This window comes from Carcharhinus amblyrhynchos, chromosome 27 (assembly GCF_965287045.1).
Source record: "Carcharhinus amblyrhynchos chromosome 27, sCarAmb.v2.hapA, whole genome shotgun sequence".
Classification (NCBI taxonomy): Eukaryota; Metazoa; Chordata; class Chondrichthyes; order Carcharhiniformes; family Carcharhinidae; genus Carcharhinus; species Carcharhinus amblyrhynchos.
Window position 1 is genome coordinate 18,567,740 of NC_137350.1, and position 72,089 is coordinate 18,639,828.

The following is a 72,089-nucleotide window of genomic DNA, read 5'->3' on the forward strand; positions in this document are numbered from 1 at the left end:
ATTCCAAGAACTCCTCCTCGAGCCCATCACGTCCAACATGGGTCGACCAATCAATATGTAGATTGAAATCCCCCATAACTACGGCCGTTCCATTCCTGCACGCCGCACTTATTTGCGCGTTAACAGCCCGCCCCACCTCCAGATCATTATTCGGGGGCCTATAGATGACACCCACCAGCGTCTTCCTCCCTTTGCTGTTCCTAATCTCTACCCACAACGATTCTACTTTCTGCTCCTTGGCTCCAATATCATCCCTTGCTACCACCCTGATGCTATCCTTAATCAGCAGAGCTACGCCCCCCCCGTTTTTCCTCCTGCCTATCCTTCCTAAACACTTGATACCCCTGGACATTCAGCTCCCAGTCCCTGTCACCTTGCAGCCACGTCTCTGTAATGGCCACCAGATCATATCCATTTGTGCTGATCTGCGCCACCAGCTCATCCACTTTATTCCGAATGCTTCGTGCATTCAGATAAAGTGCCTTCATCCCAGCCTTCACCTGGACCCTATTTGCCGTAACGCCACCAACCATACTCACGCCCCCTACTCCCTCTATTATTGGGACATCCTCGGCCTCTACCCTTACCTGTACCCTCTCCTTAACTTTAGACCCCGTAATGCCACTTACCCTCGCACCCTCCCCCCCCTAAATATGTGGTACAACTAAAAATATTTCTCATGATGAATAATATCCTCAATGATCCTGATAATCAAGCTGTTAATTAGGCAGTAATAGAAACGAAAAGGGTAGTATTTTTGACTTATTTTTTGGGCTGGCTAAGATGAGAAAATTTTTGACTGTTTCACATATCGCTGGCCCTGGTTAAGTCATTGTCAGACATTTTGTCTAAGCTTGAGCATCACTACAATCCCAAGTCTTTAAGATATTGCAGAACGCTATCAGTTTGGAACAAGGAATCAGTTGCCCAGGAGCGCATTGGAGATCTTATTGTGGCTTTGAAAAAAACTGTCCATCCATTGTAACTTTGGAAAATTTCAAGGGAGAGCATTGTGGGATAGACTTGTGTTGAGTTTAAAAAAACCCCACATTTGCAGTATGTTGCTGACATCCATTGAATTCCTATAGTGTAGAAGGAGGCCATTCAGCCCATCGAGTCTACATTGACTCTCTGACAGAGTATCTTACCCAGGCCCTCTTCCGCTACGCTATACACGTAACTACATCCTGGCTAATCCATCTAACCTATACATCTTTGGACACTAAAGGGCCATTGAGCATGGCCAATCCACCTAACCTGCATGTCTTTGGACTGTGGGAGGAAACCGGAGCACCTGGAGAAAACACACGGAGGCACAGGGAGAATGTACAAACTCACACAGACAGTGACCCAAGGCTGGAGTTGAAACCGGATCCCATAATTGACCATTAATGTCCCAAGATGTGTAGGTTAGAGGGATTAGTAGCGTTAGAGCAGGGAGGTGGGTCTCTACTGGAGAGTTGGTGCAAATATAATGCGCTGAATTCCCTCCTTCTGCACTGTAGGGATTCTATGACAGATTGAAAAGGGCCCTGCAATGTTTGGGAGAACATGGAGTTTGGGCAAAGGCACACAAATGTGAAATGTTTCAAGAATGTCATGATATCAAATTTGTTGATATAGCAAAAACCTTGAGACTGTCAAAAGAGGAAAGAATGCAATAAATCCCCAGAGCAGTTTTGAGAGGATAGCATTGAAGTAAATGTGAAATACAAAAATTGTCATAAATTTAAGGCCTACATTTTTTTGAAATGAGCTACCAGGCCTCATTTACATACCACAAATGCTGTCCATCTGAAGCAGGTGGAGAAGGCTTAAGAGGAGATACAGAAGTCACTCCCTGGCATGAGATTTGTTGTGTTACGATCCCAGCTGATGTTAATGCTGGACAAATCAGACCCTAGAGAGAGATTTGGTGAAATAGATCCTAACTTTGCTTTTTTAAGAAGCCATGGAAGTCAGTGACTGAACATATACACAAGAGTCTGCCAATTTTCTTTTAACAGAAGAAAATATTTATTAAACAAGGAAAAGTAATCTAAAAAGTTGGAAAGATTTCGATATAAACACCAGAAAATGATTCCGACAGGTACTGCTTTTTATTCCAGCATATCCTTAACAGGCACAAAACCCCAGTGAAGATTTACCATTATCCCAACACCAAGGTTCCTACTTGGACTGGCTCAAGTAAAAACAGTTTTTTCTGGCAGATTTCTGATCTTTCACTAGATGCTTTTCCCCCAGCTGATATCTGTCCGGAACAAGCTGCTGAAATAGTAGTAGAGGCGGGTACAATTTTGTCTTTTAAAAAGTATTTAGACAGTTACATGGTACGATGGGTATAAGGGACATGGGGCAATTGAGATTAACTCAGGGGTTTAAAAAAAAGAGCAGCATGGACATGATTCTCCCAAAGACTCCCAAAAATCTAAATCCACAATCTATTTTTTCAACTTCAGAGCAAACACGAGTTCCCTAAACTCAATTTTCTGATCGTTTTCCAGGATTTCTTACGAGTGAGCTTAGAATGTCTGCCTTTATCTTCTGGAAGACAAACATTGACCGACTGCTCTTCTGTCTTTCCCTTTGTCTCTGTGTGCCCCTGGACCCCTGACACTCAGCAAAAGATGTGGATTTGCCAGCATTGGACTGGGGTAAACACAGTAAGAATCCTCACCACACCAGGTTAAAGTCCAACAGGTTTATTTGGTGGCATAAGCCACTAGCTTTCGGAGGGTTGGTCCTTTGCCAGGTAAGTGGAATTTATGTTTACAAACAGGGCATATAAAGACACAAACTTAATTTACAACATAATGGTTGGAAAGTGAGTCTTTACAGGTAATCAAGTCTTAGAGATACAGACAATGTGAGTGGAGCGAGCGTTAAGCACATGTTAAAGAGATGTGTATTGTCTCCAGACAGAACAGTTAGTGAGATTTGCAAGCCCAGGCAAGTTGTGGAGGTTGCAGATAGTGTGACATGAACCCAAGATCCCGGTTGAGGTCTTCCTCATGTGTGCAGAACTTGGCTATCAGTCTCTGCTCAGTGACTCTGCGTTGTCGTGTATCATGCAAAAGCACAATTTGTTTTCCTATGTTTCTTTCTTAAACTCATTAAATTACTAACCTTTTGTAACCCCATCTCTTTACAACAAGGGTTGTAAAACCTCATGAAATAAGACACACATGCGAACAAGGCCTCCAGAATTCCCAGCACCCAGCTCACAATAAATCTCTAAATGAATCTAGAACCATGTTCCTCCTTTCTTAACTCACACATACAAACCTAAATTAAACTTAGCTATATATTTTTCCTAATAATTAGGGGAAATCTGGAGAAGGGCTACAAATCTGATTCCTGAGCATAGAACATGTTATTCATTTGACATGAGAACAGGTAAGACTTGATTGAGTTTTTGGGGACTTGGGGAAAATTGGAACCAGGAAGGCTTTTCTATTGCATGCGTGATTCAAGGACAGAGACCGCTTTAAAATTGGGTGCCAAAAGAAAATAGAAATATTTTCTCTTAAAGCTCACTTGCCTTATAGATTGTTTGCCCATCATTTTACCTGCTTCTCCACCCATGGGGGTGGCACAGTGGTATAGTGGTTGGCACTGCTGCCTCATAGCATGAGGGACTGGGTTTGATTCTGACCTTGAATGACTGTATAGACTTTGTCCCTTCTCCCTGGGTCTGTGTGGGTTTCTTCTGGGTGCCCCAGTGTCCTCCCACAGTCCAAAGATATGCAGTTAGGTGGATTGTTCAATGTGCAGGGTTACAGGATAGCGCTAAGGGGACGGGGTAGGGATGACATAGTTAGAGTGCTCTTTCAGGGGGTTAGTGCAGACATAATGGGGTGAATGGCCGCCTCCTGCAAAAAGACGTGCTCACTTAGTGTACCTGAATAGGCGTCGGAGTGTGGCGATAAGCAGATTTTCACAACTTAATCGCAGTGATAATGTAAGCCTACTTGTGACACTAATAATTAAACTTTACACTTTATCTTTGTTCAAGTTTATGGTCACCTGTCCTAATGTCTCCCTCATTTGCTCCACGATATTGTTTCATTGATGTGTATAGGGATGTTTTACAATAGGCTGTATGCAAATTGTCACTGTTCGTGAACTTTGAAGATGCAAGTTGTTTTTCTTGAATTATAGTTGATTGACAGTTCTACCTTATAGTAAGCGTACTTTTTTAAACCATTCTCTTGTCAAAGTACAACTTCAAAGAGAAAAGTATAACCCAGACCGGTAGTTTAAATTATTAATTGTTTTCCTATCTTACTGTGTCACTATGTTGAGCTCTCCATAATGATCACTCTCATTGCAAAGACTTGCCTCACACATATGATCAAAGTTAAAGGAATACAGTGGTTTCGGCACTTTGCTTTGAAGGAGTTTAAGTATGAAACCATACAGTCTTTTACAATATCGATTGCTTTGTTTTCATCCTGTTTTTTGTTAACCTGACTTCAATAATAAACCTGATTCTTTCCTTTCAAATTGTAACTCCCTGGTAATAAAATTGGGTTTGGAAACTTCTAACTCAAGTCCTCTGATCTGTTGCTGTGCAAGATTATCATCCTATTTTTAGTGCATGGCTTAAAGGTTAAAATCTTTATTTGCTATGTTGCCATTTTCTCTTACAATACTTTACAGATAAGGCCAGGTTTCACTTCGTAATTACTGAGAGATTCCCTCTGGAAGTGCACTTCTAAATTAGATAGAAGTAAACAGTTTGTAGTAAGCTTAAATAGTAATGCAATCCTGCCTTTGAAGAGTTACTCTCCACATGCTGTAAAGCCCCCATCCACACCTACTGACTTCAATGGGGTGGCGGGGTGGCACGGTGGCACAGTGGTTAGCACTGCTGTCTCACAGTGCCAGGGACTCAAGTTCAATTCCCGGCTCAGGTCACTGTCTGTGCAGAGTCTGCATGTTCTCCTTGTGTCTGCGTGGGTTTCCTCCAGGTGTTCCGGTTTCCTCCCACAGTCCAAAAGACGTGCTGGTTAGGTGCATTGGCCATGCTAAATACTCCCTCAGTGTAACCAAGCAGGCGCCGGAGTGTGATGACTAGGGGATTTTCACTGTTCCTTCATTACAGTGTTAACGTAAGCATACTGTGACACTAATAGATAAATTTTACTTTACATGTGTTAAATATTCCAGAATTAGGGAAATAACTACCAATTTCTTGCCGCAGCTCAGCTGTATGACTTCCTTCTGTGCCAATAATGACTCTGTGACTCTATAAAATGAACAGACATACAGGCTTGATCAGTAACCAAAGTGACAATTGCCCATTTGGCATTGTGACTTTTCTTAAATTCCAAGCATCTATCCACCAGGGGTCAGTTGGATGAGGAGTGCTATGCTGTATGGATGCTTCTATTTCAGGAATGAAGATGGGATTACCAAAGCAGATAACATTTTCACCTGCAGCATGGCCTCAATTAAAGGATTCATTGCCTGCCAGAGAGTTGCAGTTTGGGGAGGAGTGATTTACAAATTACACATCAGAGTGTAACAAGATCCATGAAAAGTGGAACTTTCATCCCTCAAAGTAAGTTGCGTGATATTACTTAGCATCCCTACAGTGCAGAAGGAGGCCATTCGCCCCATCGAGTCTGCAACGGCCGCAATCCCACCCAGGCCATATCCCCATAAACTCACTTTATTGACCCTACAAATCCCCCGACACTAATGGGCGATTTAACGTGGCCGATCAACCTATGTAAAGAGGAATTGATAGCTCACTAATTTAATACACACAATGAATTAAATATACCATTATTTCTCAAAGCAACTGAGGGCCGAGGGAAAATAACATTGCACTGAGCAGAGTGTTGTTTGCAGGTGTCCCCTGTATTCAAGGGGGGAGTGTTTCCGGCCACGCTAGCTGGTGGGAATTCTTGCTGAATTGCGTGTTGCCAGCCTCACCAATATGCAGTCGGCAGATTCCTGACGTTTGTCAGGGTGGCACAGGCTGGATGGCACACTGGCCCCTGGTGGGGAGAATATACCAACTCCACACAGATGGCCACCCAAGCATGGAATTGAACCCAAGTTCCTGGAGCCTGCCAGGGCAGGTGAGAGAACATATTTCCACTGTTATTTTGTGCTGGCAGGAAAATGTTTTCTCAGTTTCCCCTGCATTGTCCCCCCACACCCCCTGCCCACTATTAAACCCACCTCAGCAGGGAGACAATTTCACCTCCTATTTAATTCCTACTGACTCTACCACATTGTTTGCTTTGTGCTGCAAACTGACATTTGGGTGGCAGGGCCGGGGGGGGAGGTGGGGGGAGGTCGCTGGTGAGAGTGGGTTGTTAAATATTAAAAGTTCTAAAATAACACCTTGTCGCTGATTCTACCGACTGTGTCCCACTCTCAAGAATATAGAAATCAGGTTGTCACATGGGAGCCTGAGAGCTTGATATAAATTTAACACTGACTGATCAAATTTCTTCGTGCTTTAGAAACCCATTGGCTAAATGAAGACAGAAGTAGATTGTTCAAGTTGGTGCATTCTTTCCGCCAGCCAGAAGCCCATGAATGCAGCCTCCCCCTCAGGCCTCTCAGGGATACATTCTGCTGATCACTGTCTATCCACGTGCTGTACTGTCCCTCTCCTATTGACTCCATCATGTCCCAGTATTTGCTTCCCTTTCCCTGCCTCTTGCTGCGAGTTTCCTATGCCCACCACCACGATACTCCTATCTTTTCCAATTGCTATTGACCATCCCAAAGACAAAGTTCTACAACCAGTTTCCTCATCTGACTACCAGTCAAGTCTACCATTACATGTGAACAGGATCACCCCGATCCCAGGATTTTCAGGGTTCTGCCAGTTCCCCCACTCCCTCCTCACCGTTCCAGAGATTTCAGAGCTTAATGAGTCCCAGCACAACGGTCAGTGGAATTTAAGGTGCAGCGCTATGCCACAGTGGCTAGCGCTGCTGCCCCAGGGACCCAGGCTTGGATGACTGCCTGTGTGGAGTTGGCATATTCGTATTATGCCTGCATGGGTTTCCTCCAGGTGCTCTAGTTTCTTCCCACAGTCCAAAGATGTGCGGGTTAGGTGATTGATGATGCTAAATTGTCCCTTAGTGTCAGGTAGATTAGCAGGGTAAAAATGTGGTGTTACAGGGATGAAGCCTGGGTATGATTGTTGTTGGCATGGACTCGATGGGCCGAATGGCCTCCTTTTGTACTGAAGGGATTCTATGAGTTGGGCAGAATTTTACCATGCTTCTCTCCATGGGAATTGTAGCAGGTGGAACATGGACCATGCAAAGGCCTATTGACCTCAGGGCGGATTTTCCAGCCTTGGGGTGAGTGTGGCTGGAAAATCCCAACTTTTGTGTCTGAGAAGTTGTGCAGCCATTGCTACTCCTGTGATATGTGAATTGCTTGCCCCAGAAAATACTTTGAAGGTTGAATCAAACTAATTTTTCAACTTGCCTCCTGCCTTAAAAATGCTAAATACATTAAGAAGCCTTACAACACCAGGTTAAAGTCCAACAGGTTTATTTGGTAGCAAACACACGAGCTTGAAAAGATAGTGGATTTGCTACCAAATTGGACTTTGACCTGGTATTATAAGACTTCTTACCTGTTTACCCCAGTCTAACGCTGGCATCTCCATATCATGATTACCATTGACACCTTAAAAATGTTAAGTCAGAAGATTCACCATAAAACTGCAGAAAATTACTTTTTCAGCTTTTTGCATTTTGCCAGAATTCTAGAATTCATTTCACTCACTGGGTTTGTCTGCGTGATATCTAATGGAAAGTTAAAATAATTCAGGACAATTGGACATTTCAAGGTGGATTCCAACAAACTAAGGAACGTATTTATTCATGGAATTCTGCTGCTGACAGTAAAAATAAAATGACTTAATGGTGATGAAATCGATAGTATGATGGATATATCTGTTTAAAATACAAATAAAAAGTTTTCATGCTGAGAAGATTGCATTGCTGAGTGATAGTTTTGCTTAAATAAGAAATACACATTAAATCAAAGATTGAATTGTGTTTTATAATTTAACAAATGTCAATGGAATTATTGTTGGGTACTTCCTTCATATAAATCTATTTACTCTTCGGTAATCAGACAGATCATCTGGAAGTAAAATGATACTTATCTAACAAAATAGGTTACTTGCCTAACCTGGCGAAATGATCACTCCTTTTGATGTGAGGGGTATAATCCCTGCCATGTCAATAAGCTCACACAGTTGGACATAGGCCATAAGACCATAAATATAAGAGCAGAATTAGGCCATTCGGCTCATTGGGTTTGCTCCTCCATTCGATCATGGCTGATAAGTTTCACAACTCCATCCTCCTGCCTTTTTCCTGCAACCTTTGAGCCCTTTACCAGTTAAGAACCTATCTATCTCTGTCATAAATACACTCAATGACCTGGCCTCCATAGCCTTTTGTGGCAATGAATTCCACGGATTCACTGCCCTTTTGCTGAAGAAATTCCTCCTCATCTCAATTCCAAAGGGTCGTCCCTTTATCCTGAGGTTGTGCCCTCGGATCCTAGGCTCTCCTACTAATGGAAGCACCTTCCCCATGTCCATTCTATCCAGGCCTTATATTAGTCTATAAGTTTCAATGAGATCCCACCTCATTCTTCTAAACTCCATCAAGTATAGACCCAGAGTCCTCAAACGCTCCTCATACATCAAGTTTTCATTCCTGGGATCATTCTCATGAACCTCCTCTGGACCCTCTCCAAGGCCAGCACATCTTTCCTTAGATGTGATGCCCAAATTTGCTCAGAAGTTTCTATATGTTGTCAACGAACAGTACTTCTCAAAGAAAAGTCGGGGCATTTTCCCAGCAGCCTGGCCTTCAGAACAGCAGATTATGTGATCCTTAATCTGACTGATGCCTGTGGCACCTTGCTGCATGTAAATTGCTTGTTCCATTTCCTTGCAAAGAATAATGAAGTTCTTTGTGATGACATAAGGTTGTGAGAAATGTTATATAAATGAAAGTTCCTTCAATCTTTTTTCTGCCTCATGGCAAGGGTTCTAATTAATTAAATGAGGCTGCTTGTGCACATTTATAATTTCAGCCAGTTAAACAATGGTTTAAACGAGGAATAAAATGATTTTCTCTAAACATCAGCTCATTTTGAGTCTGCCTGTGAATCAACAACTGTCAGGGTTGGCTGGAAGACAATCCGTGACAGCTGCAGTCAAATCTGATGTATTTTGTCCCTTTCCTTCTCTCACTAATTTTACCATTCCCTCTGTTTCAAGAAACGCCTCTGCTCAAGAAAAGACAGTGAATAAAAATAATGTAAGGTTCATAATACAGTAGAGAGTCAAGCTCAGTAGAGAAAGTACAAAGGAACGTTAAAGAAAGTGAATGAATGGAGAAACTGGTGTATGAGAATAGATTAACGATGGTTCATAAAAGGGAAGCACACAAAGTATTTTATATATCAAATGAACAATAAAAGGGTAGTGGAAGGAAAGGTGGGACCATTTAAAGATCAAAAAGGAGATATACTTATGATGGCAGAAGACATGGCTGAGATACAAAATGAATACTGTACATTTGTCTTCACTAGGGAAGATAATGCTGTAATCTACAAGTAAAGGAGACAGTAACATTATTAGATGGGGTGGCAACAGACAAAAAGGAGGTACTGCACTCAAAAGGTTGGCAGTCCTTATGTTGGCAATGTCATCCAGTCCCGATGAGATGGATTCTAGGTTACTAAGGGAATTAAGGATGCAAATTGCAGAAGCTTTGGCCACAATCTCCACCTAGATATGAGGATGGTGCCAAAAGGTGCAGATTGCAAATGTTACACCCCCTGCTTAAAAAATTGGAGTGGAATTAACCCAGCAATTGCAGGCCAGTAAGCCTGACCTTGGTGCGGGTGTGGGGTGGGAGGGGTGGGGAGGTTGAGAAATCTTCAGAGCAATAATTTGCTGCATTAATTGGCGCTTAGAAACATATGGGCTAAGTACTGAAAATCAGCACAGATTCATTGAATTGTGACTGGAATTCTCCGACCATTCACGGCCCCCCTGCTACTGTCAGAGAGGTTGGACAACTTAGCGCTCAACCAAATCAAGGACTGTTTCATTAGCCTTTTTTTGACTTACTTTGGACTCAATTCACACTTCCAATCTGTATGAATGTAAATATATATGAGTGTGTGTGTTATCATTTTCTTGCTTTTAGATATTAACAAGCCCACTATATCTTTTACTCAAGAAAGCCTGTTTAAATTGGCTGCTTTTAAAACATCAGTATGGTTTGGGGAGAAAGTATTGGCAAAGGGAGGAATCCTTTTTTTTGATTAGTCTTGTTGTGACCAGCAGAGAGTGTTGGATAAGAGATCCAGTTCATCCCTCCTCCCCTGGGGCATAACAATTTGGGGGAATTCCAGCTGGATGGTAACAACTTGAGGGAATCTCGCCTGGGTTAACAAATTTGGGGAAGCCTCACGTGGGGACTGATCGTAACAATTTACAGTAGCAGAGAAAGTTGAATTGAAGAGCCTGTAGAGTTATATTAGGAGCTGCAGTTGACTGACTGTGTCATTTAAGAGAGAAAATTGGCCATTATACAGACTCTGCATTGAAAGACATGAGCCAGTAGCGATAGACAACAAAATACCTTTTAGCAATGCCAATGAATAATAATATGATTGTCTAAATAATTGGCAAAATAAATTGAAGATATATGTGCCCTTTGTATATTTTCGCTTGTAGGACCAATTTATGAGTCTTTGTGCTCTGTGATGAGGGCCGTCAGAGGTAGTCAGCTAGTGTGCACAGTACATTTTCAATTTTGTATGTTGAATGCTGATGATAGGTGATTAACTATTACACAAATAAATTGTACTGATATTTTTGTGTGCACCTGCAATCTGTAGTTAATTCTATCCAACTGAAAGAGGCCTTGATAAAGCTTCACTCATGAGGCTGTAATAATCTATTAGACAACACAATCAGGCAGCTGCACCATAATGTGGCTTACAGTATTGACCCAGATTTCTGCCCTGGTTTTCCGTGATACCCATCTTCAATAATCATCTCTTTTCAAGTATTTTCACAGAGATATCCTATTTATGCCCAGATAACAAGTCTATCATTTGAACTGCTTAAATTAGCTATAGTCAGGCACCACAGTTGAATAAAGTCTTGCAAAACTGAGCAATTATTTATCTGCTTCAATTTTCCCCTTTTGATGGGCTCATTACCGCATTTATTCCTTACACTGAGACATTGAGAGTTGAGCTCAGTGCTTGGCAGTGGCCCAGATTCAATGGTCAACATGTATATTGACTGACACAAGGTTTTCTCTGGAAAATTAGGTAAGATTTATAAGAGTTAGGTTCTTTACAGACCTGGTTGCTAAAGACCAATAGCAGTCATCAAAAGAAACTGAATAGGACGTAATTTTCTCCCCAAGCTGCATTGTGTATCTTTGATGCCTCATTTCCAGTTTCTATTAACAGTGAAAGTTTATTTGAACAAAAGGGAAAGTTTATTTAAGTGAATGCTCTATTCAGACTGTGTCTGAATGAAGTATATTTTTCTCACTCATTTTCTCCTCTCCTCTTCTGAAATAATTGACCTCTTCGATCTATAGACATTGGCTGCCTGCCAGTAACTGGCCCCCATGGTGATTACACATATTTTAGCCCTGATTCTCAGCAGGCTATAGATGCAATTGTATCCTCACTCCACTATCGCCACAAATCCCCTGGAGCCCATGGCTAGCTACCTGGTCAATTGCTTCCTCCCTAATGCAGAGGAGCTGAGGTCAATTTTATCATCCCTACCACTACTGTGCTCAGCTAAATCAGCGCAAGATTTGTTTCATGGTAATGTTTGCTGTCAGGTAGGTTCAACTACTCATTAGATATGTTCAGTCAACTATTAGAGAAGCATGCCTGCTGCTGCGCCTTTCAGAAAATAGCAGTGGGAGGAAGATAAGAGAAAATTACAGTAGAAGGAAAGTAACAGAGGGTGGCACAGTGGTTAGCACTGCTGCCTCACAGCATCAGGGACCTAGGTTCGATTCCCGGCTTGGTTTACTCTTTGTGCAGAGCTTGCACATTCTCCCCCATGCCTGCATGGGTTTCCTCTGGTTTCCTCCCACAGCCCAAAAGATGTGCTGGTTAGGTGCTTTGGTCATGTATATTGTATACCCAAACAGGTGCCGGAGTGTGGCAACTAGGGGATTTTCACAGTTATTTTCATTGCAGTGTTAATGCAAGCCTACTTGTGACACTAATAAATAAACATTTAACTTTAAACTAGATATGTTCACTCGTCTATTAAAGAAACACAGTCGCTGCTGCAGCTTGATAGAATAACAGTGGGAGGAACATCAAGCCCTGTTTCTGAATAAAAATGTGGATTTTCAATTGTAACGTGCTACAGGTGTATTGTTTATTGCCTGCACAAAATCCCACATTGCAATGTTGAAAAGAGAGCAGTGCAGTCCAGGTTTACACTTTAAGATGCATAACTGTTTATTGATCCATTAGAACAGACACATAACTAATCATCAATTTAAATCAGACACAGAAAATAAATATTTCGTCAATAATGTGGATAGTTGCTGCCCTTGCAGTTAAAAAAGTTTGTTGGTCACACACCATAAAACTGTTGACATGGAAAATGAACTGATGCATTATTTTGTCTTTTGTTTAATGTAACAGCCAATTGAATGAAATAGCAAACTTTAGGTGCTTGGATCGCGGACACTGTGACATGATTGATGCACCATATGCTTCTATTTGATGTGTGGGTTTTTTTAAAGTTATATTATTTTAAAACTGAATTTACATTTGTGCAATGAATTTTTATCTTATCTGACTGCAGTAGTACCTGCAGCTAACTATAGATAGCTGTACAAATATAGTCAAAGCACATGTAGAATTTGAATGAGTTCCTATTTTGACATCTAAGTTTTCAAATTAAATCTTATATGAACCAAATGAATAAAATCAACAGCACACTTATACCACAGATCCCCAACTGGTGGCCAGCAATTATGACGTCCCAAATTTTTTTTGAATGCAAACAAATTTCAAATATGCATTCAGCATCCAATGCTATTCTTAAATGGACATTGCGCCTATGCATCATCTGAGGCATTGTAGATTGTTGGCATTCATAATCACTTGGACTCCCATGTCACTTTGAACATTAACCAAAAAGTTCCCGCATGAAGAGGTTAAAATGTTGAAAAGCTTTGACCAATTACGTAAGATTTGTTTAAAGTAGAGGTTTTGCATCAGTTTTTATGGTTGATAAATTCCAAGGAATTTAAGCACAAATTTTGAGTTACTGGTTATTTAGCCAAAAAGATCTCCTTCCTGATGGAACGGTGTTGGGGTACATTCAGATGGTTTAACATTTGTACTATTTTATTTGCGCCTTCGACCATAGTACTGGACTCTTTCCCATTCAGGTGGTGCCTCTGGAAGGAAAGGATGAAAAAAAGTGAGTATATATCCAGACTTCACTGCGTCTCATTCTTAATCAGGTAAAGTCGGAAGACTTTCTTCACAAATAAAACAAATAAGATTTTTCCAAATAAATATTATCCTATTCCTCTCTTCCTCTACCGTCTCATTGTAGCACCTTACGCCCATGCCATTTTCCTTCAGCTAACAGACTGGGTCAAGGACCTTTACAGATTCCGAAGCTAACTTTGAACATACGCATTGGCCAGATGAGGTGCTGATGAGGTGGACACTTCATTGTTTTACTCTCCGTACAATCACTGCTGGATACACCATAGAAAGCATCCTTTCTGGATGTATCATAGCTTGGTATGGCTCCTGTTTTGACCAAGACCTCAAGAAACTACACAGGGTTGTGAACGTAGCCCAGTCCATTAGGCAAACCAGCCTTCCATCCATTGACTCTGTCTACACTTCCCACTGCCTCGGAAAAGCAACCAGTATAATTAAGGACCCCACCCACCTGGACATATTCTCTTCCCTTCTTCTGTCGAGAAAAAGATACAAAAGTCTGAGGTCAAGTACTAATAGACTCAAGAACAACTTGCTCCCTGCTGCCATCAGACCATTGAACGGATCTACCTTATATTAAGTTAATCTTTCTATGATTGTAACTATACTCTGCGCCTCTTCTTTCCTCCTCCCCTCTGTACGCTATGAACAGTGTGGTTTGTCTGTATAGCACAAGGAATAATACTTTTCACTGTATATCAATAGATGTGACAATGATAAAGCAAAACAAATCCAATGTTTAATGTGGCGTTGATGCTTAAGCAAGAGCTTCTCAGTTTGTATTAGGTCAAAACTTTACTTACCTCATGCCCACTGAAGGCGTCTCCCATTCATAACTTCAAACATGGATGGCATTCAATATATAACTTTCTGGATCAGTCTTTTATTTAAAGTGGTGACTAGCCAGGTGGCTAAGATGGCTGCTAAATGTCAGGTGACTTCTGAAATTTATGCCTGAAGCCTCTGGAAAGTGGAGTCTTTCATGAGTGGTGGCCTCTCCCATGAATGGGCATACCTAAATGGAACCTAGTTGTGGAATTTACATCTGCCATTGTTTATGGTTTACTCAAAATCAGTGGACTTGCAGTCTTCACATCTCCATATTTTGAGTCTAACAAAGAAACACTCATCCCCCTCTCCCCCCTCCATCTCCAATCCAATCTTCATTGCATATCATTGGCTTCTGGCTTTAAACTATTCTGGGTGGACAATAGCAGATAATCATGTGACCCAAACTGTCTTCAGCTCACAAGTTATATTATCCCAAGAATCAGAGCAACACTGGTCAGTCTAAACAGAACATCAGCTACAGAAACAGCAGCAGCAGAAAAGACAATAAAATCTTTGCCTTTCAAACCTTGAGACTGCTATGTTATAAAAGTGTCCAAATCGGTCCTTTCCAAATGTCCACCAGAACCTAGAGGGGATGGCATTGTGGCACAGTGGTTAGCATTGCTGTCTCACAGCGTCAGGGGCCCATGTTGGATTCCCAGCTTGTGTCACTGTCTGTATGGAGTTCGTACATTTTCCCTGTGTCTGCATGGATTTTCTCCAGGTGCTCCAGTTTCCTCCCACAGTCCATAAGAATTGCGTGTTAGGTTGATTGGCCATGCTAAATTGATCCCTAGTTTCAGGGGGCTGAACAGGGTAGATATGTGGGGTTACGGCGATAGGGTGGGATTGTTGTCTCCTTCTGTACTGTAGGGATTCTATGAACAGGAACTTGACCCCTTGGTAAGAAAACCAAAGTAACAAATTTTATGGTCTGCTGAAGAAGCCATCTCTCCAAGGGGATCCAACAGTAATGCTAATAACTGACTCCAGCTTCTGAGTCCACCTAGACTAACTGATTTTCCCATGTTGAGCCAAACGCATGTATTATGAACAACTCTTTTGTCTGCAGCTTGTAAAAGTGCACAACCTTCTGGAACCCCATCTTTCTCAAGTGTGCGTGTATATCAGTGAATGATGTATTATTTAGACTTGCAGCGTGAGGGAATGAATAACTAATCCTCATTATTTAAATACATAAGCACATGCTGCTGATTATTTAAACAAGGACCCCACACACAGGGGTTGAGAAACATACCAACCTTTATTTTCAAAAGCACACTGATATGGGATTGTAAGGGAGACAAGGACTTCAGTTCTCTGCCATCCCTGTCCATGACAGTTAGAACTGGCTGTGTTATACTTTGTGAAATATTCCCTTTTCAATGTAACCAAGCCTTTAAGAATGACATTATTGAAATCAATTCTTTCCCAATATTCAATAAAAGCATCTTCAATGAAGCATTCACTTCCTTACGCAGTCAGAATAAAGTAGTCACTCGCAACCTGTTGATAATTCTCTTGTGTTTGACAGATCTAAGTACTGTAAGTAAAACTAATTTTGATTGCCTCTATGTAGTTCATAGGTAGTTCATAGTTGGTGTAATCAGCATAACATTGTAGTGTAATTGATAACATCATCCACAATGGCTTCAAGGGTGGCTGGAGAAAAAAATGGAAAGACACAACTGGTTTGGAGAAGGAAGGCTTTTCAGACTAAGCAGATGCGGGAAATGGACTAAAGAAGGTTATACCATCTATCTCACCAATTCTTTACCTGCATCAGGTGGGTTCAATCCTGACAATCGATAGAATGGAGGGAATTTTCCCATTCTGCTCACCACAGGAATTGTAACGGGCAGGGGGTGGACCATCCAAAGGTCCGTTGATCTTGGGTGGGATTTTCTGGTTTTGGGGCCAGCCTGGCTGGAGAATCCCACTCAATTAGTGGAAATGACCCATGAAAATGAGCCAAAAATATTAAAATGCTACGAACAATGATAATGCTGATTTTTTTTCACTCATTCAAGGGATGTGCTTTTCATTGGCAGTACCAGCATTTATTGCCCCTGATTGGACTGCCAATAGACTGCTGTATACCCATACCATAATGTAAAGGGGAGAAAGAAGGAACCAGGTGAGTAACATACCAGCACTTGAAGACCGTCGTCCCATTAGACCAACAAACATCTCTCCCTTTTGCCCTATGTGTAAAAATGAAAAAGAGAATCAAGAATGTTGATTGGGCACATGTCTACATATTTATGTTGTTCTCTTCAAGTACATACTGTTAAAGAGTTAACTTATATATCACTTTCTTTTTGGGTCGATCAAAGTTCGGAATATTAATGCTGGAGAATGTTTCTGTCCCAGCAATGTTTCTTCATCCAATTTCAGAAATGCAGTTTCCTCACCTTCCTGACTCCTTAACCTCCTCCCACCCCACTCTCCCTTTTATGAATTTGCTGCCACACTGAATTTTAATCCTGTGAAATATTTTTCGCAGTGCTCAGTCCTCTTCTAGTGTTACATAACATTACAAGAGAATCTGGTTTATTAATATTCACTCATTTCCTTTTTGTTGCTGCTACAACTCCCTCCGGACAACCACTAACCTCAGACGTTCCAATTTATGTGCCATCGTGAAGCGCCTGGAAAAGATCTACGATGGAATTGACTCTCTTCAAAGGCTGCCAAATATACATTGGCATTGCATTAACACTTGATTCGAAATACTAAATCGATAATTCACAGGAATTTAGTGTTGAGTGAACGCCTTTATAATAGGGGTGCTTTTGTTGTTACCGTGAGCCTGTTACAGCTAATAAATATTTGAGTGCAGGAGCAAAAGCACAATAGATCCTTTGGGGACAGAAGGGGAACTAGCAATCAAATTCTGCATGTCATGCATTAGTTAGTACCATGTGATTGATAACTACTTAATACCTTTTGGAACAGTATTACTTTGGATGAATTTTTAATTATGTAGATGTCGAATGTGCCTGTATAAGAATAAACCCTTGAGCACTTTGTAACACAAATAAACACTGTGCGTAGATTAAAAAGATGGGACAATTAATATTGCATTTATATTACGAGGCTAAAGATGTTCCGTAATGTGGATAGTTCCAATTGCTTTACAAATCATTTGGGTTACCATACAAGACGCCTGCATTAATAGAGAACCAACTCCAGATGTGATTCACGTTAGGATGCAGCTTTAGAAATGTCCTGATACCTGAGAAACAGCTTTGTAGGATGGTTAGCATAGGCACCCAGTATTTACAATATTTCCCTGCCTCCATTATTCCAGAGGTACATGAGAAATAAGAATTAATTAGGTGTATTTCAACACCTGAAATCCTGGTGCCACTATGTAAGGTACCCCCAAAGTCAGCATTATTGGCAATGCAGTACTGTTCAGTTTAGTTATTACTGTCACAAGTAGGCTTACATTAACATTGCAATGAAGTTATTGTGAAAATTTCCTAGTCGCCACACTCTGGTGCCTGTTCAGGTACACAGAGAGAGTTTAGCATGGCCAATGCACCTAACCAGCACATCTTTCGGACTGTGGGAGGAAATTGGAGCACCCAGAGGAAATCCGTGCAGACACGGGGAGAAAGAGCAGACTCCGCACAGACAGTGACACAAGCCAGGAATCGAACACAGGTCTCTGGCACTGTGAGGCGGCAGTGTGAACCACTGTGCCACCGTGCTGCCTAATGTAAGAAATTGTAAGAAAAATGCACCGTAAAAGGGGGCTCACATGTTTATTCACAGCTGTGTATTACATTTTATATGTGTGCTGTTTAGAACTCCACATGTCTGCCTCAAAACCTCTCACAATTCCAGTGCAACTTATTCATCAGTCAGTTTTAATGGAAACTTTTTAAGAAGTAAATGCTAATATTTGATGAGCACACTTTCTATTATAATCCTGAAAATAGTCCTGTGTAAACTTATATTTTTGCTAAAATCGCATTGCCTTTGCATCTTTTGCAGTGGAAGTCTGTTGAATTCACAAATGGTGCACACAACAGGACTGACAAGAACACCACTTATACAATGACAGGTTCATACTGTGTCAACGCCAGCTGGAAGCACACATTCCCATTTCAAGCACACAGTGCCAGTATCAAGTACTTCCAGGTCAAGCGTAAGTAGATCAAAAGAGTAGGTTGCATTGTTCTTCCCCAACAATCTGTCTTTATTTCCAAAAACTTGCTCTGATTGGCAATTAATGCTGAATTTTGGGCCTAAGGGGGTAAGTAAAAGCTACCTGATCACAGATCAGTTGGGTTGCTTACGGTTACAGCAAGAAGCAATCTATATTCGATTTAATTTGGAGCTGAGTTTAGACACTGGTCTCAATCTGACAACATCTTGCTCCCAGTGCAGTTCTTTATTCAAATACCAAAAGATTCGAGACCAAACTGGAATCACTGATACTTCTTCTACTAAAAATGAGGAACTCACCAGGTGGGAAACCATAAAGGAGATGTACGAGGCAAGTTTTTTTTATACAGAGGGTGGTGAGTGGCTGGAACTCGCTGCCAGGGGAGATAGTGGAAACGGATACGATAGTGACTTTTCAGGGGCCTCTTGACAAATACATGAATAAGATAGGAATAGAGGGATATGATCCCCTGAAGGGTAGGGGGTTTTAGTTCAGAGGGGCAGCGTGGTCTGTGCAAGCTTGGAGGGCTGAAGGACTTGTTCCTGAGCTGTAATTTTCTTTGTTCATTATTCATAGCTGTAGACTCTTGTCTTGCTATTCCTACAGGACATCATATTAAAATTTCAATGTGCTGTGGCACTACACCACACTCCAAAACATACTTTGCTTTAAATAAATGTCCACATGCTACTTTAATGATCACAAAATGGGGGATTATTCAGTCTAACATTTCTTCCGCAGGCAGTGTGCAACTCAGTCTTGCACGGACCTTATCTAATGTGCTTTTTCTCTTGCAGTGCATGTCAAATACCTCTACATTAAATGTGCATTTTAAAATTTTAACCATTTTAGATATGCATAATTTGTTTAGTTTCTAATTCCTAGACTGTTAAACTGCTTTTATACAGGTTTTCCCAAGGGCCAACCTTAGTAAGTCTGTCAAGTTGACCCTGAGATGGCCACTAATTGTACGAAACTTGCTATTTGGGAGCTATTGGCACTAATACCCTGCTGAAGCCTTCATCTAAATTAGCTTTAGTAAGCAGCTAGTGAGTGGAATCTTTCAGATTGAGGTGGTTTCAGATTAAAAATTAAAGCTTTATGAATATGATTTGATAATGATTGCAATATGTAAGAATGTTGCTGGTAATTTACACGTTACTAGATTAATTGTGGGAATATTTAATTTATCACTGAGTACAAATGTTAACTATTAATATACTGAATATGAGTGGCATGGTAGCACAGTGATTAGCACTGTTGCCTCACAGTGCCAGGACCTGAGTTCAATTCCAACCTTGGGTGACTGTCCATGTGGAGTTTGCACATTCTCACCGGGTTTCCTCCGGTTGCTCTGATTTCCTCCCACAGTCCAAAGATATTCAGGTTAGGTGGATTGGCCATGCTAAATTGCCCCTTAGTGCCCAAAGGTGTGTCTGATCAGTGGATAAATGTGTGGATTTATAGGGATAGAGTTGGGGGGGGGGGGGATGGGTCTGGATAAGATGCTCTGTTGGAATGTCAGTGAAGACCCAATGGGCCAAATGGCCTCCTTCTGCACTGTAAGGATTCCAGAGTAATCTTTAAAAATAGTATGAGTTTCATCCAAACTCTCATACGCACCTTCTCTGCTCTCATGAAAAGGGACCCAGGTTCTCTATTCTTGTGTAACTAAAGCAACTCATTACTCATATTACCTCAGGAAATCTCTGCATCATCTTCATGACCTTTGCATTCTTTGTAAAACTGAGCAAAATATTCATACTGCACCTAAGCAATGATTTGCATAGGTTTCAACATTTTCTCTGTATTTGTATTCTGCACTCCAGTTGATAAAACATTAGATCCCACTGGCAGAATCTAAAAGGTCACCAACGATAGCTGGGCAGAGGTTTGGGAGAACTATTTTTAATGCAGATTATTGGTACAACATGGAATGTCTTATCAGAAACAGTTGGGAATATAACGCATAATAACTTTTAAATAGAAAGTGGAATATATTTGAAAAATAAACATTTTTTAGGGAAAGGGCAGGGAACAGAACTGCAGAAACTCTGAAGAATACTGTGCAGTCATGATGGGTTGACAGCACGGTGGCACAGTAGTTAGCAATGCTGCCTCATAGCATCAGGGATCCAGGTTCAATTCCCGCCTTGGGTGACTATCAGTGTGAAATTTGCACATTCTCCCTGTGTCTGCGTGGGTTTCCTCTGAATGCCGCAGTTTTCTTCCACAGTTCAAAGATATTTGGGTCATGTGAACTGGCGATGCTAAATCGCCCCTTAATGGGAACTAGCAAGGTAAATACATGGGGTTACGGGGATAGGGCCTGAGTGGGATTGTTGTCGGTGCAGGCTCAATGGACCAAATGGCCTCCCTCTGCATAGTAGAGATTCTATGAATCCTAAGCTCCCCTTAGCTCACATTTACCTCGGTGTTTTTCTTTATTAGACACAACCAGCAGAAGACATTGTTGCTGAATAATTGCTTAATATTTATTAGGCTAACTGAAACAAAACTGTAAATGCCTGCAATGCTCATAGAACCACAGAATCCCTACAGTGCAGAAGGAGGCCATTTGAACCATCGAGTCTACGCTGACTCTGACAGATCATCCCACCTAAGTGCAATCCCCTGGACCCCACCTATTTACCTTACTAATCCCCCTAATCTACAAATGTTGGGATACTAAGGGAAAATTAGTGTGGCCAATATGCTTAACCTGCACACCTTTGAACTGCTGGGGGAAAGCAGAGCACCTGGAGGATACCCCCACAGACACAGGGAGAACACGCACACTCCACACGGTCATGAAATGCTGGCATTGAACTTGGGTCCCCTGGCACTGTGAGGCAGCAGTGCTAACAATTGTGCCACCGTGCCACTTCTATGCATCCGTGCTGAATTATGGATTCTGATACCAGTTGCTCTATCAACTGGGTTTCAGTCCTGTCCCGGTAGAAGAAATTTCTCCCATCTTTTGAATATTTGTTAATAGGGCCAAGAAAAATGAGTCTGTCAACTCAAGTTATAGTACATATTAGTCAACTATGCAAGTGATTTAAGATCCAAGCTTAGTTCTTCGATCTTGCAGATTCATTCGCTCAATGAATCTGCAGTGATACGATTTGTGAAAATGAATAAGTCACACAGGCGCGGTGAGGATATTCTCATTGTTGAACTTGAAGCATTTCATTACAACTCACACTGAGGAAGATTTGCATACAAAGTGGTTGTGTGTTACTCATACTGGGCACAAATGAGAAAATTATTCATTTTTCCAATACTGTGTACTGAATGCCATCTATTCAAATTCAGAAGGTTGGAATCAGATACAATCCTAGTATTGTACAAGCTGTGTCAAATCATACTTAAGTTTCCTTTAAATTAGATCAGTGAATGGTTCCTTCTAAGGTAAAATCTCCTGTCCTTTCAAAATTGCTATAATTAACACCACTCCTATTCAAAATAAATATTAATTTTGCTACCTTCCACTCAACCTCCAACCTTCTTTCCATCTGAAAAGCCACCTATCAATCCACATTTATTTCTCTGCAACTTCCTGTTCCATCAAGTTTCCATTCCAAGCACAGCAGCTAAATGGTTCTAACCACAGAATCCCACATTGCAGAAGGAGGCCATTCAGCCCACTGAGTCTGCACCAACCACAATCCCACCCAATCGTATCCCCATGCATTTACCCAACTAGTCCCCCCGACACTAAGGGACAATTTAGCATGGCCAATCCACCTAACCTGCACATCTTTGGACTGTGGGAGGAAACCAGAGTACGCGAAGGAAACCCATGCAGACACAGGGAGAACATGCAAACTCCATATTGACAGTGACTCAAACTGGGAATCGAATCCAGGTCCCTGGTGCTGAGAGGCCGCAGTGCTAATCACTGTGCCACCATGCTTCCCCAATGTCATGAACAATATTCTTCACTACTATAATTGTGATGCATTATTCCACCTTGTGCTTTTTAACTTCACTGAGACATTTGACACAATAAAGGACGCCCTTCTCTTTTAACACCATTCTGTGTTGTTCATCTCAGTTCAACTGCCTTTGCTTGGTATCTTTAACCTTTGTGATTGTAGCCAGAATATTTCCAACCATGTTTTATCTTCCTGTTACCGCAATTAATACTTCAAGAGTTCCATCAGCCCCATTTAAAAGTTTATTTATTAGTCACAAGTAAGGCTTATATTAACACTGCAATGAAGTTACTGTGAAATGCCCCCTGTCGCCACATTCTGATGCCTATTCAGGTACACTGAGGGAGGAAAAAGCACCTAATCAGCATCTGTTTCAAACTGTGGGAGGAAACCTGTGTAGACATGGGGAGAACATGTAAACTCCTCGCAGACGGTGACTTGGGAATCAAACTTGGATCCCTGGCGCTGTGAGGCAGCAGTGCTAACCTGTGCCATCCTCTTTCTCATCTGCAAGATATCTCTTACCAACATTACCTGAAGATGTGGGGTTTGCTCCTTTAGCTTTGCTGTTGATACCCAACTGTACCCCTTTTGACACTTTCCAGTACTGCTGCTGTTGCAATGCTTGTCTGACAAATCCACAATTTCCTATTTGACCTGGAGCTTGTCTTCTAAACCTGTGTCATCACAAACATTTCCCACCTGCCATTAAAACCCATGTTCACGATTACGTTTGCTCCCAGCTGTACACTTCAAATTGTCTCAAATCCTTAACCTGCTTAAAATTTCACATCATCCAAAATTCTGCTCCTCTTATCCAATTCTGCTACTTGCCCATTACTCTTGACTTCATAACTTCATTACAGTGTTAATGTAAGGCTACTTGTGACACTAATAAATAACTAAACTTAAAACGTTGACTCCAGAACTCCAATGTCTCAAATTTTAATTTCTCCTGATCACACTTACTTCCTGTTATGGCTTTTGCCCTTTGTACCCCTGCAATCTCCTCCAACTCTACAAACCTTTCATGCAAAATGCATTTCTAAAATGCTACAAATAGAGTTAACTGAATGATCTTAGGAAAAGAAGCTGATATTAAGAAATGACAATGTATTTTGTTGAGGAATATGTTGGTACTCATGAATCTCAACTGCGTATAGTCGCACAGGTGGCATATAACACCCATACTACACATGTGGGGCACTTGCTCCTATATCCAATCTGAAATGATTTGTATCAAATTTGCATTGACCTTCTCCAGTATGCAAAACCCAACCCAAGTTAACCACATTAGTTCCTAATTTACGCAATTTCCGTCCTAGAAAGGTTTGATAGTTAATTAATTATCTAAATTGTCTGATTTGAAATTCCAGTGTGGTGTTTCGCTAATTCCTACTAACAGATCTTTAACAAATGAACAAACAATTAGACATATAAACATGACAATTCAGGTAGACTTACTTTTACGGCCAACAATACCTGCTTGTGTTGGACCTGGAAAATAATAATGAATGGTCATTACCAAAGAAAATGCAAATGAATGCCAGCCTTAATTCAAAAACAGAAAACGCTGGAGGAACTTGTTAGGTCTGACAGCATCTGTGGAGGGAGAATACTGCCAACATTTCGGGTCAGGATGACCTTTTGTCAGAGCACATGTTCTATGTTCTTTCATTCCTTGTCTGCCCTGTTTTATGGCTAATACCTTCTACACAACAGTTCAATGAGTACTGGTTACTTTCTGGTAGTTCATCTGATGGTTCCTCAGGCATAAGTTTGAACAGTGAGAGTCAGTGGGACGTCTAGCAATGGAAAGAATCAAAGCTAGTCATCCAATCTGGCCATTCATCCACATTAAGAGTTTACTTTACATTGATGTCTCTGAACAGTTTACAAACACAGATGAGGAACTGAAGCTAAGACTTTCCTGGACTAAGTGTGTCAGGCATACATAAAGCAATCAGCGGAAGCATGTTACCCTGTTTTTTTTCCATTCTCTTTCTTATTAACCTCTTAAGCATTGCAAATAAAAATCAATATACATTTTCTATTAATTAAAATGTTACTTTGTGAGTGGAAAGAACACTGTTAAGCCTTTACTTCGATTCTCTTTTGTTACTAAAGTCATTTTACTCCTACTTAAAATTCCTAACTATGTAATATCAGAGAATCAGCTTCGAATTGTGTTTATGTGGTATTATTGTTAATACATTTAACTGGACAACGCTACAACATGATAGTTTCTTCAAATTAATGTTCAGATTTCTTTGAAAAACATTTATAAAGGCAGCAAGAAGTTCAAAATAGTATTGAGAGGATGCATCTTGTAAAAATAGAAAATATCAATTTGACTATTAAGAAAAAATGAGCACTGGGTGCCAATTAATTTGAATTATTTTTACAATATACTGTGGACAAAATATATAAACAGTGCATTAATACTATATATTAGATTAATGTGTTCATAGAGTCAGAGTTTTACAGCATGGAAAGAGGTCCTTTGGCCGATCGTGTCTGTGCTAGTCATCAAGCACTTATCTATTCTCGTGCCTCCTCCAGCACTTGGTCCATTGTGCTGTACATTATGTTTGTAGACAACATAACATATTGAACAATTGCCACTTGACATATTGTTCATTGGAATCTCCCTGATCATCTGTAGCAAAGTCTACGTTTGGTAACTTTTTACACTTTATCAGACTTGGTACCACGTAGCAGCATTGTATCAAATTTTGTTTAGAGTGCCATAAACTTAAAACGTGCACATTGAAGTAAATCATCTGTAGGTCCAATTGGGCTAGAAGGGAAAAAAGAAATATTGAAAATAATACTTCGGAGAGCACGAAAGATGAGATCTGTAATAACCTCTAATGGAAGCCAATCAGGAAAAACAGTAAATTAATTGCCAGCAGTGCAGGACAATATAAACGAGTAGCATGAAGGAGATTCATGACAATCTGCGAAGATAGGTTTGAAATCAATTTAGTTCTGGTGGTGCATATATTACAGTATAAACAAGAGACATAAAAATGTTCAGACATAATCATTGACTGCTATGATTATGCAGAGACCAAACTAGGATCCGTAATGGATGTATCGGCCAAATGGCGATTACATTCTTAATCTAAATGCTGAAGCCCCGAGAGAAATCAATCAAATTTCACCGAAGAATGACTATATTAATGCTTTTCTCTCAGCCAAACAAGTCATTAGCAAGCTTAACTATGCAGTGGAGTAACTGCATGGAATAATTTGTCAGTCAAAAAGAAGTATTGGAGGAACTGAGGTGTCAAGAAAATCTGTGTACAAGAGCAGTTAAAGGGGCATGAACAAAAATGTTTGCTTTTAGATACTGGTGTCTAAGTTCTCAACACTAACTGTTCACAATCTTGCATTCCAAAAGCTGGGGAAAGACTGAATGGATGTTATGAAGATTCCATTCATTTTCAAAAACAGATTCTATTGTCTCTTACTAGAAGACAAAGATATGCACGGTTCAACAACCTCTGACACAATGATGGAGACAATATTCAAGCAACATAATGTCTTGTGCAAGAACAGGTACACACATGATGGCAGATACAGTGGCTTATCAAACAGGGCACACTATATCAATGGTAAATGAAGCCCCTTTTGCCAAAGGACAGCAGGATATACAGTATTGTAGGTACAATCTCTTACCAGATGCACGTTTACCCATTAAGCCATAGAACTTATCAAACTTTGCTCTTTTCACCAGGCGGGCAAACTGCTGCATGATTTTGTTGTCTTCTGGCAAGTCATCCTAAAGGTAGAAACAAGAAAAGGTAAATGCTATTTCTTTTCTGAATATTTTAAATAAAGCAGAGTTTTCTTGACAGATCTCATTTGGATGAACATCCAAGTGCAGTGGAGGAGTAAATGGTTTGAAGTGTAAAATGGAAGGAAAAAAAACTCTTGATGGATTGACAATTGAATAGCTGGTGAATCAGGGGTGTTAGAAAATATGATGATAATATATAATACATATGTGTGTGTATGTAATGAAATAAATACTTTCATTATTTTGCATGAATAGAGAATTGTTGAGTAGAATACAATTTAGTAGATTACTATTTCATATTTTAGCTTTTATATAGGAAATATACTGCCACCTAATCCTAACGCAGTGAAGGGGAAACAGCTAAAGTCATGTTTAGATTCCTCAACAACTGGGAGAGACATGGGTTTGAGGGAGATGGACATACGCTGGTCTCAGATTCAATCCCACTGGAATCGGGCATTGGAAGTGAGACTTGACGCTTGGTGACAAGAATTTATCGAGCGGATAACCCGGGCGTTTTGATCTAATCATCTCCCTTCCAAGGTAAATCACGACAGGCGACTTTCTCTCCAAACTATTGGGTTTGCCCAGTTCATTCACTTCAGCAGCAGAGTGAACAGCAGGCAGCCTCTGATATCGCTCCGACTCAGTGTCATTCACTCTTTGAAACGATACCGTTACTATCCAGGGAACTGGAAATGAAGGCGATGCCGGATTTAACTTGACAGACGTGCAACCTTGTCAATTATAAAACTCCGACAGCAAGGAACGGGGAGAGATAGTCAAAGGGAGGTGGGAAAGATGGAGATCTGTCAAAGGGAGGTGGGAGAGATACAGGTCGGTCAAAGGGAGGTGGGGGGGGGGGGTTACCTCACCTAAGCGACCTTGCAGCACCTTCTTGCGGATATTTACTGGGACAGGCAAGGGGGTTTCAAACACTCTTTGTTAAAAGCACATGATAAACATGTCATAGGAAATATTTATTGGGGGGGGGGGGTTGTTGCGATAGGGACGTTCGGGGAGAAATGAAGAAACATTCTTCAGATGGTTAGTTTGGCACCCAGGGCAGGGCAAGTGGGGGGGGGGGGGGAGGGGGGAGGGGGGAGGATGGAAACATCTGGATCTGCAGCTGGATAACCAAGATGGTCATTTCTAATTTAAACCTTCCTGGGATGAGATGGGGGAGTTGCTGAGTTCGGTGAACCTTCACTGGATGAAACAGAAAATCGGATATCAATTCCTCAATTCATTCTTTTCAGTGTAAGCTAATATTTTGCACCAATCCTTTGCCCCATTTCAATCTTCTCCCCTCATTGATCTCATTCCATCAGTGTCCCTCTCTTATTTTCCTGTTCATAATTACAGCATGTGCAGATTTTTCTTCCATCTCCCCCTTTTTGCTCCCCAGCTATTTTATTTGAGCTGATGTTAGGGGATTTTTACAGTAACTTCATTGCAGTGTTAATGTAAGCCTACTTGTGGCACTAATAAATACACTTAAAACTTAAATAAACTTTAAACTTTAGTGGACTTTGGGAAATTGCACCGTGCCAGAGAGAGGAGAAAGTTTGACAGGCAAAATACTGCGGATAAAAGCAAATTATTGCCGATGCTGGAATCTGAAACCAAAAGAGATGCTGGAAAATCTCAGCAGGTCTGGCAGCATCTGTAACGAGAGAAAAGAGCTGGCGTTTCAAGTCCAGATGACAACGCTTTGACAAAGGGTCATCTTGACTCCAAACGTCAGCTCTTTATTCTGCTTGAACTTACTGTGGATGCTGGAATCTGAAACAGAAACAGAAAATGCTGGAAAATCTCAGCAGGTCTGAGAGCATCTGTGGAGAGAGAACAGACTCCAAACGTTGGCTCTATTCTCTCTCCACCGTCAGAGATTTTCCAGCCTTTCCTTGTGATTTTTTTTTGTTGTGAAGGGGAACGCTGCTGAGGTTAAAAGTTGCCGGCTTACCTGCCAGTTTTCGCTCTCCAGGTTCCACGAGTCCCCCTCCAGAGCTGGCGAAGGTTCTTCCTCCCCGCAAACATGTGCTAACACCACGCTCAGCACAAGGACCATTCTAAGGCTCTCCATGCTGCAGCGTGAACGGGCAACTTCGGGATCTCCTATTTGCAGTGGAGGGAAAAAGTGTGACACAAGAGCAATTGTCTTTAAATGAAAAGAAAGGCTAAAAGCTATGCAAAGAACAGAAAAAGAGAGAGAAAACGAAAGACAGTCTGCAGCACAGCAGATCTCTGATCGCACAGAACACAACTAAGAAGTTACTTTCACAACCTTTTAGTGAGTTTCACTCGCCTCTTTAAGCTTCTCTCTGACGTTTCCCGTGCGCCCGGGAGTCATTTATACTAAATCTCAACGTGATGTGGAGAGCTAAAGCCCTCCTCTCCCCCCCAGCCCTCCCCGTCAGAAGCGAATGAATCACCAACCTGATGTTTGGCAATCACATTGGTGTGGGAGATGTCTCCAGGCGTGTGTTATTGAATAAGGAGTGCATCCCGTACATCCTTTCTCCGCTCCTCTCTCCAACCAGCTCAGTGGGAGCCAGGGCATCAGAAAGAGCACAAAACCCACAGATACAGAGTAGAGAGAGACACACAAGCACACAAACACTTACAACGGAAACAATTGAATACTCGCCCGATCACTCTTTCCCCAACCTTTCCGAAACAGCTATTTTAACAGTGATAGTTAGGACAAACTGTATATGGAGCAGATACTTCGACGTTTCAGTTTCTCCTTCATTTAAGGGATTAAACTAACAAGCATCTCTTTGTAAAACACCTATCGAGATTGTAAAGGCTATTTGCTCCTGGGAATCATTATGGATTAAGGGCTGGATTAGGAGCCTATTCCTCGCCCCCCTCCCCCCGCTCTTCCCCGTCCCCCATTGTAAAATCTTACATTTGAATATCTGGATACACTGATTAGTTTCCTTTCGACTTGTCCATTTCATCAATTTGAAAAACTGTAAAGCCAGCAAGTGTTCATTTATCGACATGTCTCCTTTCCCTCTTCATATTCATCCCACGCACACAGACCATTGTTAAAATGACTTTTTAACTGCTCCGTTACAATCGAATATGGAATTCACCGAATGGTAAAAGCTGGACATTGGGATTTCGATCGAGTTTCACTCCCGATTATTCGGGGTGTGCTGGATCAAGTCAGCAACTAACAACTTACACACCCTCACTGGGATTTATTGAGGACATCTTCCGATAAAACGTACACCAGCGATATTACATGTGGAGCTAAAGTTAACCAACGTCTCCGACACAGTTTATCGGGTTAATTGAAGACTCTCCAGTTCAGACATAGATATAGGGGTGAGTTGAATGAAGTCTAGTCCAGATGTGGATGTAGAAGTGAGTTGAAGGAAGTCCAGTCTAGATTTGAATATGGGGTGAGTTGAAGGAAGTCTAGCCCAGATTTGATTTTAGGGGTGACTTGAATGACATCTAGTCCAGATGTGGACATAGGAGTGAGTTGAAGGAAGTCTAGTCCAGATGTGGATGTAGGAGTGAGTTGAATGAAGTCTAGACCAGATGTAGAACATAGAACATTACAGCGCAGTACAGGCCCTTCAGCCCTTGATGTTGCGCTGACCAGTGGAACCAATCTAATGACCCTCTAACCTAAACTATTCCAACATTATCCATCCATCAATATCATCCAGATATGGATGTAGAAGTGAGTTAAAGGAAGCTTGGTTTAGATGTAGATACAGGGGTGAGTTGAAGAAAGTTTAGTCCAGATGTGGATTTAGGAGTGAGTTGAAGGAAATCTAGTTCAGATTGGATTTAGGTGTGAGTTGAAGGAAGCCTAGTCCAGATGTGGATGTAGGAGTGAGTTAAAGGAAGCCTAGTTTAGATGTGGATACAGGAATGAGTTGAAGGAAGTCTAGTCCAGATGTGGATATAGGGTGAGCTGAAGGATATTTAATCCAGATGTAGATATGGAGGTGAGTTGAAGGAAGTCTAGTTTAGATTTGGTTTTAGGCGTGAGTTGAAGGAAGTCTAGTCCAGATGTGGATTTAGGAGTGAGTTGAAGGAAGTCTAGTCCAGATGTGGATATAGGGTGAGTTGAAGGGCATTTAATCCAGATGTAGATATAGGAGTGAGTAGAAGGAAGTCTAACCCAGATTTGGATTTAGGGGTGTGTTGAATGCAGTCTAGTCTAGATTTGGATATAGGATGAGTTGAACTATAGCTTTTAGTTGGATTATTTGAGTGAATTTTAGCACTGACATATCTTCCTTCAAAAGAAATGTGTGCGGGAGTTTGAAATCTGTAATTCCTGAAAGAAGATTTATTTGACATGTATGAAATGAAACATCAGTGAGGACCAGGAAGTGATGGACAGGAATTCACTGAAATGTTGAAGAAACTTTGTCATATTACAGATTTAAGAAGACAATCTCATGGGAGACTAAAAGACCACCTGATGAAACGTTCTTCGAAGTTCCACACATATCTATAGAAAATGCTTCTTCCTGCTTGATCCTGGACAGTGCTCCTGTTCCAATTACTCCTACACGATAGATTGAAAAGCTGAATACAGCCAACAAAGTGATAAATTATTTAAATATAAAGATTTTCTCTGTCAATGATACATCCAGCAGGCTCCCAAGCACTGTAGTAAGTAACAGGCACCAGAATCTATGCCTCCATCTATTAATTAAACCTATAGTTGTCCAAGTTCACTTCGGATACCATTACCGGAGCCCCATAAGCCACAAGCGCTGCCCTTTTGCCACTGGCTGCAAAATCTGGGCTTAAAGTGTAACATTCTTTTGGAAATAGTGGTCATTGAGGTTTACTTCTGTAATCTTTCTGAATGGAGCAGTGACATAGGTTACAAAAACGGTTGTTACTTGATGTTTGCTGGGACTTGGGCTTCACTTGCCAGAATCATCACCTGGCTCATCTGTTCGTTATCTATCTGGATGTTGCAAAACAAGAATGTTATCATAATTCATACAGTGTGAGAGACAGGCCTAATATCATTAGCAACTGTTATCAACATCATTACCAAACCGTTTTATTTCTGAGCAAGAACCAAACATCACTGACATATTCAATTCACATTAAGATGTCATTCCCTTCCGTCTCATTATCTTGTGATTGTCGCAGGGTACAGGGTGCTGTGACTATACACTCTTTGATATATCAGAAAGGTTGTCGTTTGTGGGATTTAACTCCCCTCCCAAAATTAAAGCATTATGTTCCAGTGTTTTTTGTTTAACACAACTTTATTTGTTATTTCTAAATTGATTAGAAAATGAATGTGCATATTGTTTAGCTTTCCACTCCAAAAGGAACTAAGCAAAATTGTCTAATATTAGTACAATCCAGGACAAAGGCTCACCAGGGTGCACTGATTCATCCTGAACTGCTGTTCTTGCAATTGGACATTCATTCCAGCATCACAGCTGCACATTGACAATGAAACTTGAATTATCTGGGTAATCTTGCTGATTTGAACCTTTACCCATCCCAACTCCTTGTAGGCAGACAAATGTCAGTGAGGACTTACTTGGGCTGTGCAAATTGAGCTATATTTACTAATGCCCCTTCAGGAGGGAAATCTTACCTGGTCTGGGTTACATGTGACTCTAGAGTCACAGCAATGTGGTTGACTCTCATCTGTCCTCTGAAATGGTCTAGCAATCCACTCAGTTCAAGAGCAACTAGGAATATGCAATAAATGCTGGCCAGCCAGTGACAGCCATGTCATGAAAAAAACCATTCCTTAACTCCGTCTTGTACTTCAGCTAATAAAAATCAACTCACATCATTCCTGAAACACCGTTGTCACAGCTTTCATAACTTTTTGGACCAGAAAACTTCAAATTTCTGCTCATCCAGAAAGCTCAGACTGGCACTGAACATGAACAAGGACTTCTGCCTACAGAATATGTAGCATTAGCTCAGCTGTCTGGATGGCTGGTTTGTGATGTGGAGTGATGCCAACAGCGTGGGTTCAATTCCTGTACCGACTGAGGTTATCCATGAAGGCCCAGCCTTCGCAATCTTCCCCCTCGCTTAAGGTGTGGTGACCTTCAGGTTAAATCGTCACCTATCAATTCTCTCTCTCTCACAAATGGAGGAGAGCAGCCTCTGGTCCTCTGCAACTTTGGAGACTTCCATTTCAATATGTCAAATCTCAGAAAAAGTACAGCCTAAACTAACTTGCTCCAGTGAACTAGTATTGTCTCCATCACAGAATGATTATGTTATAATTAACACCAGTTTCTCAATGTGAATGAAAATTATCAGACACTGATGGTGGACAAAGCAGAAACTCAACTTGGGAAGTCAAGAAATATGAATGAGAGCAAAAAATAAGTGAAAAAAAATTGAATCATAGAATACCTCCAGTGTAGATGAAGGCTGCTTGGCCCATGGAGCCTGCACCAAAAACCATCTCATCCAGGCCCCATCCCAGTAACCCTACATATTTACCCTACTAATCCCCCTGACACTAAGGAGCAATTTAGCATGGCCAATAAGCCAACCCGCACATCTTTGGACTTATTCATGTTCAATGTCAGTCTGAGCTTTCTGGATGAGCAGAAATTTGAAGTTTTCAGCTCCAAAAAGTTACGAAAGCTGTGACAACAGGAATGATGTGAATTGATTTTTTTTTAGCTGAAACTACAAGAGGGAGTTAAGGAAAGTTTTTTCATGGGACATGGGTGTCACTGGCTAGCCAGCATTTATTGTTTATCCCTAGTTGCCCTTGAACTGAGTAGAGCACCCAGAGAAAGCCCGCCCAGACACAGAGAGAATGTGTAAACTCCACACAGACAGTCACCCAACCCGGGAATCGAACCCAGGTCCCTGACGCTGTGAGGCAGCAGTGCTAACCACTGTGCCGCCCTGATTGGGAGTGAAAGAGAAAAAGAAGCAGAAGACGGCCAGTAAATGGACAAAGTACAAAGGCGACTTGCTTAAAACATTATGATGAAGCTAATATTGTAGGCTTTGATATATAGTTTTGATTGTTTTTAACATCAGCCTCATGTCAGTCTGAAAATTGTCATGCATTTGGTGTGTCGTGATGAACAGATAATGCTGGAAGAACCTAATGTTAGTGTTAGATTTAAACCCTTTTGTATCACCATCATTATTCACTCCCTTTTGCTGATGACACCAAGATTGGGGGAAAGGCAAATTGTGCGGAGGGTGTGGAGAATCTGCAGAAGGATCTAGATAGGCTGGGCGAATGGGCCAGGAAATGGCAAATGGAATTTAATGTTGGCAAGTGTGAGGTGGTCCACTTTGGTAGGAAGAATGGTAGGAAGGACTATTACTTACGTGGCGAAAAACTGCAGCAGGCGACGGTGCAGAGGGACCTCGGGGTCCTTGTGCATGAGTCGCAAAAACCCAGCTTGCAGGTGCAGCAGGTGGTCAGGAAGGCAAATGGGATGCTGGCCTTCATAGCGAGGGGGATTGAATATAAAAGTAGGGAGGTCTTGCTGCAGCTGTATAGGGCATTGGTGAGGCCGCAGCTGGAGTACTGTGTGCAGTTTTGGGCGCCGCACCTGCGCAAGGATATTTTGGCCCTGGAGGGAGTGCAGAGGAGGTTTACTAGGCTGATACCGGAGTTGAGGGGATTGAGCTATGAGGAGAGGCTGAATAAACTAGGCTTGTACTCGTTAGAGTTTAGAAGAATGAGGGGAGATCTCATTGAGACGTATAAGATGATGAATGGGATGGATAGGATAGAGGTGGAGAGACTCTTCCCGCTCAAAAAAGACAGTAGGACTAGGGGGCACAGCCTCAAGATAAAGGGGAGGCGGTTTAGAACGGAGTTGAGGAGGAACTTCTTCACTCAAAGGGTGGTGAATCTCTGGAATTCTCTGCCCGTTGAAGTGGTGGAGGCTGCCTCGCTAAATATTTTTAAGACGCGGGTTGATGGGTTTTTGATAAGAGAGGGGATTAAGGGTTATGGGGAGAGGGCGGGAAAGTGGAACTGAGCCACAACAGATCAGCCATGATCTTATTGAATGGCGGGGCAGGCTCGAAGGGCTAGATGGCCTACTCCTGCTCCTATTTCTTATGTTCTTATGTTCTTATGTTTTCATTCATTATTGCCATTAAGACGCACCATTTTTTCATCTAACTGCAAGTACCACTCTGTGAGGTTTCTTCATAGTTATTATTGTTACCGAATATGATTGGTGACAATGAACTATTTGACCCACCCAATTTGCTGCAATCCTGACTTTAGAGACCGTGCCCAGATGTATCTGTATAAATTTTAGTAACTGCAAGCCATCCTTGCTAAGGACCCTTTAAATGTGCTGGCATTTTAGTACCAATTTATGTTACATTATAAGATAACAATAATCTCTCCCTCAATGTCAGTAAAACAAAGGAGCTAGTCATCGACTTCAGGGAACCTAGTGGAGGACATATCCTTATCTACATCAATAGTGCTGAAATGGAGATAGTTGCGAGCTTCAAGTTTCTAGTTGTTCAGATAACCAAGAATCTGCCCTGGACCCTCCACAACAACACTATAATCAAGAAAGCCCACCAACACCTCTACTTTCTCAGAAGGCTAAGGAAATTTGACATGTTCACTATGACACTTGCCAATTTTTACAGATGCACCATAGAAAGCACCCTATCCAGATGTATCACAGCTTGGTATGGCTCCTGTTCTGACCAAGACTTCAAAGGGTTGTGAACATAGCCTAGTCCATCATGCAAACCAGCTTCCCATCCATTGACTCCATCTTTACTTCTTGCTGCCTCAGAAAAGCAGCCAGCATAACCAAGGACCCCATTCCCCCTGAATAGGCTCTCTTCTATCTTTTTCCATCAGGAAAAAGATACAAAAGCCTGAAAATACGTACTAACAGAGTCAAGAACAGCTTCTTCCCTGCTGTCATCAGACTTTTGTCTTTTGAGAATTTGTACAGAAAGTAACCCAAGGCCAAAATGGAACCTGGGCCCTTGGCGCTGAGAGGCAGCAGTTCTAACCACTGTGTCACCGTGCCACCAACTTTCCTTTTCTCTTCAGTATTTTTGTATAAACGTAGTGACATGGCACAGAGGAATGAGAAAGAACTGCGTAACTATCATATGAAACTCACCCTGGAATTTAGTGGGAATTTAGAAAGCCTTCAGGAAATTTTATTGGGCTGGCAATGGGTTTTAAATAGCCCAGAGTGTGGTTCAGTGAGTGCTAGGAGATTATTTAACCTGTGCTAAATGACTGGGACAGCTTTGCAAAGTAGTGGTAAATTCTGCTACTGATATCACGTGCATAAGTCTTTGATACCACACATGATATACATTTTATACACAGAATGTGAAGGTATAAGTCTTGTGTTAGAATCATAGAATCCCTACAATGCAGAAGGAGACCATTTAGCCTGCACCTACAACAATCCCACCCAGGCGCTATCCCCATAGCCCCATTACTTATTCTGCTAGTCCCCCTGACACTAACGGGCAATTTAGCATGGCCAATCAATCTAATCCACACATCTTTGAAGCATGAGAGGAAACTGGAGCACCCGGAGGAAACCCACGCAGACATGGAGCGAACGTGCAAACTCCACACAGAGAGTGACCTGAGGTCGGAATTGAACCTATGGGCCCTATTTTACGATTTTGATTCTAAATACTGGGCAGACTTGAAACTGGAAATGTTTCAGATCCAACTTTTAGACCCATTCTTAGGCACCCCCATACGCACTCTACCTGAAAAAATATCAGCGATTCCGAATCGGGCTTCACAAGCCTGTGGTTAGGACTTCACATGGCCAAAATCCTGCAGCTCTGATCAGTGCCTCCAACTGCGCATGCACAAAAAAAAGATAGAATGCTGCTCCCCTGCCACATCCCTCCCGGGCAGGATAATGCTCCCCCATCCCCCACAGACCTTGTCTCACCCCCACAACATTACTGACACCCCTTATTCTCCCACTCTCCCCGCCACCCAGACCAATCATGAGCCCCCAAACCCTTCCCCCTCACTAATCTCAGGCAGACTGGCAGCAGAACACCCCCCTCCCCTCCCGATCTCAAGCAGAGAGCCATTGGACACTCAGCACTTACCTCCTCACGAACTGTAGCGCCCGAATTGGACTTTTGTGGAGCATGTCTGTTTTGTGCCGATTCTGGATGGACGAACGCGGTGGTAATGGGACAACTGTCGAGGAGGTTGGGCGTGCAGCTCATTATGTCAATTTAAATGCAGGCAAATACATTTAAAGGGCCGTTGCGTCCATTTTGGGCACGGTCCTGATCATGACCATTTTTGGACCTTGGTAAAGGGGGAACTGGCACGGAGGTGGGCGTGAATCGCGTTACTTGCCTCACATCCGGCTTTACCGAGTTTTTGCGTTTGAAAACGAGCACAACTTGATGGTAAATTGGGGCCCTATATCTCTGGCACTGTGGGGCAGCTGTGCTAACCGCTGTGCTACCGTGCTGCCCATGCTCTTACTATAAGAATTTTAGTTAAGTTCATAATCATTTGGCAGTAAAACATTGTCAATCTGTGGACTGACGTGAGGTAAATCATCCTCATCAAGTCAAACTGTGTGGATAGTTTTGATTATGTCTTAGTTTTAATCTCACAAGAGAATCTGATATCAATAGAGCCTGGGCAAAATTTTTCCATATTTTCTATGGGGGGGAGGGTAGGTGAACATCTGATGCCCCAAAGGTGTGGCGTTATGCATTTTAGGCATGTTTAAATCTATTTAAATTGATGGGACACTCTCCCCATCTCTCTCATTGCAGGGCAAACCTGACCACAATGGACATGAGTGGGCACAGCATGCCAAAAGACATGCCCGTGCTGAGATGCCTAATGCCCTTTGAGGAGGGAATCCTTGAGCTGGCAAGCGAGGGGCAGACTTCACCTGGGCAAAGGGTGAGGACAGGGCAGCAGACAAGAGTGAGAACACTCAACACATGCAGTCATGGTGCAAGCTTTAGTGAGATGGGTGGCACAGTAGCACAGTAGTTAGAACTGCTGCTTCACAGCTTCAGGGACCTGGGTTCGATTCCCAGCTTGGGTCACTTTGTGTGGAGTTTGCACATTCTCCTTGTGTCTGTGTGGGTTTTCTCCGGGTGCTCTGGTTTCCTCCCAATGCCCAAAGATGGGTGGGTTATGTTGATTGGCCATGCTAAGATTGCCCCTTACTATCCTGACGTGCATAGGTTAGAGGGATTAGTGGGTAAAAGATGTAAGGCCTGGGTGGAATTGTGGTTGGTGCAGACTCAATGGGCTGAATGGCCTCTTTCTATGCTTCTATGAGTTAACTTTCTCCCATCATTTATCCTCCGTGATGCACTCTTGCTGCTTCATGCCTCTTGCAAGTCAAACAGTAGACGAAGCCAGACTATCCTCACCCCCAGTAGCTCCAAGGAAGGCATCTTGGAGACAAGCATAGAGTAGATATCACAGCTCTTCACCTGCACTCTCCAGCCCAGATACACACACACCTTAACCAGCAGGCAGACGTTTGGGTCACACACTGGTGAAAACCTCACAGCTGAAGATCTACAACAAGCTGAGGAAGGAATGCCACAGGGAACTGGCACTCAGGAAAGGTGTTGGAACCAAGGACTCCGCCGAGCCTCAGGCCAGTCCCAGATAAACCAAATAAATCTGTTGGACTTTAACCCCGTGTTATGAGACTCCTTACTGTCTCCACAGTGTCAGATTTAGAGGTCACACCAAAGATGTACTGGGCAATCCCTTTGGTGGTTCTCAGATTAGGGCTTACATGGAAATTGTCCAAAAGTGCTAATATCCCCTGGCCAATTGCGCTGAACTGGGGACTATCAGCCAAAGTGATTTAAATCACTAACTTTGGATGGTTCTGCCAGTGTTACACTAATTGTTACTCAAAAAGATTAAGAAGAAATATGCCCCGCCACACCTCCCAAGGTTGCACCCCGTCCTACCCCACTCTCTCTGATGTCTGACCTCCCTCCATTGTCTGCTCCCCACCTTTCTGATCGAATAATCTTGCTGACAGTCACAATCTTGGCTCAGTCACCACAAAATGTCAATGAATCAGCAAAACACTGCTGCCCATGATCAACACCCTATCCAAACTCATTGCCTCAAGGGGGGAAGAATAAGGCAATATGTACTCCATTACAAGCTGATCTCAATAGACTTTATGCTTCATGCGGGTTATACATTAAACCAATGATCCCAAAATTGTCCTGAACCAATCCCCTATGGCACTTCCAGTCCTCCTGTGTCTGACAGCCTCTCCCATATCTAACCTCTCCACCCTCTCCAAGTCTCATCCTCTTACATTAGTCACTTATCTTCTCCCTGGCTTGTTATTTCAATGTGACTTGTAAACTCACTTGCTTCTCAGCAGCTAGTGCAGTAAAAAAAGGATGTATCCACCTTTGCACTGTTTCTTTTGGACTCCAATGCTGAGCCTATCAGCTCCTGTGTTACCTGAATCTCACCTGGCCTGAATCAGGAAGGTCGGGTGAGACAGGTATTGAAGAATGTTAGTGCAGCTAAGTGGATACAGAGTAACAATCCAGTGCTGATTGCCACTGCGAGGAAGTTATGGCCCTTAACATTCTCGCAGCAATTGAACATTTTTCTGTCTACAGGCCAAAGTACCTGTGAGAGGAGCAAAACTGACGCAAAACAAATGGAAGCATTACTAATCGATCTTTCTTCTCACCCCCACCTCTCCCTCCCCACTGCAACCATTCTTCCCCCTCCACCCCCTCCCCCTAGCTTTGCCTCGCCATCCCAAAGAGGGCAGGGACTTCCATTGGTGAAGAACATAGGGGCAGCACGGTGGCACAATGGTTATATGTGGGGAACTGTAGCTAATTTGTATTCAAACACTCCACTGAGATATTTTGCTCTTTGATATAATAGGCCTGCAGCTTTTCCAGTATCAAAGGGTCAAGTCCAGCTCCTTTCCAGACTATCATTTTTTAAATAAAAACTATGCCAGTGAGTTAATAAAGGTAGAAGCTTTGAGGTTCATCCATCTTGTCAACAAATTTATGCTAAGTAAAACAGCAGTGTGGTGAATACAGAATGTGATTGTTTGGAATTCTTAAAATGGGAAATCTGACCAATAAAACAATGTTAAAATACATGAGCAGCATGGTGGCACAGTGTTAGCACTGGCCTCACAGCACCAGGGAGCCAGATTCAATTCTGGCCTTGGGTCTCTGTCTGTGTGGAGTCGGCATATTCTTCCTGTGTCTGCGTGGGTTTCCTCCGGGTGCTCCAGTTTTCTCCTACACTCCACAGATGTGCAGGTTAGGTGGATTGGCTACTTAGCGTAGCCCCTTCGTGTCCCAAGATGTGTAGATTAGGGAGATTAGTGGGGTAAATACTTGGAGTTATGGGGAACAGGTCTGGGTGGAATTGCCCCTTAGTTTCAGGGGGATGATGTGGGGTTACAAGGACAGAGCCTGGATGGGATTGTTGTCGGTGCAGACTCGATGGGACAAATGGCCTCCTTCTGCACTGTAGGGATTCTATGATCCTATGATTCTATAATTCTAATCTCATTGACTGTACACTTGTGAGTTCTCCAACATGTAGCGGTGGAATATAAATAGCACTTAAGAGCAGGCACTGGATGGGTTTTTAATGTTCCCATTCTTGGGTCAGTGAGAACAATTTTGTTCCTGCAGTCAGCCTGGCTGAAATGAATTGACTTAGCAAGGCTTGGGTGCTGAAACCTTCAATGCTGTATGTCGCCTAGTCTCACATCAGATTGTGCTTTGATCAATTAGAAACCGGAATTGAAACTGGGTCCCTGGAGTTGTAATTCAATTCCAGCCTTGGGCGACTGTGTGGAGTTTCCCTGTGTCTGCATGGGTTTCCTTCGGCAGCTCTGCTTTCCTCCCAGAGTCCAAAGGTGTGCAGGTTAGGTTGATTGCCCATGCTAACAAAAAAAAATTGCCCTTTAGTGTCAGGGGGACTAGCAAAGTTAACAATAGGTCAAATAGCTTCTGCTTGTGTTGCAAGATTCTATGGCACTGGTGGATATTGACCCACCATTTTCCTCATCTTCCTGTTGGGTAAGTGAAATTGTTTGATTATATTGAGCGCCTGGATTTTAGTGTTCCTCAGGTACTGAAATGAAGTCAAGCAAATGTAATCTCTTTTTAGCCAGCTGTGAGGAACATATGCGAAGAGTGTGATTAATGTGAGGCAGCGGGAGATTGAACAGCTTATTAGCACAAATGAGGCAGCACCTTGTGTGTGGCTTTGTCCTGCAAAAGGTCTAGCTGAACATTATGAAAAGACAATAATTGAAGTTCCATTATACATAGATAACGACGTCAACTAAGACCTAATAACTGACTAAAGAACAGAACTGATTAAATAATTTAGACATCACTACACCTAGGGGAATAGTTTTCCCACACTGGTCTTAATGTTTCATTAAAGTTGTTGTAAAGTCCTTATGTTCTTATGTTGTAGGAGGAGCAATGATGAAAGAAAATAATCTTTTATGCATATGTGTTAGAACTTTTTAGTTGGTGAAAAACAACATTTCTGATGCTTTGTAGTTAGGTATAAGATTTTTACCTTGTGATTTTTCCAACAAGTGCTAAAGATTATAAACAGAAGTATAAATGGAGAAAAACAACTACATGTGAAATATAAAAGGTCATTATGTAATTAACAGGATATAACTTACATTTTGCAATAATTTATGAGGCTTAATTACTAGTTCAATACCTGATCCAAACTGACTCCTTAAATTTGGCAAGTGTTTATAGAAAATGTCAAAAAATTGCATCGCTACGGACATTTCCATTGCTCTTTTTATGTTATATTGATGCTCAGGGAGAGTGATTAATACTTTATCTAAATAAATTCTTTTTGTCCTTCATGCTAACATAAAGACCCACTCTAGAAACATGAGCATGTAATCCAGATTGATACCACTGTGCAATACTGAGGGAGTGCCACATTGCCAGAAATACCATCATTCAATTGAGGAGTTGAACTGAGGTCACGTCTGCCATCTTGGATGGATGCAAAATAAGCACATTTGTACTCGGGAAGGAAGCAAGGAGTTTACCCCGATGTCCTGGTCAATATTAATTCCTCACCAGCAATCAACATTATTGAAAAACAGTTTGTATGAATATTATCAGGTTGCTGATTTTTTTATTATTCATTCATGGGATATGGGTGTTGCTGCCTGGCCAGCATTTATTGCTCACCCCTAGTTGCTCTTGAGAAGGTGATGATGAGCTGCCTTCTTGAATCGCTGCAGTCCATGTGCTGTGGGTTGACCCACAATTCTGTTAGGGAAGGAATTCCAGGATTTTGACACAGTGACTGCGAAGAATAGCGATATATTTCCAAGTCAAGATGGTAAGTGGCTTGGAGGGGAACTTGCAGGATGTGGTGGTCCCATGGATCTGTTGCCCTTGTCCTTCTAGATGGAAGTGGTAGTGGGTTTGGAAGGTGCTGCCTAAGGATCTTCGGTGAATTTCTGCAGTGGACCTTGTTTCTGCTCTTGCTTCTTCTTCCTCTCCCTACTCTCTCCTTCCTATCTGCGCCAAAAGACTGTTGTTTCCATGGTGCATTCTTCAGCTGAGAAATTGACAGGAATGCCGTGTGAATACAATATTAATGATATTTTGACCTTCTATGATTGGCAGAGGTGATGAATGAGCACTAATGCTGCTTCTTGAAATTGATTATGGAACCTTCACAATATAGATTGCTCCATAAGAATGCACATCACTGTGACCAACCACAACCCCCCCCCCCCACCCCCCCCCCCCCCCCACCCCCGTGGATTCACTAACTTCAGAATTTCCAGTCAATAATCAATGCTATGTTGTGATATTGATGGATTGCTTTCTGATTTTGTAATTTTGAAACCTCAGTGAAGAATGCATCTTTGCTTTGGTAAATATTCATCTGTTCAGCATTGTTGAAGTTGTCCTGAATATTAAAAATACAAAACTGTTGAACGTTTATACCTATACAGCCACACTTTAGAGTTTCCTTTGTAGCATTGTCTCCAAATAATACACGCTCAATGTACTTCTTGATCAGAATCTTCCTTTTAAATGAAAGATGGAAAGAGAGAATCATTGCTTTGGGTGAAGATGGAGAGAGAAATGGAGCAAACTTATTCCCAAACATGATATAGCAATTATGGCTAGACTGGACTGTCTGTGTTGATTTTATGCTGGGAAGTGTTAATTTTCTATTAATGTTCTGCCATAAGCCATTGTAATTCCACAGAATAATTCAGAGCCCTCCTCCTTGTGATGTTGGTATGATCAGCTTAGCATTTCTCACCCCAAGGGCTCCTGTGTGACGAATGGCAAGGGCAGAGCTCAGGACCAGAAAACTCAATGAAGAATTCAGGACATTATTGGAGGGGCAAGCCTAGCATGCCACCAGTTTCATTGCCTTTGCATTGATTTCATCAGATACTCCACAGGGAGTGATAGAAGCATCAAACCAGGGACCTTTACATCACAGAAGGAAACAATACAGCCCTTAGGAATGGAATGGATACACGAAGAAATGATATTGACGATTAAAGTTTACTTTTCAGCCCAATGGTTTACTTAACAGGAGGAACATAACTTAATTCCATTTCTCAGATCAGTACATTTACTATGTTTAGTAGGGGAAATCCAATCAATAGGGAAAGTCATAAAATTGGTACCTTAAATATTCTGCTGGTCGATCGAAGACAAATGACAAGGTCTGTTGTGAATAGCAGGAATTCTCCAGGCAATGTCGTATGCTTATTTGGACAAGATTGAGGTGTAAATTGAGATGAAGCTTCTGTTACTGAAATTCAGAATGGCTCTATAAGATTGTAAGAGCAGCAGTTTCTTTCAAAAGAGATTTTGATTGGGTCTATTTTTTATTGTGCATTTCAAGACTTGCCATTGTTATGTTTCACTCAATGTTTAATTTAAAAAACTCACTTATGGGATGTGGATGTCACTGGCTAGGTCCAGCATTTATTGCCTAACCCTAATTGCTCTTGAGAAGGTGCTGATGAGCTGTCTTTATGAACCATTGCAGTTCCTCTGGTGTGGTACATCCAAAATGCTGTTAAGGAGGAGGTGCCCGGATTTGGGCTCAGTAACATTGAAGGAACGGTGATACATTTCCAAGTCAGGACAGCGAGTGACTTGGAGGCTAACTTCCAGGTGGTGGCGCTCCAATGTGTCTGCTAATATTGCCTTTTTAGATGGTAGCAGATCTGTGTTTGGAAAGTGCATCTTTTAGATGGTACCAATCAAGTGAGCTACTTTGTCCTGGATGGTGTCAAACTTCTCCCGCGTTGCTGGACCTGCACTCACCTAGGCAAGTGGAGAAGTGTTAGTAATGAGGAATTTGCAGGGTTGGCAGGCTATATTTGCTGTTGATATTTCCAATGGAAAGATCAATGCCGGGTGATCTATCCCATTACATTCATTTTTGTTGTCTTTTTGACAGTTGGATACAACTGTGTGACTTGTTAGGCCATTTCCAAGGACATTTAAGACTCAATCATATTGCTGCGGATCTGGAATCACAAGTTAACCAGACCAGATAAGGACGGCATGTTTCCTTCACTTAAGGACATTAGTGAATCAGGTGGGTTTTTATGACAATCATTTCATAAGTAGTCTTTTAATTCCAGATTTTTATTGAATTTAAATTCCACCATGGCAGATTTGAACCTAGGTCCCCAAAGCATTACACTGGGTTGCTGCACTACCTGTCTAGCTGCAATACTACTACACCACTGCCTCCCCATAGTGCAAAGTAGGTGAATGTCCATGGATAATATTGAAGCGGGGGGGAAGGGGACATAGAATGGGTTTGGGTCTATTGGATTGACATGGGCCAATGTAAGCATGGAAGTAATATGGGATGTAGGTGCTGTTTCATCAAAAGGAAGTCTTCAAATGCAGACAATTAAAATAGAACAAAACTTACTCCAACTTATAGATCAAAGAAAAGGTTTAATAAAGAAACACCATTACTCCAAACTTGAGGCCTCCCCTGGGCCAATCCAAGCTCCCCACAATTCTACACAAGCTCTTGTTTATAGTGAGTCCGCTGGTCATTACACCGTTGTCTAATTGGTTCCATGGTTTACGGCCAGCTGACTCTTACATCTTACATTGGTCACATTATGTCCAATACACAGATATCACCAGTTAGATTCTAACAGTGGTAAGTGAGGGGGGGCGAGGAATTAGGACAAGTGGGCCTAACAACCTTTAATATAATTAGGATGAAGTCACTTGCCTGCTCCCCTGGCTGTATCTGAACCGCTCCTGGAGTTGGCAGGCCTGATTTGGTTCTGCCCTGCCTCCCCAGAATGAAAATGATGCATGCTGGGACTATTTAACATGGATTTTATATAATTGATATAATTTTACACAATTATTATAATTGGTAATGTAGAAAGAAACAATTAAGAAGAAAGACATAACTTTATTGAATGCGAGGAAGCATTTTATACATTAAAAGAAAGGAAGAAAGACAACTCCATGTACATCTATAAATACAATGTTACAGATGGATACTATGTTAATCCAAATTGGTCTACTCCATGGCAGGAAACTGATTTGGTAAAATTCCTTTTGTTCACACATCACCAAATCTCTGAATAGCCTTACAATGGGTGGGTACTATAGTCAGTCTGCTACAGTCAGTATTGCTGACCTTTCCTCCTATACTCTCCAGTGGTTATCTATTCCACTCCGAATGCAACATTAAATATTGGGAACAATGCCCCTTTAAGGCAAATTTCTGGCTCCCTTCTAGCCTTTAGAGGCTTTCTCAAAGCAAAAGTCTGGTAAACTTACATCCTTATCAATTCTCCTCACAGGCACTGCAGTGCTTTGCAGACTTAATAATCCAGGTTGTTGGCATATCTTTTGATGGCATTTCCCCAACTGTCGCCAATCAGGAGGTATACCCATCAATCAGACTCCGCCTCCTGATGACCACATCATATTGACCAGGCTATGAAAGGCCATTCTCTCTCCTGGACGGTCGTCCAAGGATCATCAAATGCAGTAAGTGAAGGACTTTGGAATAAAGAAAACAAATCTTCAGTAGTCTAACCTTGAAAGGGAAAATGGAAATGTAGGTCAAATGTCAACTCGAAAACATCACTGCTGATTATTATTGATTAAGTAATCAAAGTACAATCACAGCTAGCTTTAAATCAATGTCTACCAAGTAGGATTCAACTCAAAATAACTAAATATTCAGTGTAGGCTTAAAATCAACAACAAAGCAGAAAGAAAATGGAAAAAAAATTGCAAATAAATGGTTGTAGGCCTCAGGCCTAGCTGGCTGCATCAGGAAATTTCCCAATTCAAGCTTCATGCCTAGATAGTAAAATCCAGGCCAATGTTTTTGGGTGTGGTTTTATCGGCTGTTCAAGCCACGCTCCTGTTGCAGTGAGGTCAGAGAACTTGGCATCCAGCTAAATCTCCTTTCACTGCAGTGGGGTGGGAAAATCCCACGGGTGTGAACGGCTGTAACATCCCGGCTTTTGTCTTGTAATGACTTCAGTCAAGCCATTGAGGTTGGTCTACTGGAGTATGGACTCCATGATTAAGGATCCAATTGATGGGCCAATCAGGGGGCCCGATTTTACCAATCAGAGCCTAAGGGCCGGATCCGGGCGTAATATGGATCTGAGCCCGGAATCCTTGTTCCAGCGCATCTCGGCGTGTTTTGCCGGCTCCGATCCGGTCTGCGCTGTGGGCGAGGCTTAGCGCTGCTGGACCGTTCGGATCTCTGAATTGCGCATGCACAGTTTGAAATAAATCGGAGGCAGCGCGCCCAGGCGCTGGGCTGGAGTGCGCGGCTGTGGCTGAAAGATTGCTTCCTGCTGTGTATCCTGTGTCAGCGTACCCAGGCGGACCAATTCCAATACAACATCAGTAGTTCCCTTTGGAAGGCAGGCCTATGCCAGGTTGTATCCTGTTTTGGCGGTTCGACCTGATGGGTCCACTATCAATTTCCGATACAAGGAGCCTAAAAAAATTAATATGATGCCAGTTGATGTTTCCCTTCTGCCAGAAGCTGAAAGGAAAGCAAGAACACGCAAACGTGTTCCAAAAGAACTAGAACTAAAGAGGAGCAATTTGAAGATGAATTTAAAGTTGACAATTATAGCAAATTCTGAATGAAGGAATTGTCTTCAAAATTTTGGATTTTAGAAATAATCATCACTGGATTGCTTAACTGGTGTTGACATCAGTGGAACTTTGATAAATGCACATATTATTGTGATGTCGTTAATAAGTTGTGTTTTTTATTTATGATCGACTCCATTTATTTTATTAAAATGTGTTTCTACAGGAAGGATGCAGGGAATGAAAAAACAGATTCCTGTTTTTATTTCTATTATTACATGGCTTAAATGCAAGGAGAAAATGCTTTGAATGTTAATTAGACAATACCCATTCACATTAATTCTGTGCCTCCTGTTCCTGATTACATTTGTGTGGATTTGACTCACGTATATTTAGTTGTTTGTGTGATGTATCATTAAAACCAGCTGCAGGGAAAAAAAAGGCAGAGAGTGGAGAGAGAGGCTCTCTGACACAGATCATCCTCAGGGGTGAGGGGAGGGGGGGTTGGTGGGGTGGGGAGGGGGGTTGGTGGGGTGGGGAGGGGGGGTGGTGGGGAGGGGAAGTGGGAGAGGTGGGGGCGTGGGGAGGGGAGGTTTGGTGGGAGATGGATCTCTGGCTGGGGGGGGAGCAGGGGGGTCAGCTGCAACTCTGCTAGCAATCCCTCCTCCCCACTGGAGGAATGAATCCCTCCTCCCAGAGTAGACTTGTGGCCATGCCATCCCATCAAACCTCCAAGATCAAGTGATTCCTCACTAAGAAGATGAAGCAGAACTGGCCGATTCCACAGTGGATCTGCATGAAAACTGGCAACAAGATCAGGGACAACTCCAAGATGAGACATTGGAGAAGGACCAAGCTGGGCCTGTAAAGGGATACACCATCACTGGTACACTACCAGCCACAGATTACTCTTCCCTGCAGGGGCAAGAGACCGGGAGAGATGGCTGTGCCTGGTAGTGTACCAGTGACGGTGTATCCCTTTACAGGTCTTGTCTCTGGTTTTGGGTAGACCCCTGATCTGGATTCAGACTGTATTTATTCTAGAACTGCAGGGTTGGTGGAAAATATTAATTATAGTGTGAATACAATCTAAATTCAGAAATCTGTTCTGATCTGCCCATCTCTTTCAGCTGTGATCATGGATCAACCACTGGAGAATGCTTGACATCCCATCTGTCTGAGAACAAGTGCCAGAGAATTTAAGCCTGGCAAAGCTATGTTATTAGTTTGCTGTTCTTTGCTGTTTGTTTGATTCTGTATAATGATTTCAGTTACACAATATGTTATCCATTGAATCATAGAATCCCTACAGTGCAGAAGGAGGCCATTCGGCCCATTGAGTCTGCACCAGCTTTCTGACAGATCATCTTATTCAGGTACTATCCTTGTAACTCCATGTATTTACCCCTCTAATCCCCCTAACCTACACATCTTGGGACATTAAGGACAAGTGAGCATGGCCAACCCACCTAACCTCACATCTTTGGAATGTGGGAGGAAACTGGAGCACCTGGAGGAAACCCACACATAAATGGGGAGAATGTGCAAACTCCACACAGATGGTCATGCAAGGCCGGAATTGACCCCAGCACCCTGGCACCTTACACAACTCATTGGAGGAGGAGGCTCCACAAATATCCCCATCCTCAATGATAAGACTGAAGCATTCACAGCAATCGTCTGCCAGAAATGCCGAGTGGGTGATCTATCTCGGCCTCCTCCAGTGGTCCCCAGCATCTCAGATGCCAGTCTCCAGCCAATTCAATTTAATCCATTTGATATCAAGAAACGGTTGGAGGCACTGGATACGGCAAAGGCAATAGGCCCTGATAACATTCCGCCAATAATACTGAAGACTTGTGCTTCAGAACTTGCTGCTCCCCTAGCCAAGCTCTTCCAGTACAGTTACAACGTTGTCATCTACTCAAAAATGTGGAAAATTGCCCAGGTATGTCCTGTACACAAAAAGCAGGACAAATCCAACCCGGCCAATTACCGCCCAATCAGTCTATTCTCGATCATCAGTAAAGTGATAGAAGGGGTCATCGACAGTGCTATCAAGCAGCGCCTACTCAGCAGTAACCTGCTGAATGACGCCCAGTTTGGATTTTGCCAGGGTCACTCAGCTCCTGACCTCATTAAAGCCTTGGTTCAAACATGGATGAAACAGCTGAATTCCAGAGGTGAGTTGAGAGTGACAGCCCTTGACATCAAGGCCCCATTCGACTGAGTATGGTATCAAGGAGCCCGAGTGAAACTGGAATCAATGGGTATCGGGAGCAAACTCTCCACTGGTTGGAGTCATACCTGTCCATAGGAAGATGATTGAGGAGGGTCAGTCAACTCAGCTCCATGACATCTCTGTCGGAGTCCCTCAGGGTTGTGTCATAAGCCCAACAATCTTCAGCATTACCATCACTGAATCCTCCACTGTCAACATCCTTGGTTTTATCATTGACCAGAAACTCAACTGGACTCACCACGTAAACACAGTGGCTGCAAGAGTAGGTCAGAGGCTAGAAATATTGCAGTAAGTAACTCACCTCCTGACTCCCCAAAGCCTAGACACAATTCAGGAGTGTGATGGAATATTCCTCACTTGCCTGATGAGTGCAGTTCCAACAACACTCAAGAAGCTTGACACTATCCAGGACAAAGCAGCTCCGCTTGATTGGCATCACACCCACAAACATCACTTCCCTTCATCACCAACGGTCAGTAACAGCAGTGTATACTAGCTACAAGATGCACTACAACAATTCATCAAAGATCCTTAGACAGCACCTTCCAAACTCACAACTACTTCCATCTAGAAAGACAAGAGCAGCAGATTCATGGGAACATCACCACCTGCAAATTCCCTTCCAAACCGCTCATCATCCTGACTTGGAAATACATTGCTGTTCCTGCACAGTCAATGGGTCAAAATCCAGGAATTCCCTCCCTAACGGCATTGTGGGTCACCCACAGCACATGGATTGCAGTGATTCAAGAAGACAGCTCACCACCACCTTCTCAATACCCACTAGGAATGGGCAATAAATGTTGGCCAGCCAGCGATGCCCATGTCCCATGAATGAATAAAAAAAATCCATTATAGGTTATTAGATTAATAATAACTTATTGCTAGTATGGGTTTATGTGCTATGTAAAACTCAGAGTGCCTCCCATTGTCCTGTTGGTTGCTTAATGCATGGAAAGCAATTACTTAAAGTCATTTACACAGTTATCACCAATGCCATTATTAAGAATTAATATGTCAGAGCTGTGCCTCAGTCCTGCTCATCAATCATTCTTCAATTGTTACACAGGGTTTAAGTCCTGTGTATTTCCGTTTAACAGCAAAGGCATGTCCTTAATGTAAATGTTGCCTTTCTTGCCAGCTTAGATAATTAATAAATGAGCATTTCTAATGAGCTACTGTCTGTTCTCTTAAAGTCATCTCTTTAAGTCATCTCTTTGGATAAATCAGCTCATCAGTTACTGGATGTGATGCTCTGTTTAATAATTCGTGAGAACATCACAGCTGGCTGAGTGGTGTTTGTCACTTCTGAAGTTCAGTTCAAATCTGTGTCCTGATTTCAATTGATGTTCTCATTTTTCCACAAAAGACTTGCATTTCTTGTGTACGGTTAGCCCTAAGACCCAGAAGGTCATATTTATGGAGGGTTCTGCAGATATATTGTCTGCACTTCATGCCCCTGACCTTTGACCTTTTGTGGAGGACAGGGTGGGGGGTGGCAGTTGGAGGTTCCCTTCATTGTTGGCCCCTGGCCTGATTTAGGTGGCTATCTGAGTGGAGGATGCCCAATCTCCCGTGTCTGTGTGCGTTTCCTCCAGATTCTCTGGTTCCCTGCCACACTCCAAAGATCTGCGGGTTGGGTGGGCGGCCGTGCTAAATTGCCCCTTAGTGTCAAGAGGACTAACAAGGTGAATACAAGGGGTTATGGGGATAGGGACTGGGTGTGATTGTTGTCGGTGCAGGCTCAATTGGGCCGAATGGCCTCCTTCTGCACTGTAAGGATTCTCGATTCTAGTGATCTATTTTAAATAGGATGTGTTTTTGATTGGCATCACATGGGTCCATCTCACTGTTCAATTAAAAGACTGTAACATAATAACCGAGGTATTTCTCTCATCCAAGTTAATGTTAATGATATTCTAGTCAGAGCTCCACAAGGTCATAAGATTTGTCTTGCAGGATTGCCAAGGCTGTCGACCCAGACACTCTGGCTACAAATGATCTTTACAGAAACTCTGGCATGATTGTTTTTGAACAAAGTAATTCGCGTTGGACCAAGTACAAAGAATTCAGATTTTAAGACTTAACATTTTAAATACCATGCACGCTTTGAAATTCAAAAATTATCTAATTGAAATAATTCCCTATGATTTCATTGCTTGGATCAGTTTGCTGTGTCAGTTATGGTTCAGTGTAATCCATTGCCTCAGAGACCTTCAGTCAGGAGATCTTGAGTTAAAGTCTTATTGCAGAGATTTATTATCCATGAGCATATAAGATGGCACTTCAGCATTTAGTGAATGTTGTGCTAGCCAACTTTTAGATGAGGTGTTAAACTCTATGAGATCATTACAGTGCAGAAGACAGCCATTCGCCCTATCGAGTCTGCACCGATCACAATCCCACCCAGTTCCTTTTCCCATACCCCCACATATTTATCCTGTTAACCCCCTGACACTAGGGTCAATTTATCATGACCAATCAACCTAAACCTGCATGTCTTTGGACTATGGGAGGAAACTGGAACACCCAGAGGAAACCCATGCAGACACGGAGAGAACATGCAAACACCACACCGACAGTGACCTGAGGCCGTAATTGTGGGGCAGCAGTGTTAACCAGTGCACCACTGTGCTGCCAAAATCTCTTGAGTGAATGCAAAAAAAATCCATGGCACCAAGTGGAGTGAAGTGGAGTCAGTTGCAGCCAGAGTTGAAAAGATACGTTATATAATGTATATAATGGGAATTTGACTAGAGGCTAAAACAGGAGTGCAGTAATTTAACTGACTTTTTGGTAAAATGAAGTCTTATTGGGTACATTTATGGTGATGTACTCAATAAGACCAGCATTTATTGCCCATCTCTAATTACTTTGAGAAGGTTGTGATGAGCTGTCTTCTCAAATCACTGCAGTTCTTGAGGTGTAGGTACACCCATAGTGCTGTAAGGAGAGAGCTTCAGGATTTAGACCCCGCAACAGTGAAGGAATGGTGATATATTTCCAAGTCAAGATGGTGAGTGGTCTGGAGGGCAATTTGCAGGTGGTGGTGCTCCCATGTATCTGCCAACCTCGTCCTATTAGATGATAGTGGTCATTGATTTGGAAAGGGCTGTCTAAGAAGCCTTGGTGTGTGCCTGCAGTGTAATTTATAGATAGCGTACACTGCTGCCACTGTGCATCAGTGGTGGAAGGAGTGAATGTTTGTAGATGTGGTTCCAATCAGGTGGGTTGCCTTGTCCAGGATTGTATCAAACTTCTTGAGCGTTGTTGGAGCTGCATTCATCCAGGCAAGTGGAGCTACTTCCATCACATTCCTGACTTGTGCCTGGTAGATGATGGAAAGGCTTTTGGGGAGTCAAGAGAATTGCCAGTCTCTAATCTGCTTTTGTAGCCACAGTATTTACGTGGCTAGTCCAACAAAATTTCTGGTCAATAGTAACTCCAAGGATATTGATAGTGGGGGATTCAGCAATGGTCATGCCATTGAATGCCAAGAGATGATTGCTAGGTTCTCTTTTGTTGGAGATGGTCATTGCCTGGTGCTTGTGTGATGCAAATGTTATTTGCCATGTCAGCCCAAGCCTAAAGAATTCCAAGTCTTTCTGCATTCAATCATTGACTACTTCAATATCTGTCTATGACAATATCAGTTCAGTGACCGTCACTCAGTCCCTGTGGAGACAAAGTCCTGGCTTCACATTGAGGATATCCTCCATTGTATTGTGTGGTACTACCACTGTTTGATCTGGGATAGATTTTGAGTAGATCTAGTTCTGAACATTGGGCAAAACTTCAGTGAAAATCCTCTCTTTGGCCTTATGATGAAGCAGCTGAAAATGATTGGGCTTAAGACACTCCCCGAGGAACTCCTCTACTTGTATGTTGGAACCAGGATGACTGACCTCCCAACAACCACAGTAACAGAGAAATTTCCTCCTGGTTCTCAGTTGGTCACCTTGATGCCACACTTGGTCACTACTACCTTGATGTCAAAGGCAGTCACTCTCAACTCACCTCTGGAGTTCATCTGTTTTGTCCAGGTTTGGACCAGGCTCTGATGAGGTCAGGAGCTGAGTGACCCTGGTGGAACCCAAACTAAGTGAGCAGGCTATTGCTAAGCGAGTCCTGCTTGAAGCACTGCTTGATGACCCCTTCCATCACAGTACTGATGATTGAGGGTAGACTGATGGGGCAGTTATTGGCCAGGTTAGATTTGTCTTTGTTTTGGGTACAGGACATATCTGGACAATTTTTCACATTCTCAATGTTGTAACTGTACTGGAATGGCTTGGCTAGAGGTACAACGGGTTCTGGAGCATAAGCCTTCAGTACTGTTGCCAGAATATTGTCAGGGCCCATAGCCTTTGCAGTCTCCAGTGTCTTCAGCTGTTTCTTGATGTTGCGTGGAGTGAATTGAATTGGCTGAAGACTGGCATCTGTCATGCTGGGACCTCGGGTGGAGGCTGAGATGAATCATCCACTTGGCATTTCTGTTTGAAGATTGTTGCAAATGTGTTATCTTTTGCACTGCAGTCCTGGACTCCCTCACCAATGAGGAAGAGGGTATGTGGAGATTCATCCTCTGGTGAGTTGTTTAATTGTCCACCACAATTCACTAATTGCTGTGGCAGGACGGTGGAGCTTAGATCTGATCTTTTTGTTACAGAATCATTTAACTCATCTATCACATCTGGCTTGAATTGTTTGGCATGTAAGTAGTCCGGTGTCATAACTCGACCAAGTTATCACCTCATTTTTAGCTTCTGCTCCGGACATATCCTCCTACAATCTTCATTGAATCAGAGTTGATCCCCTGTTTTTGTGTTAAGGTAGGGTGGGGGGATATTGGATCTTGAGGTTACAGATTGAAGTTGAGTACAATTCTGTTGCTGCTAATGGCCTGTAGCGCTTCATGGTTGCCCAGCCTTGAGTTGCTGGATCTGTTTGAAATCTATCCCAGTTCGCACGGTGATAGTGCCATACTACACGATGGAGGGATCCTCAATGTGAAGTCAGGACTTTGTCTTCATAAGGACTGTGTGGTGGTCATTGCTACCAACACTATCATGGACAGATGCACCTGTGGCAGGCAGGTTGGTGAGGTTGAAGTCAAGTAGGTTTTTCCCCTTGTTGATGTCCTCACCATCAGCTGTAGTCCCAATCTAGCAGTTATGCTTTTTAGATCAGAGCTGGAGCTACCAAGCCAATATTGGTGATGGACCTTGAAGTTCTCACCTAGAGTACATTCTGTGCTCTTGTCGCCCTCAGTGCCTCCTCCAGATGGTGTTCAACATGGAGGAGTATTGATTCATCAGCTCAGGGGGGGTGGGATATGATAATCAGCAGGAGGTCTCCTTGCCCATGTTTGACCTGGTGCCAATAGGCTTCATGGAATCTGGAATCAATGTTAAGAACTCTCAGGGTAACTGCCTCCTGACTGTATACCTCTATGCCACCATATCTGCTGGGTCTGTTCTGCTGGTGGGATGGGACATACCCAGGAATGTTGGTGGCTTGTCTGGGACAGTGTCTGTTAGGTATGATTCTTGACTAAGGCTATGTCAGGTTGTTGCTTGACCAGTCAATGAGACAGCTTTTCCAGTGTTGGCACAAGCCCTTAGCCCTTAGTGAGGAGGATTTTGTGGGGTCAAAAGGGCTGAGTTTCTTGAAAAAAGGTGATAAAAGATTTAAGAGAGTACTCAGTTATTATGGTGCATATAAATGCAAAGGGAAGCAGAGCCACCAGGTGATGAGGGATGTGGGCTGGCACTGCCACGGGTGGATTCTCTGGGAAGCCCCATTTGGTGGTCTGCGTGTGCAGAGTGGAGGGAAGAGACACGCACCCTGATGCGTGTGAAGGGACTGCCCCGATTCTTGTGCAGTGGGTGGGGAGGAGGGGAGTGCCTCAGATACTTCCTCGCAGGGTGGGGTGGGGGAAGAAGTGACGGTGGGGTCTGCCCTGATGCTTGTGAAGGGGGTGGGGTACTCTGATGCTTATGGGAGTGGAATAACTCCGATGCTGATGGTGGGGGGGTGGTGGGGTTCACACAATTCTTGTGGGGGGGAGGGTCACCCTAATGCTTGTGGAAGGGAAGGGGTGCCCTGATGCTTGTGGGGTGGGCGTTCACCCCGATGCTTGTCTGGGGAGGGAACAGGTCACTATTGTCCATGGGGATTGGTCGGGGGAGGTTATTTTAGTGCAGACCAAGGTGCCCTTTAAAGATGGCGCTCTGATCGCTGTGAAACTGGCCACGCATGCTCGATCAGACCCGCTCACCAGAACGACAGCATAAACAATGCCCTAGGTTCTCTGTGCACTGAGGGTCAGAAAATCTGGAGTGAAAATTCAGCTGAGCGCCTGCAGAGGTACATGTCGGTTTCAGTCTGAATCTGACGCTCTGGCAGGGCTTGGGAAAATTCCACCCAGAACAGGCAATTGCATTTTGATTTCTCATCTCAGAAACATTTAGAATCTCTCAGAAAGGTGTGAAGCCAACAGAGCTTCATTCATGCCCCTGGGGGGGCGGGGGGGTGGGGGGGGGTTGTGGTGGCGGCGTTGGCGTTGACGTTGAGTACTTGTCTTCATCCCACTTGGTGGAATGTGAAATTGTGTGACTCACAGCAGTCTGGGCAGTTTCCCCATTGTTGTCCCACCATTTTAAAATTCAGCCAAAAATTGAAAAATTAGAAATTGTATTTCCAAACAGCATACCCTCAAGACTTTTCAAAGATCCCCACATACAGGCTAGGGTTCACAACTCCTCTGAGTGGGCATGAACCAAGACTCTTTAATAAACAGTCCCCAACTGCATGAGAATTGCAGCAGAATAGGACTTGCCTATCCCCACAAAGTAACTGCCAGATGGGACCTTTTGACAGCAACAAACCCGCACCCTTTAAAGACACTCCCAAAAATCAGAGAATCTGGGAATGGGGTTGAGAATCCCAGAATCGAGACCCATCCATCTGTTTCCAAGGATTCCTGAGTCATCCTGACTTGGTGAAAATCCAAGCCATTACCTCCGGAGTGCTCCCCAACTTTGTATGAGAATCTCAAGGAAAGAAAGCTGAGTGAAGTCGCTAGATAGGTAAAGCAATGGGAGCTTGGAATAGGGTTTGCATTTTATGGGGCATTGGCTCCACTTCTCAGGAAACTGGCAGCTATTTTACAAAAGAATGGGTTATAATTGAACAGAAATGATTTTAATAAACCAGAAAGCTTGGAAAAGTAGAGAATTGAAGATTCCTTTCAAATTTGGAAATGGATGGGGGACAGCAAAGTAAATTAAAGCAAGCAGAATACAGGATATAAAAATAGATGGGATTAAATAATAGAAATGAGAAGAATTTTGCTGTAATAACTCAAGAAGCCTGACTGCAAATGAGCAGTAGTTATTGTCAAACACCAAATAAAGCTACCACTCCATGACAGATATCCAACCAGGACAATTGTTCTGCTGACCCTTCCCAGCATCAGCTCTGTAAAGAGTTCAAGTGACCAGATCCACCCAGGTAGGCTGTATCCTGTTACCATGGGAACTCATCATATTCAATGAGCTCCACAGGGAGATCAATTAGAGATTCCCTCTGGAAGTCATGGGAGCTTCTGCAAAGGCAAAAGGGGAATTATTTGTCAATAGTGAATTTTTAAGGGAAAATTCCAAGTTGGGTGGTTATACTTGACTTCATTTAGTGTTTTGAACAAGATGGATACAGAGGTCAGTCCTGAATTGGTTTGAAGTGAGATGGAAGATATTGGCCGGAATTTTCCAGCTGCCCACACCGCCGGGATTCTCCGCCAGCAATGCATCCTCACCTGTGGGTTTTGTGGCAGGGTGGGGTGATGCCAATGGGATATTCCATTGACAGTAGCAGGATCAGAGAATTTCACCGCTAGTCAACAGCACGCTGCCTTCCACTGCTGTGGCTGGGAGGCCAGAGAATCTCATCCATTTTAATCAAACAAATATCTTAATTAAGACCTGACAGAACACATCGAAAAACACTGAGGGTGGGAAAACAAAGGAATCTGGAAATAGTGAGTTTGTGTTGGAGACTTTATTCCCAAAATCTTTCGGAATAGGTGATGGGAGTTAACTGGATAATTAAGGAATTAAGAGTTATGGTGAGCGGGCAGGTAAGTGGAGCTGAGTTGACGGGAAAGTTCAGTCTTGGTCTTGTTGAATGGCAGGGTAGGCTTTAAGGGGCCAGATGGCCTACTCCAGCTCCTAGTTCTTACATTCTTATTTCTTATTATCATCCAGTGAATTCACAACTCTGCCAAGAAATTTTAATGAGATTAAATTGCTGTGCCTCTTGTTGGAAATTAGAAACGGCAATAGAGGTTTCAGGAAGGAATTTGATGCTTGACAAAACTGATAAACCAGCCTCCCATCCATTGACTCTGTTTACACTTCCCACTGCCTCGGCAAAGCAGATTTTTATAAAGCCTTGGGCAAAGTGTTACACAAGGGATGATGTGAAAGATTTATGGGCTACACATTAAAAAGGGAGAGAGTAGTAACGTGGCAGGAAGGGAGGAAACAGTAGGTGTTGAAGTTAATTTGTCTGCGGTTTGAAGTGGTTAGATCGAGTTTTCTACCAGGATGTCTTCAGTTTACTGTACAAAATAATGATTGAGACCCGGGGCTTGAGGGAGCGATGCCAAATATGCCAATGATACTAAATTAGGAGGCAGAATAATTCTAAGACCGAACAAAATGTCAAGAGATATTGATTCGATTAAATTTGGTATCAATAAATGTAAGGCGGTTTGTGAAATTTAAAACATCAAATCAATATGTGTGTAAAAGGGTCAATAATGCACCTCAGTCCCTGCATTGCCCAGCAGGCATGGAAGGTATCAACAGTGCCCTTGGACACCACATGACAGGCAATCATTACTTCAACCAGAGAGCTCATACTCCCAGAAACCAACCTTATGGTTGGTTACAATCTCTCAACTCATGGATTGGGCCTCGCATCTTTTTTCAACATATTCAGCTTTGTATTTAGACATCATATTGTAAATTTCCTGTCGCTTCAACCTCTGAGATCTCAGCTCTCCTCAAATTGGAGCCTTGCGCACAATGCCACCTTTCACTGTCCTAAATTCTGGAATTCCCTCCATAAACCTCTTTGCCTCTTTACCTTTCTTTATCCCTTGAAGTTATTCCTTAAAGCCTTCCTTGTTGACCAAGCTGTAGGTCATCTGTTCTAACACCTCATTGTGATATGGTGCCAAATATTTTGTCTAACAGTGAAATGCATTGGATCGTTTTTGCTAAGGTTAATGGCTCTCCTGCTATTGAATTTATTTTGAAATTTATTTGTGACCTGTGCTCCTGCCACTGGTCTCAGTTTCTTTGTAGTTTTTATCGTTTCTTTCAAACTTCAAGAAAACAATTTTATTCTAAGCTTTAGGGACGCTTGATTCACAAAAACCCCATGTGCCTATCAAAAGCAGCTAACTAGAAGCAATTCTACAATTCCTGGCACTGCAAATCTTCCAGGAAATGAACTTGGTTAGGATAATGGAATAAACCACCAATGTTTGAACTGAGTCATGTTTGAATGCTGTTCTAACTTCCATTTTCTTGAAGGTATTTATTACTGCCCAGAACCATCATTTTACTTCTATCTTCCAAGTCTTTCTTTCCCCCTTCAACCCACCCCCTCTTTTTATTACCAAAGTCTAGTAGCTTTCGTTGCCTCCCCCTCCCCACCACAATTGGGTGATTACTGTGAGACTAACGTTGTAATTTGACTGTGGGGGAGTATTCCACTGGAGATCACTTCCAAATGCAAGATCTTTGTTGGAAAACCACAAGGACTTTTTGCTGTAACTAGATTAGCTAAACATCTTGATTGCCACAGTGGCTGAGATTGACTGAGAGAGAACAAGCTCCATGAATTTGGGAGCTTTCTGATGTTGCTACAATGCATAAAAATAGAAAATGCTGGGAAATACTCAGCAAGGTGTGGCACAACAGTTAGCACTGCTGTTTCACAGTTCTAGGGATTCGGGTTCGATTCCTGCCTTGGGTGACAGTCTGATGGCTTGGTTGTCACCCATACCCCCCTCTGCCTGTAAACCTCTAACCTGTGATGTGACCACTTCCTGAAATGCATTAAGCATGTCGTCCTCTGCCTCATGGATGCATAGCACTGACTCCAACCGTCACTCGAGTTTCGCAACCCAGAGCCCATGATTATCTGGTCAATAATGCACTCTATTTTTTGGAACTCACTACGTGCAAAATTTCCTACATTGCGATGGTGACACAAATTCAAATGTACTTTATGGGCTGTAAATGCATTGGGGTTCTGAAAGGCACTAGATAAATGCAGGTCTTTCTTTCTTTACGTTAGCAGACATGAACTGCTGCTAGTGTTCAGGAGCGGCACAAGGGCACAGTCATTAGCACTGCTGTCTCACAGCACCAAGAACCCAGGTTCAATTCCGGCCTCAGGTCACTGTCTGTGGGGAGTTTGCATGTTCTCCCCGTGTCTGCGTGGGTTTTCTCTGAGTGCTCCAGTTTCCTCCCACACTTCAAAGATGTGCAGATTTGGTTGATTGGCCATGCTAAATTACCCCATAATGTCAGGAGGACTAGCAGGATTATGTATGGGGTTAGCGGGATAAAGCCTGGATGGATTGTGGTTGGCGCAGGCTTGATGGGCCGAATGGTCTTCTGCACTGCAGGGATTCTGTAATTATAAATGTTATTAGTTGCATTGGGTGTAATCAGTGTTTTTCACATTTAGGTGACAACAGATTAATCCTCAGAGAATGCGGTTCTTACAAATGCGGTTCATTTGATTGGAGGTTCTATACATGCAATGTTTAAAGAAATTCTGCAATGGGTATAGGATTTTTTAAATAATATATAACAAATGCCTGACTTTCCTCTGATTACCACTCCTATCCCAGTTACTTATCTGGAAATCCAGCTGCTCCTTTCACTCCTGACTCAAGCCAGGTGAGGATTGTAGAGTGCAGCAGGCTCCTGACATCTTCAGTTAAGAGTTGGAGAGTCGAAAGCAAAGAAGCAACACCGCAGAAATCCAGCCACCTTCAGAAGGCTGGTTTGTCAGTGAAGTGGGTAGAATTGGAGAGCGTGGGGATAGGTTCAGTTTGTTAATAGGGGGAAGCTCAGGTTGTTAGTGGAGGGAGTCATTTGGTCTGGTGTTTGGGTGGTCAGTTGGTGGGGAGGTCAGGTTGTGGGGATTGGGTGGTTGTTGTCGGAGGGGGTGGAGGTGGGTGTTGGTGCTGGGTGGTTGGTGGATTTGATTGGCAGCAATGGGGGAGGGGGTCAGATGGTCTGTTGACGAGGTTGCTCCATGATCATTTGGGGGGTAGAACCATTGGGGAAAGGAAGGGTGTGACCAGTGGGGAGGGAAAGGGGTCAGTTGAAGTCCTGTGTGGGTACTGGGGACACTGGGGGAGTTTCTTAGTTGGGGGGGGGTGGTTAGGCAGGATGTGTAGAGAATTTGGGAGGGATGCCACTACTATAGCTACTTCTGGCGGTGAGGGTTCCCTAGCATGGCTGCATGGGTTTCCTCCGAGTGCTCTGGATTTCTTCTGTAGGTTAGATGGATTAGCTAAGCTAAATTGCCCCTTAATGTCCCAAGATGTGTACGTTAAGGGGCTAGTGGGGTAAATACATGGGAAAGATGCTCTGTTAGAGAGTCAGTGCAGACTCGATGGGCCGAATGGCCTCCCTCTGCTCTGTAAGAATTCGATGATTCTATGCAAAAAGTGCTGTTGACTGAATGTTGAAATTATCGACGGGGTTTTCCGTGCTCCCTGCGACATGTTCATGGTGACAGAAGCGACCCACTTTTGGCCGGTGGTGGGATCTTCTGTTCCTGCCACTGTCAATAGGTTTTCTATTTGCATCGCTTGCCGCTGGGGAACCCAAGCCAGTGGGAAGGGTTGTGTCAATGGAACCAGAAGATCCCGTCGCTAACCAAAGGCCAGAAAATCTCACCTGTGACTCCAATTTAATGCAGAAAACAAGTTAATTGATAACCTTTTAATTTTTGTTTCTTTATTTAGGAGCAATCTAGTTTTGCAAAGCACAACTGTCACTTGTCTTTAGTTGTCAATTGACTCATGAGTAATTAGATGTATCATTTTCTAAAAATACTTTACAATTTAACAAGGGGTATAGTAAGATTTATGCATGAATGGATTTTACTTGTGTAATTCTCATAATTTTTGCAATAGATGACTTTACAAATGATTGTTTGCTTAATGTTGTTGGCTGCCAGATATTTCTCCATTGGACATTCACATCCTGGCCTGCCTGGAAAATTTCTCTAGCGGGGGAATGTGTTGTACAGTTATCCTGGGAAAATTCTGTCAAATTTCTCCTTGAACAACTCAGTTCTGCCAAAGATGAAGTGGGACCTGTGAGAATTTGCATAGAATGTGCTGGAATGGAACATTTCTTGAATTTCCCAGTCATCCGTAAATGATCTGTATTAATCAGAAACTATATCAGTTTCTGTGAAATGACTTATAATTGATATGAGTAATTAGGCTATTTCCCCTCACTCTTCCACTCTTTTGCTCACCTCAACCCCCTCACCACCCCGCACTATGTTTTGCACAGAAGCTGATGACCCACCATTGATGGTGCATCCTCCACCACCACTGGAGAACAATTGATGGTGGGGCGGGGGTCTGGGGAGGGGTGGTGAGAGGGGTCACTTTTGGTGGGACTGGAAGATCCTGCCAAATGTCCTTTTGCCCTGGGAATGTGAGCGGACATTGACATGACCACAGTACGGGGTGCTCCATGATTGGCCAGACAAACAGTATACTTCCTTGTCTAACGAGATAAATAGACAGACAACACAAGAGTCTGGGTGAACGGGAGTGGGTGAATAAAGACGAATCAGGGAGAGAAATAGAGTGAGAAAATTAGACTTAAAAGGGGAAGAAAGAAACAAAAAGTTTCCAAATTTTAAATGTTAAGAATGTACAAAACTGCAGATATTTCCTTTCCAGGTTGGGGTGGTTGATTGGCATTACAGACATTATTCTTATCAATGAAAAGATGCTTGTTAAATATCAGCTCTAACTTTCAGAGACAATTTTATCAATTGGAAATTCTTGTACAAATACAACTTGATGAAAGGTTGGAAAGTTGGGGGTAAATTTGTCTTTGGCAAGGCTAATGGCAGATTGGCACAAATCGTCCAGCAATTTATAATTCATAATGTAACTTTTCATAGCCATTAGTAGTTGCTTCATTTACACATTGATAATGGTGAACACGATTAAACTCATCAATATCTTGCTAGCAGATTCGGGGCCAAGTACTTAACGTTTTGCTGGAAATAGTGGGGTGGCGCAGTGGTTAGCACTGCTACCTCAGAGGCCATGGACCCGTCTTCAATTCCGGCTTCAAGTCACTGTCTGTATGGAGTTTGCATTTTCCCCCGTGTCTGCGTGGGTTTCCTCCAGGTACTTCGGTTTCCTCACACACTTCAAAGATGTGTGGGTTAGTTTGATTGGCCATGCAAAATTGCCCCTTAGTGTCAGGGGGATTAGCAGGGTGAATACATGGGGTTATGAGCTGAATGGCTTCCTTCTGCGTTGTAGTGGTTCTATGATTCTATGCTGAGGGTTGTCTGCAGTTGAGTCATAGACTTGTCCATGCTGCCCTTTTTTTTAAACCCCTAAGCTAATCCCAATTGCCCGCACTTGGCCCATATCCCTTTATACCCATCTTATCCACACAACTATCTAAAAGCTTTTTAAAATACAACATTGTACCTGCCTCTATTACTACCTCTGGTAGCTTCTTCCAGACACTCACCGCCCTCAGTATGAAAAAGTTGCCCTCCCGGACAATTTTGTATCTGTCTCCTCTCACCTTCAACCTATGCCTGCTAGTTTTAGACTCCCCTACTTTTGGGAAAAGATACTGACTATCTATGCCCCTCATTATTTTATCGATCTCTATAAGATCATCCCTCAGCCTCCTACGTTCCAGAGAAAAAGTCCCAGTCTATCTAGTGTCTCTTTATAACTCAAACCATCAAGTCCTGGTAGTTTCCTGGTAAATCTTTTCTGCACTCTTTCTAGTTTAATAATATCCTTTCTATAATAGGGTGACCAGAACTGCACACAGTATTCTAAGTGTGGCCTTACCAATGTCTTGTACAACTTCAACAAGATGTTCCAACGTCTGTATAAAATGTTCTAACCAATGAAACCAAGCTCGCCGAATGCCTTCTTCACCATTCTGTCCACCTGTGACTTCACTTTCAGGGAGCTATGAACACATACCACGAGATCTCTTCATTTCTGTAACTCTCCTCAGTGCCCTACCATTAACTGAGTAAGTCCTGCCCTGGTTCAATTTAACAAAATGCATCACTTTTACATTAAACTCCATCTGCCATTTGTCAGCCCATTGGCCCAATTGATCAAGATCCTGTTGCAATCGGAGATAACTTTCTTCACTGTCCATTATGCACCAATCTTGGTGTCATCTGCAAACTTACTAACCATGCCCCCTATATTCTCATCCAAATCATTAATGTAAGTGACAAGTAACAGTGGACCCAGCACTGATCCCTGAGCATACCCCTGGTCACAGGCCTCCAGTTTGAAAAACAACCCTTTGCAACTACCCTCTGTAGTGTTTGCTCAGACAATAAACTGCAGGCCTCTCTAAGAGAAGATTTAATTTGACATAGCAAATCTCCATGGTTCAAGAAATGAAATTTGTTCTTCCATTTAACCCTTGAATGATGATGAATTATATCTGATGTGAGATTATGAAGTCTTGCTTTTATGGACATATGGATTTTTTGATTTTGTTGATGTCTCATTAGGGAAAATGAACTAAAGTTGTTCCTTTGGAAATCAGTTGTTCAAAACTATAATCTGTGTAGAGGTAAGGATTTTGAAAGCATTTGTTATTATTTTCATAAATTTTATTTGCTCGTTTTTAATCTGAGGATTCAAGAGTATTGTCACAACTGTGGAAGGATATTCCTCAGTGCTGTTTATTGCAGATAATGTCGCTTGGGTGCTTTACATGCACTGTAACCAATTAATAAGAAGTTTATTTCTCAAGCTGCATTTTAATAATAAATAAGGAATGGAAAGTTGTGAAAAGAAACACATTATCGTAATAAGTGAAACAGTGCATTCTACTGTGTATGCATTTGTATGTGTATTAATATTAAGGAACTTAAGTCTAGTGCTGTGGCAATGTGTTTATGCAAGATTGCTAAACTTCCCTGTGAAATGAGGACGACCCATGAAAAGATAACTTTAACTCCAGGATTCCAAAGGACCGACTGGTCCAAAGAACAAAGAATAAAGAAAATTACAGCATAGGGACAGGCCCTTCGGCCCTCCATGCCTGCACCGACCATGCTGCCTGACTGAACTAAAACCCCCAACCCTTCTGGGGACCATATTCCTTTATTTCCATCTTATTCATGTATTTGTCTAGATGCCCCTTAAGAGTCACTATAGTCTCTGCTTCCACGACCTCCCCCGGCAGTGAGTTCCAGCCACCTACCACCCTCTGTGTAAAAAAACATGTCTCGTACATCTCCTTTAAACCTTGCCCCTCGCACATTAAACCTATTTCGCCCCATTCCATCCTGGGAAAAAGCTTCTGACTATTCACTCTGTCCATGCCCCTCATAATCTTGTAGCCCTCTATCAGATCTTCCCTCAATCTCCGTCGTTTTAGTGAGAACAAACCAAGTTTCTCCAACCTCTCCTCATAGCTGATGCCCTCCATACCAGGCGACATCCTGGTAAATCCTTTCTATACCCTCTCCAAAGCCTCCACATCCTTCTGGGAGTGTGGCGACCAGGATTGAACACTATATTCCAAGTGCGGCCTAACTAAGGTTCTATAAAGCTGCAACATGACTTGCCAATTTTTAAACTCAGTGCCCTGGCCAATGAAGGCAACCATGTCTTATGCCTTCTTGATTGCCTTCTCCACCTGCATTGCCACTTTCAGTGACCTTTGTACCTGTACATCCAGATCCCTCTACCTATCAATACCCTTAAGGGTTCTGCCATTTACTGTGTATTTCTTATCCGTATTAGACCTTCCAAAATGCATTACCTCACATTTGTCTGCGTTGGTCTAGAAGATATTTTTAGGATACTTTTGATTTTTAAAAAACTCTTCTATTGGCATTTGGACCTTTAGTGCTGGAAGCGATTACCCAAAAATTCATGTAATGCTTCCCATATTCTTGTACTTGGAAACTTGTTGTATTGCTTCTGGTCAAAGATATTTATAAGGTCAAATAGTAATGACTTGTATGAGCATCATGTGGTCTATTTGCTAGGATGAACAGAGATGGGTTACCTCCTGACATAACCCATGGCCTTCTTGTCTATTCGAGTAGGTGTAGAGTCTGCACTTCAATTCACACTACGGATAATTCAATTCTGAAGATTTCCCCAATGTAGGACATCCAATCAGGGCAATCAGATTGCTGCTTAAGGCTGCAGTGGTAATCCAATGATTGGAGCACAAAGCTAAAGGAAACTCAATTTCTGAAGGTGGGCTTTTAAAGGAAATACCGTTCAGGTGAAATCAAAGACTTGACTCTGGACGAACCCAGTTTAATGTGGGTTGTAAGTCATTTTACCTGGAATAAGGTATTCTGTCTCTGATGGCAGACTGACGCACTAATATTCCATGTCTTAAATTATGCTTTGAATTTTGCAAATTAGTACATCAATTGGAAAAACAAACTATTCCAGATCTGCATTTGGGTTTGGTGCTAGGTTACATTTTCAATTCAGTGGTTTATTTCAAACTCAGAGTGTTCAGAAATTAACATTTCCCAGTAACTTTGCTAACTTCTTAACCTGGGTTTTAGAATAACTATGACACGGTGGCACAGCGGTTCGCACTGCTGCCTCACAGCGCCAGGGAGCCGGTTTAATTCCGGCCTCGGGTGACTGTCTGTGTGGAGTTTGCACATTCTCCCCGTGTCTGCGTGGGTTTCCTCTGGGTGCTCTGCTTTCCTCCCATGCTATGAAGGGGTGTGAGTTAGGTGGATTGGCCCATGCTAAATTGTTCCTTAGTGTTATGGGAATAGTGCCTGGGTTGGATTGTTGTTGGTGCAGGCTCAATGGGCTGACTGGCCTCCTTCTGCACTGTAGGGATTCAATGATTCTATGATAGAAAGAAGATGTATATTGCTTCCACATCAATCGTCCCACTAGATTTGCTATTTTATACTTGATTAGAGCTTGGGTCTTTTTGATCTATTGCTTACCTGCTGTTGAACTTGGGCCTGCATCAATCAATATAGGGGGTAGACAGGGAAGCAGGGTTGAGGCAACAATCAGAGCAGTCATGATCTTATCCAATGGTGGAACAGGTTGAAGGGGCTGAATGGCCCACTGCTCCTAATTCATATGTTAATTTAAGTTGTTGTAACAGTAAAATGAGAATGTTAACGTGACACTTTGCTGAAACTGAAAGCACATTTTGGACAATGATTGTTCTGACAGAAATGTATCCTAAGTGTTATTAGAAGAGTAGAGTAGCTCCAGAGATAGTGAAGTCATCCAATCTTCCAGGGGAGGCACACACTGGATTTCTCTACAACACAGAAACAACTGATTGAAGATGAATTGCACTATTTGGTGTGCATTGATTTTCCAATCAATGTAAGGATTCTTGATCAATGGGTGACTTATAATGACAGTTAATTTCTTGATGAAAATAATTGGATGCAAATAAATAAGTCCGAGGAAACTGGTAGAAAACCAGATACACACATTTGAAGAGAATTCTGAGATTTGGAATAGTTGGAGAACATTTGATTCCGATTCCAAACTAACATCATTTGGAATATCATTGACACTGAGAGTCTTTGTCTTGTCTTTAGTATTGTTTTATTAAAAAAAAGTGTTAGTTTATTAGTGTCACAAGTAGGCTTACATTAACACTGCAGTGAAGTCACTGTGAAAACCCCTTGGTCGCCACGTTCTGGTGCTTGTTTGGGTACACTGAGGGAAAATTTAGCATGGCCAATGCACCCAACCATCACGACTTTCGGATTGTGTGAGGAAACCGGAGCATCCAGAGGAAACCCACGCAGACACGGGGAGAATGTACAGAGTCCACATTGACAGCGACTCAAGCCTAGGAAACAAACTCAGGTGCATGGTGCTGACAAGTGACTACTCCCCACACAGTGCAGGATTAGCATCCTCATTTGACTCTAATGTTAACCAAATAATATGCCCAAGGATACTTGTAGACACCCAGCAACATTGTGCTGGTTACCCCCAGTGTTTGTTAAGGTCACATTTTCCTCCATTGCTATGGCTGTAGCTCTTTCCAGTGAGCATCACAAAACCTGATAGTGTGTTGCCCACTTGCCAATCTAAAATGTGACTGCTATCTTTGTTATTGTGGTTGAACTTTTCCCCTTCGTCTGACTGAATAATGTTATGAGTTGTCCTGTGGAAATTCTACCCGTTTGTGTTTCGAGTCCTATGAATGAAGGTGATAATTTGTCCTTTCGTACTGGCTTCCTTCAATTTAGCTGTGAAACAAATCCCTGTAATTTAGCACTGATACAATTACTTGTGACCTTGTCTCTAACATGCTTGATAGAAACACTTCACTCCTTCTCACTATTTGTTCTCATATGTTCTCTTATCTGATTGTTTTGCTGTGACATCCACATTAAAAAAATCTTGCACTTGACTTTCATTACAGAAGGTAGTTAGTTTGCTTGTTCTGTGAGTTGTAGTATTTTTAATTTTGCTGTATCTTGTATATGCTTTGGCAAGGACTAGGCAACTTCTGAGTTTAAACTGTCTTCTCATTTTCATAGGCTGTTGTTGATCTTTTATCTCTCACCTTCAGCAATGATGGATTATTTCCAATCTGACTATTTCTTTGTCACATTCTATAGTAACTAATTTAAAGTTCTTCATTACATAGCTCCTTGACTTGCCACATGCTGTTTGTTACCCTAGATTTTAAAGTTAATTTGTTAATGCCACAAGTAGGCTTACATTAACACTGCAATAAAGTTACTGTGAAAATCCCCCAGTCACCACACCCAGGCGCCTGTTCGGGTACACTGAGGGAGAATTTAGCATGGCCAATGCACTTAACCTGCATGTCTTTGCGAATGTGGGAGGAAACTGGAGCGACTGAGGAAACCCACACAGACACTGGGAGAACATGCAGACTCCACACAGACAGTGACCCAAGGCTGGAATTGTTCTTGGATCTCTGGTGCCGAGAGGCAGCAGTGCTAACTACTGTGCTGCCTACTATCTATTCTGCTCTTGTTAAGTTTATACAGAATTATGCACTATCCTACAAATTAATGCATTCATCAGTCATGATTCTGTCAACTTTGCAAGTTCCGTTTTCAGTTCTGAGTTCTTAATTGTGCTACATATCAATCAACGGTTCCTCCCTGCTGTTGAAGTGAAAAATTTGCAATGAATAACTCTCATCCGATTGCAAGTTTGGTGTCTCTCTTCATGGTCACTATTACATCCAATAAATTGTCCTTCTCTCCAAATTTATACTTCATAATTCTTCCCCAATAGCTTGTAGATAAATGTAAATTTTCATTTGTTCCCAAGAATACATTTGAAACTTGCTAAACCTTTTCCAATTATTTTCACAGTTTCCAGTTACAAGAAAGCTAAGTGCAAATTGCAGCCTGCCCATTATTAAAATATGTTTTTTACAACATGAAACTTCTTTACCTCATTTATTTAATTGTTAAAATATATCGATTTACGAAGATTGCCGACAACTCCATTTCGTCTAATCCTGCCCGTTTGCAAATCTTGATCCTGAACGAATATTAGGAAGACTGAAATTATTGGGTGGGATTTTCCGCTGCCCCTGGGGTGTGTTTTGCGGTGGTGGGGTCTTCCAGTCCTGACGCTGTCAATGGGGTTTCCTGTTGTTTACACCCTGTGCTGCTGGAGGATCTGTGGTGAGGATGGGTCACTGTTACTGGGACTGGAAATCCTGATGGTGGGAATGGCTGGAAAATTCTGACCGTTGTCTTCAGAACTGGCTAGAAATTCCATTCCCTAATCACTGGCTCAATCCCCTGGCTCAATGCCATGTGTTCACAATCTTGATGACATTCTTCACCTTATGATGAGCTTCCAAGCCATGTGCTATTACTGAAACTGTCTTTTCCTACCTCTGCGACATTGCTTGACTCTGCACCTGCCTCAGCTCATTTTCCTTTGAAACCCTCTTCCAATGATGATAAATGTAAAGATCTGACTATTGATCAACTTCCCTTGCTCTATTGCCTCCGTAAACTGGATTAAAACTCTGCTGCCCTTGTTCTTACATGCACCACCACCCTCCTCTCTGATTGTTGTTCTACATTGGCTCCATGTTATACCTTCCTTTTAAAAAAATGCTCATCCTTTTTAATTCTCCCCAGGAGTTTGTCCTTTCCTATCCTTTTTCCTATCCCATAACCCAGCATTTCTCGAATTCTAACCACTTGGGCACCTTTAAACAGCACCATTGCCTACGTCTTCAGCTGTCAAGATTCAAATAGATGACGACTGTTACTGTAGCGTTTTATTTAAGAATCATGTTGTCTTTTTGAGTGTCAAGAAAACACAAATTTCCCTTATTTTTCCACCATGCTGCCTAGGCCTGTGGTTGCCCTAATTCTGGGAATTCTTCCGTATGTTTCCTTCCACCATTAGGATGCTTCTCGGTCATTTATCCCAACATCTCTAGGTGACTTGGTGTCAAATTTTGCTTAACAGATATCTGTAAAACACCTTGAGATTATTGAAAGGTGTTATATTGATAAATGTTTTTGAGGTTGTTTCTGTTGAAATTTCTGGGTGCCATTTGATTTATTCTTATTGCGTGTATTAGGATACAATGAACAGTATTGTTTCTTGTGTGCTATGCAGATAAAGCATATTGTTCATAGAGTACATGGGGAGAGGGTGCAGAATATAATGTTGCAGTTAGGGTGTAGAGAAAGATCAGTTTAATATAACAGAGTTCCAATCAAGAATCTGATGGCAGCTGGGAAGAAGCTGTCCTTGAGTTGATTGGTATGTGATCTCAGACTAGGGAAAAAGATGGAAAAGAGTGTGTCAGGGGTGCATGGGGTCCTTGATCATGCAAGCCGTTTTTCCGAGGCACTGGGAAGTGTAGACAGAGTTAATAGTTGGGAGGGTGGTTTGCACAATGTGCTGTACTAAGTTCACAACCCTTTGTAGTTTCCTGCAGTCTTGGTCAAAGCAGGAGCCATATCAAGCTGTGATACATCTGGAAAGGATGCTGAATTTAATGACTGACATGTGTAACTGTTATGATCCCAATTAGGCGATGTTCATTTGTATCATTAGCATTTTCATTGCTCCTTATCACTGGTTTTCTAAGATTCTATGAGAACAAATTAAAACGGTATTTCTTTTCTGAATAAAATTTAAAAATTTCACTTGGCATCCTTTCTGCTGCACGTTACAGAGGTGCAGTGGTTCACTTGTAAACAGCCAAAAGACAGCATCGTGACTTCATTTCTCCTGGAAATCAGTTTGAAATTGCTGCAAAAACTGATGTTGTGATATCCATCCATCTTGTCTGATTTAAGTATACTTAAAATCTTTGACTCATCCCAGCTTCACATTACCTGTCGATATATATTTTTTTGTTTGTTGGCTTTTAATTCTGGATGTGATGAATAAAGGGTTTGTTATTGGCTGTCCTGTAATATTTTAAAACTTGTTGCTAAATTCAATGAATAAGCATGAGGCTATTCTCAAATTAGATTGCTAAAAGCTTTCATGTTGATTTAAAATGAAGGTAGAAGGTAAATGGCCTTAATGTTGAAGTAATTGTTGTGTAAATGACTCACTTCACGGTTATTACCATGATTACCACCTTTTAAAACACAGCAGCTCTCAATTTACTGTAATGTAACGCACTGGATAGAAGCTTGTCATCCTTGCATTCAAAATACCTTCACTGTAAATGTTAGGTCCATTCCATCCTTGGAATGCTTTTTTTAAATTGGTTATTGGAATTAATATACTTGAATACAGCGGAATACTTCAGCAGTGTGCAATACTTCCAATCACCTAAAGGCATGCATTTGCCTTGCTATAGAATTCTTCAGTTGTTGAAGTGCCAGGGACTTGGCAGAGAAGTGGAAGTTGACCAGGGAAATAAATGGGTAGAGAAAGCCAAAACAAGGGGCTTTAGGATAATTTTGCAAGCAAGGATTTATGGAGAGTTTCAAAAGGGTAATCTTATAGTGGCTGGTCACTGAAAATGGGTGTGGGGAATGATGAGTGACACTACTGATAATTGGTGTGAGCACTGTCTATGTTGGAGGCCTGATGCATCATATTTTTCTTTGTTTTTGGAGCGAGTGAAATAAATGTGAATTATTCCACATGTGAATTATTCCAAACGTGAATTAAAACCGCTACAGGCTTTGGTATGATCCAAAAATATTTAATGGCCTTTTACTTGCCTATTTGATTTTATTATTTTATTATTGTCACTGAGATACAGTGAAAAGCATTGTTTCTTGTGCACTATATAGACAAAGCATAGCTTTCATAAATGGGGTCTTGTATTTTCTTTCCCTCCCAGTCAGTTTGCCTTAGTGGTGCTGTGGGCATGATCCAGGCTTACTGTTGGCACATTTAGAGGGGCATTTTCCCTGCCCGCTAAAGGCATAGTAGCAGGCAGGGTGTTGACCATGTAAAGATCTGTTTATCTTGGGCAGGGTTTTCTGGTTTTGGGGCAAGCATGGCTGGAAAATCTCATCCTTACACTGTATTATTGGGGATGCTATATTCTGGGTGAAATGTTTGAATTAAGATTGTGTCTCCTTATTAAGGTACATGTCAAAGATCCTACGGTGCTATTCTAAGAAGAACATGGGATTCTTTGGTGCTTTGATTTCTCATCCTTCAACTAACTTCATCAAAAGTTAACTCGGCACTTATTCTGTTTGCCATTTGTGGACATTACTATGTGCAAAATGTTGTCAGGTTTGTCTCTATAGGTGATGCTATTTTAAATTAATTAGCAGTGGAGTGCTTTGGGATGTCTTGAGCACAGAAAGGTGCTGCATAAATGCAAATTTAGTCTTTATTTGGCTTCCACTCCTTGTGCTCCCAACCATTATTTTTAAGAATCCAATTTAAGAGATGCAGTCCTCTCCCCCGTGTCAGAGCTGTCTGGTATATCTTTGATTCCATGGCCAGGATTCTCCAAAAAATAACTAAGTGTCCAATGAGTGGGAAAACGGGAGTATTTCCTGCCTGTTTTTTGGGCGTGCTTATCAGAGCGAATCTCTGACACTGAGTGCCTTCGTGTGATTCCATCTGGAAATCAGGGGGCAGGGCCC

General features: G+C 42.3%; 1 protein-coding gene across 1 annotated transcript; it reads right to left on the bottom strand.

Annotated features, from left to right (window-relative positions):
* Positions 1–13,428: 13,428 nt before the first annotated feature.
* LOC145359009 (uncharacterized) lies at positions 13,429–28,651 on the bottom strand. The gene is made up of 6 exons (XM_080213367.1): positions 28,584–28,651; positions 28,263–28,414; positions 26,176–26,278; positions 23,956–23,988; positions 16,521–16,574; positions 13,429–13,481 (listed from the first exon to the last, which is right to left on the bottom strand). The coding sequence occupies exons 2-6, from the start codon at positions 28,380–28,382 to the stop codon at positions 13,429–13,431; spliced, it is 363 nt and encodes a 120-aa protein (XP_080069493.1). The 5' UTR covers positions 28,383–28,414; positions 28,584–28,651.
* Between the last annotated feature and the right edge of the window lie 43,438 nt (positions 28,652–72,089).

Bases quoted from the DNA above. Each gene is read 5' to 3' on its own strand.
- LOC145359009 (XM_080213367.1), bottom strand. From the start codon at position 28,382: ATGGAGAGCCTTAGAATGGTCCTTGTGCTGAGCGTGGTGTTAGCACAT. The intron at 26,279-28,262 runs GTAAGCCGGCAA...TTCTACCTTTAG, and splicing joins TGGAGAGCGAAAACTGGCAG to GATGACTTGCCAGAAGACAA. The intron at 16,575-23,955 runs GTAAGTCTACCT...TTTTACACATAG, and splicing joins AGGTATTGTTGGCCGTAAAA to GGCAAAAGGGAGAGATGTTT.